The following is a 72,089-nucleotide window of genomic DNA, read 5'->3' on the forward strand; positions in this document are numbered from 1 at the left end:
CCACTCTGCCTGTGCCACCTTTGTTGCTGGAACTTGCATTTGGGCTCTTGGCCCTCCTCCCCAGAGCCCTGGGGGCTGAAGTGGCCTAAGGAGATTGCTGGTGGCTATCCAAAATTGACATGGGCTTTTTGATAGTTGACTGGATGTTCCAAATTAGGCCCAAACAGAAAGTAACGAGTTGAGGACTTATGGTCAATTTTTTAAAAGTTTGTCCAATTTTCTGTCAAAGACATGTCACCTAGAGATGTCAAATAGGTTGTGCCCGGCAGCCCATCCCATTTAAACTCGTGCTTTTAACGCGGCCGTGGTCGGGCCACCCATTTAATTTATCGGGCCGTACGCCGCCGCCCATTTAGTAAAATCATTGATTCCGGCCGGCTCAAAGCCCATGTCCACATTGAAACGAGCCGGGCCGGTTGGGCCCGTGCTCGTGCTCATGCCATACTCGAGCCCAAGAACCAACCCATTTAATTTGAATTTTTTTTCACTTGGTTTTTTTCCCACTAGATAATTCGAATTATAAACATTAAAAATATAATTAGAGGCAAAAAATGATGAAATATTCGTGCTCTTGTCGTGCCGTGCCTCATTTAAACGGGTTGGGCTCATGTCGTACTAGGCCGGCCCGTCCTGTTTGACACCTCTACACAATCACTTGTTGTGGATTAATTTTTGTATTTTTCTTTGTAGAACTTTTGAACTATTCAAAAATGTCACATATTTTACACAGTCTCTCTCTTTCTCAGATAGAGTCTCTCCATCCATTTAATATGCAAGTTTTTTTATAACAAAAATTCCAAAATGTAACACTTGAGACGTTGATATTTATAACAAGCTTCGTTGTGCTGCAAGAATGTCACGAGTTCCACAGTGCTAAGATGGAAAGTACTTGAGTTTGCTTCCTGCAAAATCAGCAAGCAAGCATCTTTTGACATCGAGGGTGAAGCATCTATATTGTCACATGGGTTTAGGTCCCAGTGTTACCATTTTTAGTATGGCAAGGAAAAGTTTGCAACCAAGGGTTTGATTTGATATTTGGTCTTTGGTCTTGGGAGGTATAATTTTTGCGTGTTCAAATGGTTTTCATGGTTTACCTCCAACTTCTACTAGTCAAAAGTTGTCCAAACATGATTCATATTCTGTGACTGTGTAGTCCAAATATGCAAAAAAGTTTGGATAAGGAGAAAAATTTGTTTGGATTTTTATTAAGAGGTATTAAAACTTTCGTTGTTTGTTTTTAATTGCCGCTAAAAAAACAGCAAAAAAGCATCGCACCTTATCCAAATGAGCCGAGAAAGATGTACACCGCCAAAACTTGCAGCTGTACTTGCACTACCAAAGGGCATGCCACGTACACTCCTCAACCAGAATTGATTAATTAAGTGTCAATTATATCGTCATAGTCAATTTTTAAGTTGATTCGTATTGTACCCTCAATTTTGTGGGCAAATACTACTTAATTATGCATGCTATTTAGTGATTTAATTTTTTTTCTATCCTTGTAATTTTTGGAATGAGAAGATTTATAGGAGTATATAATATAGTTGAGGCAAACTGCGTGTACTATTAATTGAATTGATTTGTCAATTGTGTTTGACAAATTACAGTTGCACGGACAGTTGCTCTACTTTAACAAAACTAAAGAGGATCCTCTTTTCAAATTCATGCATTTTTATTGGCACTTTGACATAATACAATATTCATAACAAATGTTATACAATATGAAAATATATAAACTTTTGGAATGGTTTCTTCACGCACGTCGCTATGTGATTTTCACAATTCTACGCCATATCTTTATGCTGACCACTTTCACAAGCCAATTGGGTGTTCCGTTAGAGAGTACAAGATATCCCACAGATATTCCAATTACCACCCCAGATGCATACCCCATTAACACTACCTTCCAATCAAATCCATTCTCATGCTCCAGATCACCATCTTGTTGGAATGATGATGGCGATGATTGATGTGGACTGCATGTTTTTGCAACTGGAAATCCACACAATCCTACATTCCCAATGTATGAATCATTTTCAAATGTATTAAATTGCTTGCCATGAGGTATGGGTCCGACAAGTTGGTTCTCTGAAACGTTGAACTTTTCAAGATATGTCAGACTTGCCAATTGCACCGGAATCTCACCAACAAGCATGTTTGAAGAGAGATCTAACCATTCAAGATTGCTCAAACCACCAAACGAGGGTGGAATTGTACCTGTAAGCTCATTATGAGAAAAGTTAAGCCCCTTCAATGACTTAAGCTTACCGATTACATTTGGAATCTTTCCTGTGAAATTGTTGTTTGAGAAATCAATAGTTGTGAAGAACGTCAAGATCTTCACCATTTCAAATTCGATGCCTTTAATTGTCACTACCACAGTATCCTGATAGTTGCCATCTCCCATATATTTCAGTCCATGTTCTTGCGAGTTTATCATGGTGGTCAAATGTTCAAAATATTTTGCTGGCAATAGACCGCTAAAACGATTGTAGGAGAGGTCCATGATATGTAATTTTTGGAATGGAAACTTAGTTTCCGGATTGCCTATTTCGCCACAAAATTTGTTAGACCTCAAGATAAGAATCTGCAACTTCGGAAGAGATTCCAGCCACTTTGGGAATGTATCTTGAATTTTGTTGTTTCCAAGATCTAGAACTTCCAACTCTCTACATGTGTGCAATGATGGCGGCAACAACCCCTCCAACTGATTTCCATTAAGATCAAGATTTCTCAAGACATTTCCCTCAGAAAATGTCCCAGGAATCATGCCATGAAAGTTATTATTCCGTAGATTCAAAACAAAGAGGCTCTTACTGAAATTCCCTATGCATTGATGAATTTTGCCACTCAATTTATTATTAGACAAATCAAGGATTTGAAGGCTACTCAGACTGCAGATCATTGGAGGAATCTCGCCAGTCAAAGAGTTGTGAGAAAGATCCAAATATCTCAAGAAAGATTTCCCCGAATCTAACAACCAGTTGGGAATGTCACCTTGGATTCGGTTGTGGGAAAGATATAACCTGTCCAAAGATGGTAAGGCTCTGAGAAAGTATGGGAACTCACTTATGTTACAATACGACAAATCTAGGAACTGAAGTTGAGGCCAAGTGTTGTTACTCAAATGGTTGAAGCTCAAGGATAGACGATTAAAAGAAAGATCAAGCCATTTGAGGTTCACGAGTTCATAGATTGATCTTGGAATCGGGCCATCCAGTGTGTTATTGCTTAAAAGAAGTACTGACAAAGAATGAGATTGGAACTCAATGATATTGCCGCTGAGTTGGTTACCAAAGAGGGATAAGAACTCCAATGATGGCAAACTACCTAACCAAGATGGTATTGTTCCGTTGAGTTGGTTCTCATATAATTCGAGCTCAGTTAAGTATCGAGGAATAGGACCCACCAGTTTTTGTTTTGAAAAATCATATAAAGAAGCGATCCCTGTTGAGTTGCTATCAACTTCTGGAAACTGACCGACATAATTGTTGCCACTAAGATACAACGTAACGAGGCTCTCAAAGTTTAAAAGCGACCATGGGATTTGGCCACCAAAATTGTTTAACGAGAGGTCCAACAACATGATTTGTGTGAGGTTACCAGGGAATGCAGGATATGATCCTACAAAACTGCAATTACTGAGATACAACTCTCTCAAAGACTTGAAATTTCTTGTCAGATGATGCCAATCTACTATGATTCTAGTATTAGAGAGGCCCAAGGTTTCGAGTGGACTACTCCAGTTAGACTTGGGGAAAGAACCTGTGAGTTCATTCCAACGTATGTCTAGTACACGAAGGTTTGGTAGGCGGAAAATGCTTTCTGGGAATTTTCCTTGCAAGTGGCAATCAGAGAGTACAAGAGTTGTCAGAGAAGAAGAGAGATTCTTGTAGGAATCAGTTACCACTGAAGACATGTCAACATCAGACAGTTGAAGCTCCTTAAGATTGGTTAGGTTTTGAACAATTCTGTTCAAGCTAAGAGTGTTCAAGCTAAAATTATCTACTCGTACATAACTTTGGGAGAGATTGAGTGAAACCAAGTTGGAAAGGTGGGAAATTTCGGAAGGGATTGGGCCACTGAAATTGGAGTTAGAGAGGTCAAGGTGAGTCATACTTACAAAGCCACCAAATTTGGACGAAATTGGGGAACCTCTGAATTCATTCCAAGAGAGGTCTAGCCTCTTGAGATGGCCAAGAGAGAATAAGCTGCTATTGGAATGGATATTGCCTTGAAGCCCACCAAAACCAAGGTTGAGACCGATCACATGACCAGTCATCTTTGCACAAGTGACTCCACTCCATTCGCAACAATCCTTGCCTTTCTCCCAAGAAATTGTACTATTAGAATAAAGAATTGTTCCATTAAGTAATCCTAATTCATTAGAAGTCTCAATAGAAAAGGAGTTCTTGAATTCAAGCAAAGCAGAGTTGTCGTGGGGATGGCATAAATGCCCGGAAGAAAGAGAAGAGGAAGAGTTAGATGATGATGAACAAGTAGAGTTGAATTGACAAGTAGTAAAGAGCAGGAAGAGGAGGCACAACCAACCCATCTTTCCTTCAAAATCTAAAAGTATATATTCTTCTAAATAATTTTGTGAGCAACTCTATCCAGGAGATGTTGATATTTATAACAAGCTTCAGCAACAGTGATTTATCTACAATGTCACGATATGAGTGTAGTAGGTGTGGCATAAGGTTGTCGTGCATTTAAAGTTTCCACAGTGCTAAGATGGCAAGTACTTAAGTTTGTTTCTTGGAAAATCTTTTGGAAAATTTTGCAACCAAGGCATTGATTTGATATGAGATATTTAGTCATATATCCATTTTTAGTACTAATAATATAGATATACCCTACATCATTTAATTTCTATAAACAAACCAAAAAAAAAAACTCAAAAAATGACAGCTAGCCCTTTATTGAATTTAATTTTGATCATTAAATTACTTTGATACCCTATTGAGTGTTTTGGGCTTTTTTATTAGGTTTTGGTGTTGGGTTTGTTTTAAGAAATCAATGTCAGTTTTGTAATTTAAAAGAAGTTAAAAGCCCTTTTGTTATGTTGTAAATGGGCTTTGGGTGTGTTTCTAAAGTCCATTTCATATAGGTTTTAATAAATAAAAAAAATAATTTGGGCTCCTATATTAGGTATATTAGTGAATCTCCCTTTGCTAGGCCGTAGGCCTGTTGTCCAATATGTGAATGAACTTTCAGAGCAAATTCATACAAGTAAAAAAAGCATTTGCAGCTTTGCAGTCTAAATTAGGATCACCATCAGAAAAGGATGGCATAACTATGTAGAAATTTGCTAATACACATGTCAATTGAAAATGGCTTTGAGATTAATTAGATGTGCATGCTCTTCATATATCTTTTGTTTGGCGTGGTTTCCTTCTCATCCTCTGATGTTTTCTTTGGCTTCTTCGTCGTTTTTTCGTACTAGTTTGGATGAAAAGAAAAATTGGTTTGGATGTTTTGAAGAGGTATCAAAACTTTCGTTGTCTGTTTTTTTCTCTTTCTTTTCCTTTTGGGCTGGTTGAGCATTAATTCTTCTGTTTTTGGCTCAGCAATTTTACTCACTCATTATCTTCTTCATATTAATAAATTGACCACCATGTTCTGTCAATCTACTTAGTTGGTTTTCTAAACATTTTTTTTATATTTTAAGTTGCTTCGAATATTTTTTTATTTTATTTTATAGGAGCTTTGAACAATGTTTTTTTTTATAAATTTTATACATGCTTTGAATGTTTAGTTTAGTTTTATGTGACTATATTTGAAGGGAAAAAAAAACCCAAAATTTTCTCTGTTTATTAGTTAAATTATTAAAGTTGAACCCTTCATGCTTGACTGTGATTGGTCATATTTTTAATTTCTTTATTGATATTGCCTCTATCTTGATGTGGTGATTGTTGAGATTCTTATTGTTATTAGTTACGTTTATTATAAAATTTAAAACTCTGGAAACCTTAAAAAGACAAAAAGGAAAAAAGAAGACATTGCTCAAAGTCTAAAAAATCTTTGGATTAATATGTTGTTATTTATAACAAGCTTAATGAATAGTAATTTATCATCTTTAAAGATAATCAAGCATCATTATGCCTCGTAAGTGTTACAGCATGACTACGGAAACAATAGAAGTCTAGCCGGTGTAATGATTGGGTGTCCCATTGTCACACAGGTGAAGGTCCCAATGTATGTTAGCTTCTACACCAATTGGAAGTGCTGATAATTGACATTGAGGGTGAAGGCCTGCTACACCAATGTTAGCTCGCTTCTTCTTCTTCTTTTTTTTTTTGGGTAATATGTTTCATGTAATTGGAAGAAAGTTGCACCAAGTCTTTGATTTGTGGCCGTCTTTGGTGTTGGTAAAGTTTGACGATAAGGTGTAGGTCCCATTGTTAGCGGCCTGCTACACCAAATTTGAATTGTTGATAATTGACATTATTGACTTATTGAGGGTGAAGTCTTTGATATTTGGTCGTCTTTCGTTTCTGCGTGTTAAAATGGGCACCTTAATTTTCATAGACTTGCTAATCTGGGTGCCACCTGTTACCTCTAACCTGTACTAATCAAGTTGTTCAAATATGATTCGAATTTGTGTTCACCAATTATTCTAGCGTATTGAAGACACAAGGAACGATTATGCAAAAATTGACCATCAAAATCGTTCTTGGCTTACCAATGACTTTTGCCTCCTTCTTCACGTTCTCTCATTAATTCTTCTCATCTGCTGCACGGTTTTGCTTCTCTTTTCATTTTGTCTCTATCCTTCAGCATTTGGTAGGCCTTGCCTTTAGTCCAATCTCTGAATAAACTTTCAGAGCAAATTCATAAAGGCAAAAAAGAAAAGGGACCAACTTTTACTTCATGAGAGCATTGCATGCGGCTTTGTATTCGCAATTTGGATTCAGAAGATCAAAAAGGACAGCATCCTAAGAATGCCCGTTGTATAAATTAGCTATTACATTTAAAATCAAATATATGCTATCTCAGTTAGTATTGCGCCAAAAAAATATATTTCTTTTAATTTTTTATTTATGAAAATACATTATGTGTTATAAAACTAAGGGTAATTTTCATTTTACTACGTTGAAGTTTTCCGAGTTACAGCCTTTAATACATCAACTTTTTTTGTCTCAGTCGCATACTAGGTTTTGGGTTTCTACTTCTTGGATTGTGTAAACAAGCAGGTCATTGATGACCAAATAAAAGAATGAGTGTTGGTGTAAACAACAGGTCAGTGAAAAGTATGTAATCCTTCACATGATTAATTGTGGTCTAGAGATGTAGTAATTATTTAATCCCGAAGTCTCCCTGGGCTAAAGCCCACTGTAGTCCATGGAGTAGTTTCGCCCCGATTTTGCCTCGTAAGTCTTACGGCATGACTAAGGAAACAACAGAAGTCCAGCCGATGTAACGATTGGGTGTCCCATTGTCACACAAGTGTAGGTACCAATGTTAGCTAGCTTCTACACCAATTTGAAGTGCTGATAATTGACATTGAGGGTGAAGGCCTGCTACACCAATGTTAGCTCGCTTCTCTTTTTTTTTTTTTTTTTTTTTTTTTTGTGGTGTGTGTAATGTGTGTGTAATATGTTCATGTAATTGGAAAAAATTTGCACCAAGTCTTTGATTTGTGGGCGTCTTTGGTATTGGTAAATAGGCATTTTTGCGTGTTAAAATGGGCACCTTAATTTTCATAGGCTAATCTGGGTTCCACTTGTTCCCTGCAATATGTACTAATCAAGTGGTCCAAATATGATTCGAAATTGTGTATTAAAGAAGTCGGGAACGAGTCATAAATTGGTCATATCAAAATCGTTCTTGTCTTCACTAGTAGTCACCAATGACTTTTGCCCCATTCTTCACGCTCTCATTAATTCTTCTCATCTGCTTCTCCACGGTTTTGCTTGTCTTTTCACTTTCTGTCTCCACCCTTAAGCATTTGATAGGCCTTAGGCCTTCAGTCCAATCTCTGAATGAACTTTCAGAGCAAATTCATAAACAAAAATTTCTTTTAAATTTTCATTTATGAAAATCCATTATCTTTCTCTAGGGCTAAAGAAAAGAAAGGAGTTAATAAATAAAGTCATCAACATAAAAATTAAAACAATCCTTTAGATAAAATCTAAATAATATAGTAATTAAATCCTATATAAAGCTAGCTACTACAACCTCTCGGCCACAGTTTCTTTGAATCTTGCTCAATCTTTTTCACATTTTCTTTGATGCACTCTCTCACATGAACATGCTAGAGTTTCTTGGGATCTCAAGCCTCTACATTGACCACCAAGTTCTGTCAATCTACTTAGTTGGTTTTCTAAACATTTTTTTATATTTTAAGTTGCTTTGAATGTTTATTTTATTTTATTTTATACGAGCTTTGAATAATGTTTTTTTTTTATAAATTTTATACATGCTTTGAATGTTTAGTTTAGTTTTATGTGACTATATTTGAAGGGGAAAAAAAACCCAAAATTCAGGTGTTATTTCTCTGTTTATTATTTAACTTATTAAAGTTGAACCTTTCATGCTTGATTGTGATTGATCATATTTTTAGTTTCTTTATTGATATTGCCTCTATCTTGATGTGGTGATTGTTGAGATTTTATTGTTATTAGTTATGTTTATTATAAAATTTAAAACTCTGGAAATCTTAATAAGACAAAAAAGAAAAGAGAAGACATTGCTCAAAGTCTAAAAAATCTTTGGATTAATTGTTGATATTTATAACAAGCTTAATGAATAGTAATTTATCATCTTTAAAGATAATCAAGCATCATTGAGCCTCGTAAGTGTTACAGGCTTACAGCATGACTACGGAAACAATAGAAGTCTAGCCGGTGTAACGATTGGGTGTCCCATTGTCACACAGGTGTAGGTCCCAACGTATGTTAGCTCCTACGCCAATTTGAAGTGCTGATAATTCACATTGAGGGTGAAGGCCTGCTACACCAATGTTAGCTCGCTTCTTCTTCTTCTTCTTCTTGTTTTTTTTTTTGGGTAATATGTTTCATGTAATTGGAAAAAAGTTGCACCAAGTCTTTGATTTGTGTCCGTCTTTGGTGTTGGTAACGTTTGACGACAAGGTGTAGGTCCCATTGTTAGCTAACTGCTACACCAAATTTGAATTGTTGATAATTGACATTATTGACTTATGGAGGGTGAAGTCTTTGATATTTAGTCGTCTTTCGTTTCTGCGTGTTAAAATGGGCACCTTAATTTTCATAGACTTGCTAATTTGGGTTCCACCTGTTACCTCCAACCTGTACTAATCAAGTTGTCCAAATATGATTCGAATTTGTGTTCACCAATTATTCTAGTGTATTGAAGACACAGGGAACGATTATGCAAAAATTGACTATCAAAATCGTTCTTGACTTACCAATGACTTTTGCCCCCTTCTTCACGTTCTCTCATTAATTCTTTTCATCTGCTGCACGGTTTTGTTTGTCTGTTCACTTTGTCTCTATCCTTCAGCATTTGGTAGGCCTTGCCTTTAGTCCAATCTCTGAATAAACTTTCAGAGCACATTCATAAAGGACAAAAAGAAAAGGGACCAACTTTTACTTCATGAAAGCATTGCATGCGGCTTTGTATTCGCAATTTGGATTCAGAAGATCGAAAAGGACAGCATCCTAAGAATGCCCATTGTATAAATTAGCTATTACATTTAAAATCAAATATATGCTATCTCAGATAGTATTGCGCCAAAAAAATGTATTTTCTTTTAATTTTTTATTTATGAAAATACATTATGTGTTATAAAACTAAGGGTAATTTTCATTTTACTACGTTGAAGTTTTCCGAGTTACAGCCTTTGATACATCAAACTTTTTTTGTCTCAATCGCATACTAGGTTTTGGGGTTTCTATTTCTTGGATTGTGTAAACAAGCAGGTCATTGATGACCAAACAAAAGAATGAGTGTTGGTGTAAACAACAGGTCAGTGAAAAGTATGTAATCACCAATGACCAAGTGGTCCAAATATGATTTGAATTTGTGTATTAAAGAAGTCGGGAACGAGTCATAAATTGACCATCAAAATCGTTCTTGTCTTCACTAGTAGTCACCAATGACTTTTGCCCCCTTCTTCACGCTCTCATTAATTCTTCTCATCTGCTTCTCCACGGTTTTGCTTGTCTTTTCACTTTCTGTCTCCACCCTTAAGCATTTGATAGGCCTTATTTAGTCCAATCTCTGAATGAACCTTTAGAGCAAATTCATAAACAAAAATTTCTTTTAAATTTTCATTTATGACAACTCTTCGACAACTCTCTCCCTCTTCCATAAATGTGCCCTTTTAGCAAGAACCCAAGCTTGAAGATCCTTTTTTTTTATATATATAAATAAATAATTTATTTATGTATTTGCCGAATAAAACACTCAAATTTGTTTTGTTTGAAGAGTATTTTTTTAACAAACGAGAGTTTGGGGTGGGGGGAGGGAAGATGTTGCCATGAAGGGTAAATGTCTTTTTATTTTTTATTTTTTAATTTGATTAAACTTAATTAAATGGATGAGTGTAAAATTTTTAAAAATGAAGTGTCAAATCTTAAGTCGTTAGATTATTGGAATGGCCTAGATATTGCGAAATGTAAATAAATGCACCATATGTAAATGTAGAGGCTCAGGATCCAGTTTCTTGCGCCTTCCATCCATCAACTACCAAATTCCTGAACATGTCATTACTAACTTTGAAGAAGCAATTACCGCACTAAAAGATGTTAATGTTATATTAATTTCATTACCTCATTTGGTAGAGATTTAATTAATTGTTATAGTTACCTATTTAAATCTAATTCAACAATTTTTTTAAAGATAAAAAAAAGGAAGAAGATATTACAATTTGGCCCAATTTTTCTAATTCAACAATTGTGACTCCCCGACCCAACTTTAACCATTTATTTAATTTATATAATTGTGAAATTACAATTTGGCCCTTGGAGTGAGGTCACGTTAGTCACTTTTCGACCTGTAAGTATTTTTGGGATTTGAGTAGCACCATTGCATAGAGCTCGTCGATACGAGTTCGTAGACACGTAGTAGGCTCAAATCGGAGTATTAACGAAGTTATGGTCAACGGAAGTGCAATGGCACAACTGTAATTTTTTCAAAGGAACTCAAGCTCAGCCTCTCTCTCTCTCTCTCTCTCTCTCTCTCTCTCTCTCTAAGCCTCAGTAGTGACACCACCATTTTCAGATGGTGATTTTGTGGCCATCCAGCCACCAAATCAGATGGGACAAGTTGCAAAATCTTCGTCTCTTCCTTCTCTATGCATCCATAGCCATTTCCACCATAGGAACTCCAATATTGGTCACGATTTTGGACTGAATCGAGCAAAACCCACATTTTGTCGTGCCAAAATCATCGAACCAGGTGTGAAACTTCATCTACTCTTCATGCTCTACCTATTTATGTGATGGGTTTGTTTTAATTTTGAGGTTTTGGAGATCGATTTCTATCCCCCAATTATGCCAATGGTTTCGGCTTTGTTCTGCTAATTTGCTAGTTTTTGGCCGTGATCCAAGAACAAAAACTACTCCTCCTTTTAGTTTCAAAGTATTGGTATAGGTATTGTAGGGTGTTTCGAGAATTTTCCGCTGCGGGAATTTTCTAAAGAAACCCACGCGCTGCCCGCTGTTGAGGCCCAAAAAAGTCACGGGAAGCCCAAAGACATTCAAAGCTCAATATAACATATAATGTTGGTCATGCGTTAATTCAAGCTGTATTTTGGGAATTAATTTATTAAATAAATATATAAATAGTGTACATGCCATGCCAAATCAATAATACATTTTTCTTATGCCAATCACCTACCAAGCTCACATGAACCCAAGTCATGTGGTTTACGGGGCTTGCATGAAGGATTGTGGTGTGGAAGGTTACGGAGGTTCACAAGGCCCACGAAAGCTCTTGGATAATGGAGACTTTGGGTTAGCTACTTGGGAGCACCAAAGTCCAAGCCCATTACTTAGAGTTCTCCAATGTGGGTGAGTAAATGAGATATTTTTTCAAGCACTTCCTTTTACCCATAGGAAATAATCATTTTCCAAAAGCCTACCTTTACCCGTTGGAAACAAGCCTTTTCCAGTACTTCCTATTACCCACTGGAAACAAGCCACTTCCAACACTTCCTTTTACCCATAGGAAATAGTCATTTTCCAATACCTAGCTTTATCTGCTGGAAAATAGCATGCCCTAGTGCTTCATTTTAACCATTGGAAATAGGCTGGTTCTAGCACCTCTTTTTACCTATTGGAAATAAAGGAGAGCCTTCACCTTCTATAAATTGGGAGGCATTACTCAGCCAAAAGGACCCATCTTGGTTGTTGCAAGCTTCTCAACAACCATGAAAACTCACATTTCTTTAGCTATTGCAAGCATTCCAGCAACTTCTAATTTTTTCTTCAGCCAACACTCCTTCACTCGGTTGCTACAAGCATCCCAGCAGCCATCAACTCCCATAAAGCATCACCTAGCTCCAAGCCTTTCCTTCCTTCCAAGCTTTAAACACCATAGCCTTCAAACCTCAAGCTTTTCCTTCCATCCTCCTTCTCTTGAAACTCTTAAATCCCTATAGCCATAGCCACAAACAACAAATTATCACATCAAACTCAAACATATCCAACACCAAGCCAAGCACATGCATTCTCATTTGCTAAACTTGTGGGTCTTTAGCTCCCACACTCCAAGCTCTCATGCCAAGCTCATAAAATCTCATATCAACATCAGCAAGTCATCTTCAACTATTCGTCGAGCTGCCGGAAACGTCAACACAAAACACGCAGCCGCTCATTGAAGAAGAACAAAGTACTCGACTTGCTTCTCCTCGATACTTTGGGCCTAGTTCTCGCTAACTCAAACAAGGGGCAATGAAGTCTTCATTCATCACTCTATGGCGATCCAAGAATCAACAAATCCCAGATGAGCCTTCAGACGAAAAAGACCCCAACATAAATGGCGACTCTGCTGGGGACTAGGCCATTAGTCTTGTAGTGGCTCCTGAAAAATCACAAGCTTTATTCATGCAATTGCACTACAGCAAAATTTAAAGATAAGACCATTCTCTTTGATTTTGCTTTGTTCTATTGTTCTTTAAAAAAAAATAATAAAAATATGCAAAAGCATTTCTAATATTTTCTCTTATGTTGTAGATATACCTTTTCAGACAAAACATCTTGCGAAAGGCCTATGGGGACTTAGGATAATCCATCATAGCAAACAGCACATGCAAACTACAAATGACTTGGGGGCTTCATGCCAAGTGTTGGGGCTTTTTCTTCCGCAGCTACTACGGGCCTGACTGTCGTAAGGGCAAAATGGAAGAAATTGCCCTTGAGCCCGAGTTCAAAATAAAGCCCCAAAATACCTCGAAAAGGCAGTAGAGTTTAGGAAGTATTTTGGTTATCTTCACCAACCAAAATAATGGCAACTTACAGGTAATTTCTTCATGCTTACAGATAAACTTTTGAGTTTGGCATGAGGGGCTTGTGGCATGGGAGCAAAATTAGCATGAGTTGAGCACCAAAAAGGAAATATGGCTTCCTAGGGAGAAAAGGGAGTGTTTAAGGTGAGGAAGAAGAGGTTTTCAAGCATATGTGGCTAGGAAGAGAAAAGGGAAGAACTATGTTCTTCTGGCAGCTTGTCAGAAGAAGAAAATGGAGGAAGATGAACAGTGCACGAAATTGCTGGTTTTTGCAAGTATGAGAGGAAGCTTGCTCTCTAGTTGTGGATGATTTTTGTTGGGTAGAAGAGGCCCTAATTTATAGCCGCTGGAAGCTGATATTTTCCAAGAAAACCTAATGGCTTCTACCCATTTTGGCTAAGCTTTTCCTTCCTTTCTCCCTTCATCTCTTCAATCATCCCTTTTTGGTGAAATCCACTCTACCCATTTGCATAAAATCAGGATTTTTGGGAGCCGAAGCCCCTTTCCGGCTATTTCAGGACTTCTATTTTCAGCCATCTTTCTTCCTTCTTTTCTCTCCTTTTCCAAGGCTAGGTCTGATGAGGGAAGGAATGGGTATGCATGCTGGTTCAAATGGTGATCTGCGCTCCAATATCCCTTGGTCATTTGGAAGTTTTTGTTTGAAACTTGTTTCTCCCATGTGTTGGAGCTTTCCAGCAGCTTTCACACATGGATATTTTGCCTTTCAACGTGGCTTTTGTTTTCAGCTAGGTGCTGAAGATTTGCAGATATATTTTTTTGGGTTGCTTGGGCCTTCTATGACAATAAGTTGGTTTATCAAGTACATGGGCTAACTTCATCAAGTATTGGGCTAGTTTGGTTGAAGTGATGGGCTATTTTGGTTGGAGTAATGGGCTATTTTGGTTGGGCTACTTTCTCTTTTGTGCTCACCCACATGTTTGGGCCTAAGAAATGGGCTTGGGTTCCGAGGCTCCCAAGTAACCCTGAACCTCCACTTCTTGGTCCATCAATGGGCCTCATGACAATTTATTACCATCCATACCACAACCCACTCAAGCAAGCCCCGGGTATTTGAGTGGCTTGGGGTCCACTTAAGCTTGTGGCGTGATTAGGTGCGGAATGATAATTCCTTGCTTAGCGTGGCGTGTCGCTTACGTGGCATGTGTGCAAGCGCATATGATGAACTTTCGTGATGCCCAAATCGGGTTTCTTCTTAAAGCATCGATTGGGCCGAGAATTTATTTGGGCCGAACTGTGAATATTTTGGGCCTCAACACCAAGCAAATGAGAGAGACAAGAATCCAGTTTAGAATTTCAGCTTTTCTCCGGAGGAAAGCAAACTGCTTGTTACTTATCTGAGGAAAACAAGCTGTATAAATCTCTTCTAGCAACTCGCTTAGCCTCTCCCTTCTCATCTTTAGTCTACTTCTTCCAAAGATCTTCTTTGAAGCAAGTTGCAAGAAAAATAAAATTTACAAGGTGCCTCTACTGCTTTCTAATTCTCGAGTAAGCCAAAGAGAATATAACCTAACTCTGCAACCAATTGCTGACCCCAACAAGCTGACTTGGGGGCTTCATGCCAATCAAATTCAAGGAAGGACACCATGCCATCCAAACAAGCAAACGATCTACCTTTTTTGCCACACAGTATAAATCATCTCTTTGATTACAACAAGCCTAGATAATCTTGCATTATGGTGAGAAACAGTTTTCTATTTCCCCTTTTTGAAACAAGCCAAGTTACATTCTTCTAGCACCTACTCCATAAGCAAAGAATTTTCAGCACCTGCTCTATTTCAAACATCCTTCCAGTACATGCCTTATTTCAAACATTCTGCCAGTTTCAAATCTTCCAAAAGCCTTCATATCGCAAGTCAAGGTGCAAGCAACCAAAACTCACCTTCATGCTACCAAATTCCTTGCAAATTAGTAAGAAGATGGCATTTCTCATGCTTTTATTGCGTTTTTGGAGCCCAAGATGACCCCGGATGGGTTCGTGGACTTCTGGAGAAGTGTTCATAATATTTTTATCTTTAAAACAAGCTATCTTGGGCCAGATTTGGAGGAGATTTGGAGGAGATCAGATTGTGGGCAGATTCTCCTAATTCAATTTGGATTTTATTCCTAGTATTATTTTATTTTAACTAGTTTCCTTGTGGGGATTGGGCAGCTAGGTTTTAGGAGATATTTAAGCTCCTTTTCACAGCAATTTTGGGACTTCTTTTTCACTTTTGAACGTGACGTTGTGGAGAGCAATTGCTAGGGTTTTGGGTTTTGCGACTTTCAGGTGTTTTCATTCTTATTCTTCCGGATGATATTTTCTTGGATTTCAATTATGAATATGCGTAACTAATTCTCTTTTGCTAGGGTGAAGCCTTGAACCTTAGCATGAATATGTGATTTTTATTTATTTGCTTATGATTGAGTGCATGCATACTTTGAATTGTTAATCACTGTTTTAAACAATCTAATTGTCTTAATGCCTGATCACCATTAGGATCTTTAGAAAAGTAATTGAATGCAATTTTGGTAAGAAGGTTCCTTGAAATTGATGCACTACTACAAAAAGTGAAAAAGACGACCAGAAAAACACGACGGTCCTAAGTGAAAACCGTCGTTGTTTTTTAAAAGACGACGGTTTTATAAAACCGCCGTGTAATAACACATTAGACAACTAAAAAATGGAGTTTCAAATGGCTGTTCATAAAACACGACGTACTTAATTTAAAAACCGACGTCTTATTGAAATAGGATTTTCAAGAGGTAAAATCATAGCCAACAAATAACGGCGGAAGTTATGAACCGACCGACGTAGAAAGTAAAGACGACGGTTTCAAAAAAAGCCGTCGTTTTTACCCGGAAATTAACACGACCAAGTTTTCGTATAAGGCGCCGTATAATTACAAATAAATCCACGGCGGTAAAATACAAAATACCGCCGTATTAAATTAATGTACAACTACGGCAAAGGTAAATATAACGACGTCCTTTCTCGTATTTCTACGACGACATCTTTAAATCTTACCAAGTTGGGGTTTTCATATAACGACGTATTATAGAATTTAACGTCGTATTTGTCCACTTTATACGTCATACATTATATTTAAACCGTCGTCTGAATAAGAAATTTTTTAACAATTTATTTCTTGGATTTTATTATCCTACGTCGTAGATCTACTTAATGACAAGAATTGAAATAACCACGACGGTTTATATAGAAAACCGCCGACATAATCAGATTATTCTGAGATCACAAGGGTTAGGAAATCTTACAAGATGGAACTCTGTTGCTCATCATAATCTTACCAGAAAGACAATATTTTAGAGGTTAATGATGTATGTGTATTTGTGTCTTTGAGATACACAAACGCACATACACATTAACATCCAAAAAATTGCATCTGAAATTTGACGACGGCAGCCTCAGATTTGCAATCGAGAGACAATTTGAAGTGATGATGCGTGCGCTTGTGTATCTACACAAACGCACACACATTCACATCCAAACAATTGCCTCCTAAAACTTCACGACGGCAGCCACAGATTTGCAATCAGAGAGACAATTTTTTGGAAGTGAATGATGCGTGTGCGTTTGTGTATCTACACAAACGCACACACACATTCACATCCAAACAATTGCCTCCTAAAACTTCACGACGGCAGCCACAGATTTGCAATCAGAGAGACAATTTATTGAAAATTGGTGATTTGCAATCAGCCACAGATAACCAACATTCAAACAATTGCCTCCCAAGAGATGAGGTGAGACAGAGAAAGGGGCAAGAAGAAGTTGAAACCCTAATCGAAATACTAAAACTGAAAGAACCCGTGGAAAAAAACCCTATTTATAATTAAAAAACCAAATCCACGTCGGTTATATTACACATAACGACGCTTAACAAAAATAATCCTCGTCGGTAACAAATACATTATGTCGTTTTATTCTTACTTAAGATTTACAAGAAACAACGACGGTATAACAAAAACAATGTTGTTTTATATTTTTATTTGATTTAAATCACCACCTAGAAAAGAAACTTTATAAATTCTAGAACATTAATTTCTCGAAAAAACTATATGTATAAGGCACTGCTTTTGAAAATAAACTATAAGAAAAGGGAAAAAATTATATTTATAATAAAAAAATAAAATCCACGTCGGTTATATTACACATAACGACGCTTTAAAAACGAATCCACGTCGTGAAAAAATAATACGTCGCTTTAGTTTAGTGTTATCCACGTCGGTATATTACAATAAAACGACGTATATTATAAAAATAAACGTCGTAAATTTAAAACAACCGTCGTGTTAAATATTTCTACCATGACGCGAGATATTGAGTTATCGACTTTTATTTAGGAGTTTACTACGGCGGTACCTACAACACTACCGTCGATTTATGTACCACGTCATAAGTTCAAATTAACGTCGTAGTTTGTCTATTAATACGTCGTCGTTATATGTAAACCGCCGTCTTATTACTATGAAACGGTTTGTATACATATACAACTTTTCGTCTACCTGACTTACACATGCACTGTTTCCAAACCCGAGAAAAATTTCAATCTCCTGCAGAAAACTTTTCGCCTTTTTCCTTGTCGAGCAATCGCGAGTATCTCATCGTCTTCCTCTTGTCTTCGCTGTCGCCTCTAAACTTAAACACCAAAATCCGAGAGAAAGCTTTCATTGCACGCAAAAGGTAAGCTTTCATTTCTCACTATTTTTGTTGCTATTTTGCATGCTCATACTGTTTTTGTTTTGAAAATCTTTTTACCTTTTTTCTGGCGAAAATCATTTTTATTCTTTCAAGTTTGATAAAATACACAAAAGAGAGGGAAAGTTTCAACTTTGAACACAACTAATTCAACTAAATAAGACGACGGTAGCTTTGTATTTACGTGGTTAAATATGTAGACCACGACGGTTCGTCAGTCGTCCTAGCGTCGTCTTAAAATTGATCTAAGTTGTTTTAAAATGACGGTCAAATTTTTATTTGCTTGTTTAGTTGCAGGTTTGATTTCTCAACCATGGTTTTCGTTTTTCCTAATTTGATAAAATACAGAGAGAAAGAAAGTAGGGTTTGGTATCTTATATAGACGACGGTATCTTATTATTGACGCCGTGTGAATGTTCATACCACGACGTTGTTTTAAGATACCGTCGTCTATAAAAAGATGCCAAAGCTTTTTTTCTTTGTATTTTATCAAATTAGGAAAAACAAAAACCATGTTTCAGAGAAATTAAACCTGCAATCAAACATTCACAGAGAAAGAAAAATGTTTTTGGTTTCTTATAAATACGACGGTAGCTTATTATTCACGTCGTGTGAATATCCATAACACGACGTATATTAATATTTACGTCGTGTTAATATGAATATCACGACGTCGTGTAAATATCGCCGTAATAAGTTCTTATTACGTCTTATTTAATATTGTTTCGTCGTTGTTTAAACATTTATATTGTTTCTTCTTTAAACATTTATTACGTCTGATGTTATGTTATTACGTCGTGTAAAATCTTATCATACGTCGTAGTTTATAAATAACCGTCGTTTGTGTTCTAATTTTTCCCGAAATATTTTCACTTGCAGTTTGTTTATTCTCAGAACCATGGTTTCTCAAGACCAAAGTAAGTACTGCTCCAAAAAATGGAGGTAAGGAGCTTGGAATGGTAACTCCTCAAGACAAGCCCTTGAAGAAGATGAAGTTTGTTTCATCTGCTGAGACATGAACCAAGCAGCCCGACAACAATTTCGAGGATTCAAAGTCAGTCGAGGTATGAGCACAATGCCTCGTGGTTGTGAAGAGAAAATTGTAGAAAATCAAGCCGCTTGTTGAGTACAATAAAAGGGGGAAAGGATGTGGCCCTGCACATACCGAGATGCAGTCCTACATTGGTGTGTTGGCACGCTCCAGAGTCCCACTTGTGGACAAGAAATGGGCTGAAATCCCCAATGATATAAAGGAGCAAATTTGGGAAGCCGTTGACATGGCTTTTGTGGTAGGTCAAGGGGCAAGACCTCGTGTTATCTTCTGCTGCCAAGAAATGGAAGGATTTCAAGTCTACACCGACGAGGCATTATATCCTTCCATACATCAAGGAGAGGGAGAAATTAAGCCAACCCAAGTATATAAATTCATAGAGAAAGCAGAATGGGATGCCTTTGTAGCTTCAAGGTTATCCAAAGAATTTGAGTCTGTGCATTCTCAACATTCACATATTAGGGAGAAACTTGAGTACAATCATCGATTGTCTCGAAAAGGATATGCTGGTTTGGAGGATCAATTGGAGGAAACCATGCCTGGGTAGAAATTGATCGATCTACCTTATGGAAGAAAGCTAGACAGGACAAACATGGTAACATCCCGATCCAAAGGTGGCAGAGAAAGCAAAATTAATTGTAAACCTACACACTCTGTTTTAAAATTTTATTAAACTGTGTATAATTCTTATTACGTCTTATGTTATATTTTTCCGCTGTGTCAATGATTTTACTACGCGAAATATTTTAAAAACGCCGTGAAAGATCTAAAACTGGAATCACAACTCGTAATTATAGCTAAGACGCTCGGTGGTTAATTTTTTCGTCGTGTTAATGTTATTACTACGTCGAAATGTTTTCAAAAACGTCGTGAAAGATCTAAATCTGGAATCACAACTCGTTGTAATTACAGCAAAAGACGCGGTGGTTTATTTATTGCGTCGCTTTTAAACAACTAACCACGCGGTTTTAATTAACGCCGTTATAAATATATTATAACGCGATTTCTATATTGGTGCGTCGTGTGAAATTATATACGCGCGCTTGTTTATAAATAACCGTCGTGTGTTTTCTTGTGCTGACTTTTTTGTATGTCTTTGTTTTAGGATGAATTGCAAAACAAGTGGTCAAGGCGCCGAGTATAATCGCAAGTAATGATGTCTTGACCTTGGCTTTGGGTCCCGAGCATCCAGGGAGAGTAAGAGGGGTAGGTGCTGGGATTTCCCCTAGGCAATTCTTCAATTTACCTAGACCACAGAGGGTAAAGTTTGCTGATCAATTGAAGGAAAGTGTAAGAATTGTCCTTCAAGAAGAGACTAAGAAGATGGAAGCTAGAACCAAACAATTAGTAGAGGCTGAGAGGGAACATTTACTAAGTCAGCTTTCCCACCTCATCCCCAATTTTGATCCAAGCATGCTTAAACCGAAAACTAGCCCCTCTCAAAACCAAGGTCTACAGCAAAGTCCCAAAAATCCAATGTCTGATAAAGCAAGCTGTTCTGGGGCTGAAGGGAGATCCCAACATTTAGAGGATGATACTGCCAAAAATGGGGAACAGCAGGAAGAAACGGTAACATAACTGAACTTTGAATTCTCTGTTTTTTTAACATTAGACGTCGTTATTATGAATAAACCCGTCGTTTTAAAAACATACCACGACGATTTTATAAATAACCCGTCGTGTTTATTTAAATATCACGTCGTATTTAGTTTACTTGTTTTACACGCCACTAGACGTCGTACTTTGTGGTTTTTAGACGACGGTTTTAGTCCTTAACGACGTAATATACAATTACCACGACGTTTATTATTTACCATCGTTTAATAATTTTAAGACGTCCCATAATTCTTACATACCGTCCTTAGGTTATGCCTTACCACGACGCTTTTGGTTTAATTTTTTTACTCATAATCTATCCTTATATATATATTTCTTTATTATTTAAAACAGAAATCTGGGGCTTTAGATAATCAAGATGAAGAGAAGAAAGAAGAAAATAAAGATGAACAGAAGATGGGAGAAAAAAAAGATGAAGGGAAGAAGGAAGAAAAAAAAGAGAAAAAAGATGAAGGCCAAAAGGAAGACACAAATGATGAAGAGAAGAAAGAAGAAAAACAAGATGAAGAAAAGCATGACGAGGAGGTATATTCTCATAACTTTGCCTTTTTAATTTGTTTTTCACATTTCAGACGTCGATATTTTTCTTTAAACCGTCGTTTGTTTTCACATTAGACGTCGGAATTTATTTTCTACGACGTAATAAATTATCTAAAACGACGGTATTTAATTACCGTCGTTTAAATTATAATCAGACGACGTTTTTTAATTTAAACCGTCGTTTTTAATGAATTACCACGTCATTTTATTTTGCTTTATTTCTTTAAACAGGGTAATGAAGTAGTTGATTATTCGAATGTGGAGGTGCCATCTTCCTTACAGTCCCTTTGTCGTTATGTGGAAACGACACTAAAGCCTCAGGAGAAGATCATGACCTTCAACATTGAGAAGGAGGTGTTTGGTGCAGATCGAAGTACCTTCGTCTTGCATGAAGATATTACACAGTTTGCAGGCATGGAAGAAATTGGGGCTACTGTGGTTGCAGTATATATGAGGTTTGTCCTAATCAAATATCAAACATTATATCATAAGACGTCGGTTGTTTAATTATTGCGTCGTTTTAAACCACTAACCACGTCGTTCTTTTTTTACCGTCGTGATAAATTAGTTATCACGTCTTTTCTATTTCATTCGTCGTGTGAAATTGTATAATACGTCGTTTGTGTATAAATAACCGCCGCTTGTTTTATATATTTAGGTGCTTATATGATGTTTTGAGAGAAGCAAATATGTGCAGATGGTTGGCTTTATCGACTTCGCCAAGTTAGTGCCAACCGGGTCACTAATCGATGATCACGAATTGTAGCCAATCGACTTCAAAAACAGATGGTGAACAGATTTTCATGATGCCTTACAATCCAGGTTAGTCTCCTTAAAAGGATTTTGTTTGTATGATTTTCACTAATTGACCACTTATAAAACTGTTTAACTAATTCTGTGTCGCTTGAAACATCTAACCACGTCGGTTATTTATTTATTGAGTCGCTTGAAACAACTAACCACGTCCGGTAGTTAATTATCGTCGTGATAAATTTATAATGACGTCGATGATTAAGTTATTACGTCGTGTGAAACTATATAATACGCGGTTTTTATAAATAAACGCCGCTTTCTCTCGTGCCGACTTTTTATATTAACCGCGCTTTTATTTTATTTTTGTGCAGCCGTCTATTGGGTCTTGCTTGATTGTGAGGGCAAAGAGGGAAACCGTCTATTTTCTGGATCCTCTGCCTGAAATCGTGTGGTTGATGAGGAGGGCAAAACATCGTGAACAGTGCTTTAAAAATTTATAATTCCTACATAGGCGTACCAGCCGTAAAGCACCAATTTGAAAACTCGCCAGCACACCAAAGCAACCCAAAGAAGTGTTTAATGCGGGTATTATGTGATGCGCTTCATGAGGGACATCATCATGGATCCTTCCTTGGAGTTTGAGAAGAAGGTAAGAATAAAATTTTCAGAAACATTTTTTGTGGTTTTTTGTATTATCAACGACGGTCATTTAAAATTACCGTCGTTGAATCGATAGACTACGCTTATGAAAAAAACGCTGCTGTGTCAATTTCTTTTATTTTGTAAAGCTTAATAATCATTGTTTATGGATTGCAGTTTGCCAAGGGAAAAGATCAAGCGCCATACCCCCAAGCAGCCATTGATGAAGTCAGGAAAGAATGGGCAGAGTTTGTTTGCCTTCATATGGATTAGAGGATTTTTGGAACACTTGATATTTTTATATGTACTAATTTTGTCTATAATATATAATGTACAAATTTTGTCTATAATATACATCCTTTTTTTCCCTGAAAATTTGTTGAGGTTTTCATAATATAAAAGAAAAACAAATTATGTGTAACCGACGGTAATAACTTTCCAACGACATAATTATGTAAAAACCGACGTAAAATGATATTTAGACGTGATGGGACGTACATAAGACGTCGTTTTGATGACAATTTCGCCATGGTTTCGCTTTTAAACGACGCCTTTTGAACAAGTAAGTCGCTTTATTAGGGTTTAGGTTAATACCTTATAACGACGGTGATTAGGTCGTGGAATATGTATTTTACGTCCGATGGTGAAACATCCGCCATGGTTTCTCTTTTAAACGACGTCCTTTTTACATGTGAGTCGTTTATTATTATTTACAACGTCGTGGTTTGTTGTTGATATAAGAATATTTTATTATTTTTAATTCAAAATTTTAAAAATAAATTTAAAATAAATTCAAAAAATTCAACTTCAACTCCTATGAAGTCATTGATATATTTTCTTCCCTAAAACCCAAAAAATGCAGTTTGTGTAATAAAAGATTAAAATGTCCAACCTAAATAAAATTGTTTTGATGAGTCATAGCATCACTTACATAGTTTGATGGTTTAGGTTTAGGTTTGGGGATTAGGTTGTTATTTATTAGGTTTATGGTTAAAGTATAATTTTTGGGGTTTAGGTTTATGTTTGTTATTTATTAGGATGTAAAACCATAAACAATTTTATAAAATTAAATTTTACAAATATATAATTTATGGTTTTAAAGTTTAGGTATTACTTTTAACGACGGTGATTGAGTCGTGGAATATTGAGTTTACGTCGTATGGTGAAAAATCCGACGTCGTTTCTCTTTTAAACGACGTTTTGTTTACACGTGAGTCGCTTATTATTATTTACAACGCGTAGTTAATTAACCCTGCCGTGGTTTGTTGTTGACATAAGAATATTTTATTATTTTTAATTCAAAATTTTAAAAATAAATTTAAAATAAATTCAAAATTCAACTTCAACTCCTATGAAGTCATTGATATATTTTCTTCCCTAAAACCCAAAAAATGCAGTTTGTGTAATAAAAGATTAAAATGTCCAACCTAAATAAAATTGTTTTGATGAGTCATAGCATCACTTACATAGTTTGATGGTTTAGGTTTAGGTTTGGGGATTAGGGTTGTTATTTATTAGGGTTTATGGTTAAAGTATAATTTTGGGGTTTAGGTTTATGTTTGTTATTTATTAGGATGTAAAACCATAAACAATTTTATAAAATTAAATTTTACAAATATATAATTTATTGGTTTTAAAGTTTAGGTATTACTTTAACGACGGTGATTGAGTCGTGGAATATTGAGTTTACGCGATGGTGAAAAATCCGACGCGTTTCTCTTTAAACGACGCTTTTGTTTACACGTGAGTCGCTTATTATTATTTACAACGTCGGTAGTTAATTAACCCCGCCGTGGTTTGTTGTTGACATAAGAATATTTTATTATTTTTAATTCAAAATTTTAAAAATAAATTTAAAATAAATTCAAAATTCAACTTCAACTCCTATGAAGTCATTGATATATTTTCTTCCCCTAAAACCCAAAAAAATGCAGTTTGTGTAATAAAATATTAAAATGACCAACCTAAATAAAATTGTTTTGATGAGTCATAGCATCACTTACATAGTTTGATGGTTTAGGTTTAGGGTTTGGGGATTAGGTTGTTATTTATTAGGTTTATGGTTAAAGTATAATTTTGGGGTTTAGGGTTTATGTTTGTTATTTATTAGGATGTAAAACCATAAACAATTTTATAAAATTAAATTTTACAAATATATAATTTATGGTTTTAAAGTTTAGGTATTACTTTTAACATGATTGAGTCGTGAAATATTGAGTTTACGCTGTATGGTGAAAATCCGTCGTTTCTCTTTAAACGACGCTTGTTTACACGTGAGTCGCTTATTATTATTTACAACGTCGGTAGTTAATTAACCCGCCGTGGTTTTTCATAGTTTTAACGCTTTTTGATTTTGCGTGGTACATAGTTTTACCACGACGCCTTAATGTAATAAGCGCCATGTTTAATGTTAAATTTTAACGACGCGTGTTTTTTCGGTCGATGTTTTAAAGCGCTTTCTTAAAATATTCGCGGGACCTAAAATTTTCAGATTTGGCTCTTATTTTTATACTTCTAACCTGAACCCTAAAATTTTCAGATTTGCAACATAACATTTCGCTCTCTCACTTCATCTCTAATTCAAAGTTGGGTTGTGTCTAATTCAAAGTTGGGCCGTAATGATATATTACGTTGTTTTGTTAAAGGGTTTTAGGTATATGTTTCGATCTGTTAATATGTTGTTGGAGGTATGGGTTCATGGATTTTCTGTTTAATGTTTTCTTGATCACTCTCTATGTTGAATTGGGAATGGATTTCATTTTGTCGGATCTTTTAATCACTCTGTTATGTTGAATTGGGAATGGATTTATTGTTTTCATGCTTAGTATATGTTGGTTTCACGATATGTTGGTTTCTTGCTTGGTTTCATGTCTATGTTGTGTTCTTAATAGGGTTTTGGGATCTTGAAAATAAACCTGATATCGACGCTTTGTGTGCATAATGACGACGGTTTTTACTTTAAACGCCGCTTTATTATTTATACACGACGGTGTTATGTAACTACCGTCGTAGTTATAATTAGACGACGTAAAATCCGCTATATATGTCAAATACGTCCTGTTTTTGTTTAAAAACCGTCGTCTATGTTGTATATTACTTGCTATTAGACTTTATATAATCTGCTATAGTGATGGTCATTGCTTTCCTTTTCACTTTATTATATATAATAGGGTATAGTGTCGGAGATGGATAAGTCATGGATGCACTCGATAGAAGATCGAAGGCATATGAGTTAGGGGTGGAAGCATTTTTGAACTTTTCTGAGAAAATCTTCTAACTACCACACATATCCGTTGTCCATGTGTTAAATGTGTTAATTTGAAATTGTTTGGGGTTGGAATTATAAGGGATCACTTATACTTTAATGGAGTTGACCAAAGCTATAAGAATTGGACATTTCACGGAGAACCTTGGGAAGCAGCTACTAATGCTAGTAGAAATGTTGAAGAAGATGATGACCATAGTAGGTACAGCTTTTGTGTCTGAAGAAATAGAGATGGATGATAATGATTTTGGTGATTTTGGATCTGATCCTTATGAGTTTGCCAATGTGATTGGGGATGGAGATCAACCATTGTACCGGTTGTAGAAAGTACACGAAGTTATCGGCATTAGTGAAGTTGTATAATTTGAAGGCAAAATATGGGATGAGTGATGTCTGTTTTACAGAATTATTGATACTTCAAGGCGATTTGCTTCTTAAGGAAATACAATACCGTCTCTATGTATGAGGCAAAAAGACTTTGTGTGCATTGGGGCTGAGTTATGAGAAAATGCACGCATGCCCCAATGATTGCATCTTGTATAGGAAGGAGTATGAGGATTTAACTCATTGTCCTAATTGTGGTATCTCAAGGTGGAAGGAAGGCAAAGATTCAATCTTGAAAGAGGGTGTGCCAGCGAAGGTGGTGTGGTATTTTCCTCCAATTCCAAGGTTTAAAAGGATGTTTCGATCACATGAGACCGCTAAGAGTTTGACTTGGCATGCTGCTAGAAAATCAATTGACGGTTATATGTCTCATCCAGGGATTCCCCGTCTTGGAAACTTCTTGATGATAAATGGCCCGAGTTTGGTAATGAGCCGAGAAACTTGAGATTGGCTCTGTCATCCGATGGATTCAATCCCCACGCTCTAAGTAGCAGATATAGTTGCTGGCCGCTTATCTTAGTTACATATAATCTCCCTCCATGGCTGTGCATGAAACGAAAGTTCATGATGTTGACCTTATTGATTTCCGGTCCTAAACAACCCGGAAATGATATAGACGTCTACTTGGAGCCTTTGATTGATGATTTAAAATCTTTGTGGGATGGGATTGGAGGAGTGTATGATGCACATAATGAATACTTTACACTCAGAGCTACATTAATGTGGACAATTAATGATTTCCCCGCCTATGGAAACTTATCCGGTTGTGTTGTTAAAGGATATAAAGCTTGTCCAATATGCGGCGATGATACACCTAGTCACAGGTTGAAAAATGGCCACAAAATTTGTTACATTGAGCATAGAAAATGGTTACCGATCAATCATCCATATAGGAGGCAATATGCAGCTTTTAATGGGAAACCTGAATATGGCACGCCTCCTGAGCCATTAACCGGAGAAGAAGTGCTGCATATGGTTGAAGATGGTGACAGAGTTTGTTGGAAGAAGAAATCAATATTCTTTGATCTCGAGTATTGGAAATACCTTCCTGTGAGGCATGTCTTAGATGTTATGCACATTGAGAAGAATGTTTGCGATAGTATCATTGGTACATTGCTGGAGATCCCTGGAAAAAATAAAGATGAGATTGTTGCTCGATTAGATTTATTGAACATGGGGGTCAAAACTGATTTGCAACCCGAGTATGGAGAAAGACGTACTCGTTTGCCTCCCGGGCCTTGGAATTTGTCAAGAGCAGAGAAGAGAGAGGTTTGCAATTCTTTCTATGGTATGAAGGTCCCTGAAGGTTATTCTTCAAATATAAAAAATCTTGTATCTTTACAAGATTCAAGACTTCTTGGTCTTAAATCACATGATTGTCATACCTTAATGCAACAATTGCTCCCTGTGGCAATTCGTTCTGTTTTGGAGAAGCCTGCAAGGTATGCAATAACTCGTTTGTGCTTCTTCTTCAATGCTATATGTGCAAAGACTGTTGATGTTTCCAAGCTAGATAAGTTGGAAGAAGATGTAGTAGTTACTTTGTGTTTGCTTGAGAAGTACTTTCCCCCTTCATTCTTTGATATCATGGTTCATCTAGTAGTACATCTTGTCAGAGAAGTTCGTCTGTGTGGGCCAATATATTTTAGATGGATGTATCCGTTTGAAAGATATATGAAAGTGCTAAAGGGGTATGTTCAGAATCGTACTCGTCCCGAAGGTTGCATTGCTCGAGCGGTATATAGTGAAGAAGTCAGAGAGTTTTGTACCGAGCATTTATCTGATGTTAGTACAGTTGGAGTGCCTTCAAGCCAAAAGATGGGAGTTTCAAAGCCATTATCAAAGGTTGCACAAAGTGAGCGTAGTTGATCGGGACTGCTGAACCAAGCACATCTATATGTCTTGGAGAATACGGAGGAAGTCCTACCTTATATCGAGTAATGTATGAGTTTTATTCTTTAAGTTTCCATTTTAAATTATTTCTTATGTTTATCTTATATGTTTGGGATCGTAATACTTGAATTTTGTGTGTCATGTAGGCAACATATGATCCACATCCAGACCACTTATCCAAAATTTAGAAAGAGAACAAAGTGGCTGCAGGATAAGCACAATAGCACTTTCATTCAATGGCTACGCTTCAAGGTATATGTTATTGAATAATATATTGGACTTTTAATTTTCTTCTTTCTATGTTAGATTGAATTAAGTTATGATTAATTTGCAGGTTCAAAGTGAACTTAATGAGGAAGACAATCATGGCGTATCAGAAAATTTAAGGTGGCTAGCAATGTCCAAACATGGCATAAAGCCATTATATAGAGCTATCTCATTAAAGGTATTAAATTCAACATCAAGGCACAAGATGATGTGCGGACAACTCAAAATAGTGGAGTTTATTTACTTGCACATACTATGCAAGTTGCTAGTGCCAAGGATAAAAACCCAATTCTCTCAAATATGGGTTTCTATGGTGTCATTCAAGAAATTTGGGACCTTGACTACCAAAAGTTTACAATCCCAGTCTTTAGGTGTGATTGGATTGATAATACTTCTGGTCTTGTAGTGGACGAACTTGGATTTACCCTTGTAGATTTGAGTAAAATTGGACATAGGAATGACCAATTTGTTTTGGCTTCTCAAGTCAAACAAGTATTTTTTGTTGACGACCCGATGCATCGTGGTTGGTCGGTAGTGTTATCAATGCCTAATAGAGAATATAATGATGTTATTGGTGATGATGTCTTAGGTGATGTGAGAATTGAGTGTGAGCCATTTACTAGGGGGATGCCAAATGTTGACACATTTGATGAAGTGGTGGTTGAGTTAGGGAGTCAAAATATTCTAGATGGGTGTGAAGATATATGGGTTGAATGATGCTTTTAATTGGCAGTGTATGACATTAATTTTGTAATATATTGTAATGTGATTTCTTCACTTTCATTATACAGGTTTTGGCCACAAAACAATCGAACAAAAATTACTGGTTCCAGATTACAAAACACAGCGGTTTTGATAAAAATGTGAAAAACAAACGTCTGTTCTAATAAATAACAACGTTTTGGAGCATTCAACGACCGCAATATATTTACCGACGTCTTAAAGCAAAGTAACAATGAAGAACCACGATGCTATTGTGAAACAGTAATCCAGGATAACACGTCGGACAAGCATAAAGAACCGCCATGTAATTCAAAATAACACGACTCCAATCCCATAATACCGACGTCTAAAAGATGAGAATTTTAACCTGAACGTTACAAAAGACGACGTCGTCATGAATTTACCACGTCGTAAGTTCTTTAATAAACGAAGTGGAAAAGGATGAATTCACGACGGTATTTGAAGTCCATTAAATTCGTCGACGTTAAGATTTATGAATTAGACGACGTTAATTTTTTTAATGAAGACGTATAAATTATTAAACACGACGGTCTTTTTCATGGTACCGACGTTGTATATAGACGACAACGTCGTCCTTATAAATTACTGTGTCGTAATTAATGACCCCATCATTTTTTCCACGTCGTTTATTTTCAAAATATGACGTATAAATTCTGTAATACGGCTCTCATTTATTTGGAACCGACGTTGTTTATTCATTTCAACGTCGTCTAAGTAAATACATACGTCGTAATTAATGAACCTGACATCTATTTCCACGTCATAATTCGTAGAAAAATCGAAGTGGAAAATATATTTTACGACGGTATTTGAAGTCCATTAAACTTGTCGACGTTAAGATATATGAATTAGACGACGTCAATTTTTTAAATGAAGACGTATAAATTATTAAAGACGACAGTCTTTTTAATGGTGAAGACGTTGTATATAGACTACAACGTCGTCATTATAAATTACTATGTCGTAATTAATGACACCATCTTTTTTCACGTCGTTTATTTTCAAAATATGACGTATAAATTCTGTAATACGGCTCTCATTTATTTGGAACCGACGTTATTTATCAAATTCAACGTCATCTCTGTAAATATATGCGTCGTAAGTAATGACACCTGACATCTATTTCCACGTCATAATTCATAAAAAAATCGAAGTGGAAAATTCATTTTACAACGGTTGTGGGAAATGTTGTGACGTAGTAGGTGTCAATAACGTCGTCTATTATGATTGTAAAGACGTCGTATTTATATTTGTCATCTGTTTCCTTTTTAACGACGTTTTTTTGTTGGAGTTGGTCGTCTATTCTCATCCTCGACTGTTTTTTATGTCTTTTTGCAGCACAAAGACGTCGGTTTTTATTTTTTGATGACGTTTTTCGTTTTAACAACGACGGTTATTCACCGTCGTGGTTTTGTTATGGAAAAGATGTCGGTGGATTCCACGACCATTTGAAAACAGAATACACGACGGTGAATTCCCGTCGTGGTTTTCCTTTTTTGTAGTAGTGATGCTAGCTTCTTGTGATTAATAATTGTAAGTTCACTTAAGATGAACACCACGTCTTAAGGGTTGCATGGTTTTTCAAAGGGTTTTCACAGAACTTAATGAGTCTTTCATGTTCAGATTTGATCCGAATGTCCGGACGGGTTGCATGTTGGATATACGTTCTATGTTGGTAGTTCCAAGTAGAATATAAATTAGGAAAACCTAACCTTCAAAGTGGCATGTGCAAATCATAAGTAATTGGTAAAATTCATAGGATTGCTAGGTGATGGTGAAACCCTAGTGCTTTTATAAATTGGTATTTTAAAACTCTTTCCTTTAATCGTATTTGTTTATGTTTAAAATTTGCTTTTAGTATCAATCGATTTCTTAATCATCTTTCTCAACTTTTAGTTTTAGGTAGTTAATTGGAAATTGTTTTTACATAAATTGCTAAATAGTCCTTGAGGAGAACGACCTTGCATGAGCATCTATACTACAATAGCCTTGTATTCTTCCAAGTATTTTGTGTGATTTTAACCATATTTGCACAGGTACTAAAAATCCTATCAGGATGTGTTAAGTAGGCTTTGTTGAACCTGTAGGAACTTTCGAATCGAAAATCGGAGGTCGTGGGCCACACGGACCCGGTTCACCATTATGGGAAGTTTGACCCATCGGTTAACCGTAAGTCTTCCGAGGTAGTTTCACCCATCGAAAAGTACTAGAATAACCTTGTAAACGAGTCTTCATTGTTGTTGAGTTGTTTTGATTATATTGGGATTTTTATTATTATTATTATTAAAGTATATGGATTGGGTGATATTGGGTTGTTTATGAAAGTCCATTGTTTTAATTGTAGAATATAGTATTTTATGGAAATTATGTGTAAACAAGTTTTGATTATTATTTGAATTATTTTTGGGTCTTTATGGAATTTATGCTTTTGTGAGTTTATTTTTTTATATACTATGAATAAATAATTGGGTACATTGAAACATTGAGAATTTGGGAAAAAATTGAATTAAGGGAGGGTATATTATATTTTTTTATTTATTATTGTTCACCCATTTTGATCTAATCCTGTGATTGTAGAGTAAAGTTCCCCATTAACTTGAGAACTATTTGTGGTTAACAAATCAACTTTGTTTTGTGTATGAGTGTGCCACTGCTAGCAGTTTAAAACCCTAGCAGACTTCTAAAAAAAATAAGTAATTTGAGCCCCAAGTTACTGATTCTAAACAAGAAATTGTGAATTTGGGTGAGGAATATCTCCTAAGTAAGTTCTTTTTCTTGCCTCAGACTGGTGAGGACTTCACAATTTTTCACAATACAAAACTGTAGTTCGGCTAGAATAAATAAAAAGAGATTAAAAATTGTTTAAGCAGAACTGCCAATTACAAAATTTAAAGAGAAATGCCAAGTCCAAAAAGACAACAGAACGTTGACTTGATTTACGCGCACCGCCTCGAATCGGGTTGGATGCGCTTTATGGTGGATTGAACTCAGCACCTTCAATCGATAGGTTTCATTGGAAATCGATACCAATGTTTGAATTTGGTTTGAGCTTCAATCTGCTTCAAGCCCTAGAGGCGATGGTGGATTGACGATTGCTTTGAGCCGAGTCCGCACTATAGTGCTGCTCGCTTGATCGGACCTCTTCATAAATTTGTTGAGGTTTTCATATTATAAAACCAGATTCTACTTGACTCGGCTTGTGCCGAACCAAATTTGTAATGAGAGAAATCTCGCTTTGTGAAATCAAGTTTCAATTGAATCAAGTCGAGACTTTGTGTTCGGCCGACCTATCTCTTGTGGATCAAAGAGTTTTGGTTGCATCAGAATCTAAAGACTTTTTGAGATCAACTAATCTTGTTTTGAATTTGTCAGTATGACTTTGAGAGTTTTTGTTTTTGATTGATTTTTTGCTGTCCTTAACTCTGTTCACCTTCTCTTATATTTATAGAGAATCGGAATGAGGCTTTGCTATCAATGTCTGAGGGCAGATCTTTTGAAAAATATTTTCTTGATGTAGAGGGAGTTTATTTTAATCTGGTGAAAAAAGAACCTATCAATAGTCATTTTCTATGATGGTCTATTTGCTTTTCCTGGCAAAAAACCAACTCCCCTGCCCTCTGCTTGATTTTTGGTGAACAACTCTCTTGTTTCCTGCCTATTTCTCAAAAAATGTGACCTGCCATGAGGCTATAAAAAAAAACTTGGGACTTGGCCGCCCCTCTTTCCAATCATTTTTGAATGGTTTTATGGAGAGAGTGCTTTCTTGGTTAACTAGTTTTCCATTAACTTCATATCACTTCCTCTGTCTTTAGTTGAAAATTTTGACTTTTCAACGTCAGATGACCCGTTTTCCTAGGAAGAAGATCTTTCCCAAAATATTTGTTTGATTCAACTCTGAGATCAATGGTGGTGATCAAATTGCCTGTGTTTTTAGGGGTATTTGAAACTGGGCTAATTTCAAGAAGATTTTTATCAGCTGGCCTGCTTGGATCTAGATTACCGTTTTTAATGTTAATTTAAATTTTGATGAATTTGATCCTTGGTAATTGGTTTTCAAGGGTCTGGAACTTTAAAAATTGTCTGGGTACGTTAATCCCTGTCTAAATAAAGCCCAATAAATTTGTGTTTCTGTTATGGGTCAATTTTGATTGGGCTTGTGTGTGGGATTTAGGCCCAAACAATGCCCCTAAGTCTGAATCGCTTTTAAAAACAGTTTCAGACTTAATGATTAGCCAATAAATGACGTGCGCCATTTCCTTCCGTTGCACTAGCCCACCTCTGCCTATTCTAGACTTCGTGGGGAAATGGGTGATTTAACGGCTATTTTAATCTGCGCAACCCCTCTCCATCCACGATCTTCTTCCTTACCCTTAATAAGTTCTTTCAAACTTCATTACTGTTCATTTATAAACCTAACTCCCTTCAGTTTTCAATATTCCTCATAATCCTTTGTTTTCTTTCAATCAACCTTCAATTTCTTCTGTTTTTGTGTGAAACTAAAAATGTATTCCCCAAAGACTCACACCAAGATCTCTTCTTCTTCGCAGCCTCCTGCTTATCTCGCTGGAGATGGTGTTGATCAACATGCGATCGAGGTTCGTAGTAGGCTCCATCCATATGCGCAAAAGAACCTGGATGAAAATGTTCTTCAACTGATTGGGAATACCCTTGTTCTGGGCCCCCACTGGTTTGGCCACGTTCCTGAAGAGATTGCTACTCTATTCAAAGAAGATGCTGAGGCTCCCCTATGCTATCAGAGCTCTTATGCTCTAGCCTCTCATACATGGGTCAGCAAGAATTTGAGCCTATCCTATCCTACAAGTAAAATGAGGAATAGCACCGTGAAGTGGTTAGACTGGATTGACAAATTTCTTCTGATGTATGCGCACCATTGGAAAAAGCCGAATTTATGGCGCCGTCCTCCGTCCAAGCAATGTGAACATGGATGAGAATTAGTTGGTCTTGCTCTCTCGCTCGAATTCTACCAAGAACACTTTCAACTTTCGTGCGAGCCCTATGACCCCAACTTTGTTGGATATGGCTTAGATTTTTGGGTTCAGACCTCATGGGAGACCTGCTGATGTAGTTGGTGACTACCACAGAGGGATAAATGGCAAGAGGATGGCCAAGAAGTTCACTATTTCCCCTACCACAATCAACCAGAACTGCTCCTTCTCCAACAATCAAGAAATTCAAGATTCGTGAGGGTTAGGATCAACAACACATGCTATCTCTTCAGATGTACTGGCTGAACAACTTTGTCTTTCCAAACCATTCTTCAACAGTTCTGCTTGAATACTAGCATTTAGCAGAAGCTCTGCACAATCACACTGATGTGGGGCTTGGTCCCTGATAGGATTTTTAGTACCGTGCTATTAGGGTTAAAATCACATAAAATACTTGCAAGAATACAAGGCTATTGTAGTATAGATGCTCATGCAAGGTCGTTTTCCGCAAGGACTATTTAGCAATTTATGTAAAAACAAGTTCCAACTAACTACCAAAAATTTAAAGTTGAGAAAGATGATTATAAAATTGTTTGATACTAAAAACAAATACGATTGAAGGAAAGAGTTTTAAATACACTACGTGAAAAAAGACCTTTAGCTTCGGATAATATCCGTTGCTAAAGGTACCCCTGAACCGAAGTATTGGGAACCGATGCATATACTATACTAATACACTTCGGATATTATCCGTTGCTAAATATAATTTACTACTTCAGTATTTCATAATCACCGATGCGTAAGTTGTTACCATGTGCCAAAAAAGCGTTGACCTCCGATGCCTTAAATGTTGAATTGCATCAGGGAATATATTGGATCTGATGCTGAATACTAATTATAGCATCAATGATTTTGTTTATACTGAAGCCTGTTCTGACTTACCACTTTAGAAAATACGCCATTGCTGTTGCAAATTATGGTTTACGCATTCGTTTTTTGTGCTTATGCTGAAGTGAAAAGCCAACAAATAGTTTGACTTTTTACAAAAATTATTGACCCTTCGGATTATAGGCTTCAGTTCCCACAAAAGTGCTGATGTTGTTTTCAATTTTTTACTTCAGTTGTTATGGCAAAACTGAGGTTGTTATACACAATAGACATCGTTGTTACTTATAAAGTGTAAGCAATTTCCACTTTTCACATCATATTTTACTTAGTTTCTGTCTCAAAATATAGTCTCAAAATATAGCATCTCATCCATTTCATATATAATCCATACATCATCCATACATAAATAAGCAAAATACTACCAAAACAAGGAGAATGTTCAACCTCAAATCCACTCTAGCACATGACATGCCCATTCATCTCGAACCTCGTCCAATTCCATTTGGGTGTAAAACGCCTTCTTTTTCCCACGACTCGCATACTAAAATGAAATGAAGAGACCATATAAGATTAAGAAAAACTACATAAAATTTTTACCAACAAGCTATGCACAATCTTTAACAAGAAGCAAAAGAAAAACTACATAAAATCTTTAACAAGAAGCAATGCACAATCTTTAACAAGAAGCTCAAGAAAAGCAAAAATACCATAAAAAAATACAGGGAATTCAAATTCAATTGTTAGAAGATTTCAGACAGCAACTTGTTGTTTATTTTTGGTTTGTTTTTGAATAGAAATGATTATATTGATAATCAAGAGGACAAGTTGTCCTCGACTAAACAGCAAGAGCAAAGACTACTTAATTAAAAGCAGGAAACTAGAACCAAGAAGAAAACCACTGAAGCTACACCCCCTAAAATTTGCTAGAAAAACATCTAAGTAAACTTATGTTCAGACAGCAACTACGCCAAGGAAACAGAAACTGTAAGAAAGAAATCAGCTGTACCCAATCATCCAATCCATAACAAAGACTCAAAAAAACTGAAGTTGTACCTTAGTTCGAAATTCAAGGGATGAATCTTCACAAATTTCCTTCATGTACCGCATCACCCAATAACCACATGTCTTTCCATCAGCTTGTTTAGGATCACCCTACATTACGCACAAAACATATTCAACATTTAGTACTTAACGTTCCCTAAAATTAATCTTACTAAATTGTCAAATATACACATACCGAAAGCATAATCCATGTTGGTGGTTTATGCAGGCCTCTCCCCTTTTCAGCATTAAATTGTTTTATTCCACTTTAGCACATAAATAACAGAAGATTTCAGGTTGTAATACAAATGAAAAAGTTGACATATTAAGGAAATAATTAAAAAAGAACGACTTACGCGTTTACAATACGTTTCCACACATCATGTGGGTGATGAGCCCTAAGAGGATCCATGATATACACATTGTCTCTCTCTTCGTCAATGATTGTAAGGATCCAATGAGCCCTACATATTAATTGGAAATATATTAGTAATAGTCATAAATATATATTCTAAAACACAAACCACTTCACTTACCCAGGATTGTATGGGATCAAAAAGATGCTGTCAATACTAGCTTGGTTCAAAGCTTTCACAATGTATTGAACCCTCCCTACCTCATCCGGTGAATTCGGATCATGAAAGGTACGACTTGGGTCCATAAATCCAATCTTTGGTTCCCATTCTTGGTCTTTTACTAACTTATATAAATAGCTATTAACCATTATCATAGAGTCAGTAAACTGAAATACATGATTAATATCCAAATATAAACGTAAAATTATAAAACACAAAGTGACTATTACCTAATGTAAGCGGTTATTACAGCTTGTCCTATTTCATTCATATGAATGAAGCTGATAACATCTTCTTTTAGAACGTATATCATATTTTCTTCCCCAAATATGTCCTCATCAATATATGAAGAGAGAGTCTGACCTTGGGACATCAGTTTCTGTGCAAAGCCGTATAAAATCTTGCAAGACTTTGGTACTGTTTCCGGGATAGCCTGAAACAATGACTTCGCAAATTTTTCCTTTGTAGTTTTCTTTTTCTTCTCCTATCACATATACCAAAGGGTCACATATATATTAGGGATAACATGAAATCAAACAAGTTCAAAAGTAAGGTTGTTTACCACTACATCGTCTACAAAAACTATAAGATCCTCTGGCCAAGCTACTTGAGACCCAATAGCATCCTCAACAGTATTCAGCACTCCTTTCATTGGTATTGGTAGTGGAGAAGCTCCTTTTAGGGCATAATTAATAGAGACTCTTACATTTCCCTCTCCTAAAGGAACATTATGAATCAGCTGTTGAGGCACATTGATGTCAACAATTGTGCCACTTGCAACAATATTGTCCTTTGAGCCGAAAGCCAATTTGCAATCCTTACCCTAATACACATATAAAAGACATGTAAAAAAAAAAACAATCAAGCATACCCTAGCCTTAAACTAAATTAAGCATATGCATATTATAAAACTAAATGAAAATTAAGCAAGCATATATTCAGTGTTAATATAAAGTTCAACATCTGTTTTTTAATTTGCAGTGCTTAAATCTGATTCTGCAATATTAATAAGTGCATAATATCAAAGTAAATTCAAATAAACATTACCTTGTTCGCCTCAACTTCAATTTGCTCCACCACATCATCACAATCATCCTCACAAACTTCTTTAACAGCAGCAAATTCCACAAATTTTGATGGTATGTTTGTTGATGCTTTCTCGGACATGGGAGAAATATTTGGAATATGGACTGAGGTAGATACATTACAGGGTTGACCGGAAATCGCCACCTTTAGCATCTCTATTTGCTTTTGAAGAAGTTCTTGCGCAGCTTCGTGCTTTTTCTATTGTTCTTCCATCATCTTTTTTGTCTCTTGCAGCAAAACATCTCGTTCTTTCAACATTTCCTTTGACACACACTCCTTCTTTTTCCTAGGAATGTTGAAGAACGCACTTGGCTTCACAAAGCCTCCTACACCCCTCACCCTTCTAGCATGTTCAGGGGTCCCCAAAGCCATAGCTAAGACATCATTATAACCAGATACAGTTATAAGGCCTTCTTCTTTCTCCTTCAACAATTTTTCCTGATTTAGAAAGATACACACACACACATATATATATATATATATATTAGAAAGATATAATTTTGTCTTACAATTCACTTATTATTTAACATATATACTTACAATTGTTCCAGCCAATTCAGCTACCTCCTCATCAACAATCTTCCCGTTCTTATCTTCACGTACTACCTTCCATAAAAGAGCTCGATCTACTTCCTCATCCCTTGTCACTATCTTCTTATTTACCTATTCAAGATAAACCAAAGTTAGCATAAAGCAATTTACTCCTACTGACCCAACTATGTACAGATGCTCCGTATATATACTTACTAATTCTTCTACCACTCCAACATATCCTTTACGGCCAGTTCTATAATGGTATTTACATTTATTGCGCCTTTCCTTTTGGAGTTGATGGATTTCCTTCATTATAAACAACAAGTTTATGTCATATTTACAAATCTATGAAAGTTTCTATCATATTTACAGTTATATGATGGTATTTACAAATCTGATAATACCTGCCAATTTTCACTCAATCTAGAGATTACAAAACTTTGCCAATCTGATAATTCAATGAAGTCATACATTTCAGGAGGCTCCTTCAAGGCTTCTAGGTCATTTCTATGTGGAAGTACGCACTCCCTTGTTAATGTACTCTTGAATTGCCTCCATTTGGTTGAAGCAGATTGCACCAAGATGAAATAAAAGCAGATTGCGTCATCTATTTGGTTGAAGCACTCCCTTGTCATTTATATGTAGACTGTATGCTTTCGGGTGGTAATTCAAAGATGGACTGCACCAAGATGAAATAAAATCAGAAATATAGCTCGTGTATGCTGTAAAACTAAGCCACATGCATGAAAATTCTGAGGGATGATAACAGGACATGATCTGAACAACAATGACAATTCTTTTGGACAGCACACTCATTGTCTCGTGCTTTGTTGTGGTATCGGTATCCATCTACGGCATAACCACTATATTTCATAACTCCTTTTCGAGGTCCTTGAGCCAACCACTTTACGGTGTCTGTCACCGCATTTATATTCATGCATAATTGACCACCCACCTAAGATAATAAAACAAAATAAATTTGTTTGTCGTACCAATTAAATATGTTCAACACAAATTAGTACTATAAACAAAAATGACCCTATGATGAAACCAGCTAATAAACCTTCGGTTGTGCATGTCTTGTATTCATTTTTCATCTTTTGCTTTCCTAGGATTAGTCTCCTTCAAATGGTGCTTATGTTCACTGTAAAACATTACAATGCACAAATAATAATTTTGTTATTAAGCTGACTTGATAACAAAAAAAAAAAAAAGAAGAGTTGTTTTGAAAGATCACTGACTTTATGTAAGGATCAACTTCCATTGTATTATCCAAGATAGTTCGATGTGCTTGCTCCCATTTGTCATGCGGCACTGATTCTATAACAGCGCTTGATAAAGCAGCGCTAGTATTTGCTAGATCTAACCGCGATGTAGGTACCCCAATTGCACTTAAATCAGCCATGTACTCTGAGCAAAACTATACAGATTCTTCCACATGGAAGCGTTGAGCGATACAACCCTCCGGATACAAACGATTGTGTACATAACCCTTTAATACCTTCATGTATCTTTCAAAAGGGTACATCCATCTATAAAAAACTGGTCCACACAAGTGAACCTCTTTAATAAGGTGCACAGTTAGATGGACCATTATATCAAAGAAGGATGGAGGAAAAAATTGCTCAAGCAAGCACAATGTTGCCACAAGGTCCGATTGTATCCTATCAAGGTTAGGTACATCCACCACTTTCTTACATAAATCATTGAAGAAGAAACAAAATCTCGTTATTGCATATCTAACATGTTTAGGCAACACACCACGTATAACCACGGGTAGCAATTGTTGTATCAATATGTGGCAATCATGTGACTTAAGACCAAGTAGTTTCAACTCTTTCATGCATACAACGTTTCTTATATTTGAAGAGTAGCCTTCGGGCACTTTAATACCCATCAATGCTTTGCACACTAAAATTTTCTCCTTCTTATTCAATGTACACATTGATGGAGGCAAAAAAGTTCTCTTCTCCCTAACTTGTGGCGCCAAACCAATTCTTACCCCCAATTTAACAAGATCCTCACGAGCTGCCACACCATCTTTTGTTTTTCCGGGAATGTTCAACAATGTACCGAAAATACTTTCGCATACATTCTTCTCAATGTGCATAACATCGAGGCAATGTTGAACATAGTGTGATTTCCAATAAGGAAGATTAAAGAAAATTGATTTTTTCTTGTAACAATTAGTACAACCTACATCTTTCCGCTTTCCAGTTCTCTTCCCCCACTCATAGTTTATGGACTCGACTTCTTTCCATACTTGCTCCCCGGTTAGAGGCATTGGTGGCAGATCAAGTTCTTCCTTACCATTAAATTCTTCGGTTAATTTTCTATAAGGATGAGAACATGATAAGAATCTGCGATGGCCAGTGAATGCCATTTTATTTCTATGTTCCAACCTTTCCGCATATGTCTTGTCACCACATATTGGACATGCATAATACCCTTTCATAGTGCACCCAGACAAGTTACCATATGCCAGAAAATCATTGATTGTCCACAAAAGGACAGCTCTCAAAGTGAATGACTCTTGCCTGAAAGCATCATAAACTCCCTCCACCCCATCCCACAGTAATGCTAAATCATTAACTAATGGTTCCAAGTATATGTCTATATCATTGCCCGGTTGTTTAGGGCCGGAAATTAACAATGTTAACATCATAAACTTCCTCTTCATGCACAACTCTGGAGGCAGGTTATATGTCACCAAAATCACTGGCCAGCAGCTATATCTACTACTAAGAGAACTATGTGGATTGATTCCATCCGAAGAAAGAGCTAACCTAAGGTTTCTTGGCTCACTCCCAAAATCTGGCCACTTATAATCAATCATCTTCCACGATGGCGAATTAGCTGGATGACGCAATCGACCATCCTTTATTCGAGCTTCATTATGCCAAGTTAAACTTTTAGATGTTTCCAAAGACTTAAACATACGTTTAAACCTTGGGATAGGAGGAAAGTACCATAAAACCTTTGTCGGGACCCCTTTCTTCACTACGTTCTTCTTTGTCACCTTCCATCTTGAAAGGCCACATTTAGGGCAGCTTGTCAAATCATGATACTTCTTCCTATACAAAATGCAATCATTAGAGCATGCATGTATCTTCTCATATTTCAATCCTAATGCATTCAACGTCTTCTTTGCCTCATACATAGACGAGGGTAGCTCTTGACCGATCGGGAGCAAATCACAAACTTCAATCAGCATATCCGAGAAACAATTTTCGGTCATGCCATGCCTTGCTTTAAGATTGTACAACTTAACCAATCCTGATAACTTGGTGTGCTTATGACACCCAGGATAAAGAGGCTTCTCGGCTTCCTCCAAAAACTTCTTAAATTCCTCTGGATTTTCAGTGAATTGTTCATGTGCACCTTCGCACATGTCAACCGTTTCACCAAAAAAATCACGTTCCGGTTGTGGTTCTTGATTTACAGTTTCACTAGCATTTATTTCAATATCCTTGCCATGCCATATCCAATCCTTGTATGTTTGGTCAAAACCATTAAAATACATATGCTCCCTTATTACTCTAATCGTAAACTTTCTTGTATTCCCACATTTCTGGCATGGACAAATGCGTCCCTGATCAACAGCATTTGCTAATGCTATCCTTAGAAATTCTTCAACTCCCTCTTCATACTCTTTACTTCTTCTATCGGCAAGCATCCAAGGATTTTCCATAATTGCTTAACCCATAATTTTTACCAATACAAAATAAAGTTAGAGAAAACACTAGTTCATATTCAAAACAAAGAGGGCAGCAGCCAATTGCATGCAACTCAGCTCAATTGCAATGATGTTACATGAATTACATACCACATGCATATTTAACTTAAGCCTTGTTATTTCAAAACTATACCATTGTGATGCATTTATCAACCAACCATTGGATTCTCTATTTGAGAATATGAATCACGTAGAGTAAAAAACCATGTAGACACAAAAAGCTCCAAACAAAAGCATCAAATTTACAAACTAAGCCATCCATTGCAATGGAAATTACAGGCACAAAATTGACCTTCCATCATTTAAATAAAATTGCATCACAATATTTCCCAAAGCTGCCAACAAAGAACCAAAGTTTTTTCACTAACACTCAAAGGCCAAACCATAGTATTCAAACAGTTTTAAACATAATGGTATCCAAATAGAAATAGTAAAAGCATAAATAGAAGCATACGAAACTCAGAACTCAAATAGGGAGAAACAAATACACTCAAAAGAGTAAAAGCATAAATTGAAGAGGAAGATGTTTTGTCTTACCTGTAGTTATCAAGATTCAGTACAATCAAAGATAAGAGACTCCACCAAAGGCAGCGGCGTGAGCTCCAAAGGGGATGCAAAATCTGGAATACAACTGACCACCAAATGAGTTGTTGGAGGTTATTGCGGTGCCCTTACTCAGTCTCTGAAAGAAGGCACCTATTTTCAGTAAACAATGTCAAAAAACCACAACCCTTAATAAACTGAAAAATAAGCTTCAAATTGCAACATGCAACATCTATGAAAAATAATAGAACTCAAATTAAGAATAATCAAACCCTAAACTTAAAAATTATATGTATAACAAATTTCCAAATAAAAAAATGCCATGTATAGATCTGCCAAAATATGACTTTAACTTTACTAAAATTTCAAAAATTGAAAATAATTCACAGCATAGAGAACATGAGCAATCTCAGAGCCCTAAAACTGATAGAGCAATTAAAACACAAAAGCAAGCACGTCAGAAGGATCGAAGTTCTGAACCCTAGTGAAGAAGAAGTGTCGAGGAGTGAAGGAGACGACCGAAGAGCATGATAAAACGAAGAGGAGGCGGATGGACTTTCTATGACTGGATGAGAGAGTGATGAGAGTGCCGGTGGTGGGTGAATGAGGTATCGCGAGAGAGAAGAGAGGGAGTTGAAGGTGAGAAGATTGGAGAACTATCGAGAGAGAGAGAGGGTGAATGGGGTATCTCAGCTCAGTCATAGAGAGAGAAGAGGGAATGGGGTATCGCGAGGGGTTTAGGGTTCAGGGTGATTGGATGAGAGAGTGATGAGAGTGCCGGTGACTGGGTGAATGGGGTATTGCGAGAGAGAAGAGAGGGAGTTGAAGGTGAGAAGATTGGAGCACTATCGAGAGAGAGAGAGAGGGTGAATGGGGTATCTCAAGTCATAGAGAGAGAAGAGGGAAATTTTTGTGAGAGAAGGGGAACTCAAAATTCACGAAAGGACCAAATTTTTTGGGGGAAAAATACTGTAGGGGTCAACAATGGGCTTTTGGCATCAGAGCTAAATTGGTGCTTAAATTTTATTTTTTGCCCAACTATTTTACGCATCAGTATATTTCAATCATCGATGCTAAATATAATCAATGGCATAGGTAGGGAAAACCAAAATTTTGTGCTGATGCCGTTATATACTTTTAGTCTTATTATTTATAAAACCGATGCCTAATATACTAACAGCATCGGTTTTCGGATTCATCAATGCCTATGTACTATTGCATAAGGTCTTTTTTCACGTAGTGATACCAATTTATAAAAGCACTAGGGTTTCACCATCATCTAGCAATCCTATGAATTTTTACCAATTACTTATGATTTGCACATGCCACTTTGATGGTTAGGTGTTCCTAATTTATATTATACTCGGAACCTCCAACATAGAACGTATATCCAACATGCAACCCGTCCGGACATTCGGATCAAATCTGAACATGAAAGACTCATTAAGTTTTGTGAAAACCCTTTGAAAAACCATGCAACCCTTAAGACGTGGTGTTCATCTTAAGTGAAATTACAATTATTAATCACAAGAAGCCAGCGTCAATTTCAGGGAACCTTTCGACCAAAACTGCATCCAATTACTTTTCTAAAGATCCTAATGGTGATCAGGCATTAAGACAATTAGATAGTTTAAAACAGTGACTAACAGTTCAAAGTATGCATGCAATCAATCATAAGCAATTAAACAAAAATTACATATTCATGCTAGGGTTCAAGGCTTCACCCTAGCAAAAGAAAATTAGTTACGCATATTCATAATTGAAATCTAAGAAAATATCATTCGAAAGAATAAGAATGAAAACACCTTAAAGTCGCAAAAACTCCAAAACCCTAGCAATAGCTCTCCACAACGTCACGTTCAAAAGCCAAAACGAAGTCCTAAAATTGCTGTGAGAAAGAACTTAAATACCTCCTAAAACCCAGCTGCCCAATCCCCATAGGGAAACTAAGTTAAAATAAAATAATACTAGGATATAAAGTCCAAATTGGATTAGGAGAATCTGCCCACAATCTGCCCAGCCACGTTTTGGCCTCGAATCTCCTCCAAATCCGGCCCAAGATAGCTTGTTTTAAAGATAAAAACATTCTTAATACTTCTCCAGAAGGCCACGAACCCATCCGAGGGCATTTTGAGCTCCAAAACACAATGAAAGCCCAAAATGTCACTATTCCAGCACTGCACACTGCTCCTTTATTTTATTGCCAGAAAATAACCGCTTGGTAGAAAAATCTGAAATTTTGATACGATCAAGCTAAGTGACTCGCGAACGTCCTCCAACTGGAATTACTCCAAAAGTCGTCCATTTGATTATGTTTTGCTCAAGAGGAAGTCGAAAGTCCTATATTGAGATATAATTCAAAGAAGGGGGTTAAATTCTTCCAAAATATTAACCAAAATGTACTAAGAAGGGGGTTAAATATATAATATAAAATATACCCATCAGTCCCACATATCTGGCTCATTTGTACGAGAACCTCCATAGTGCTACTCTGGACAACCCCCTGAACATCTCTCGCTCTGAAAGTGCGCTCGGTGATCCAAATCTGCTGCAGGTCTACTTCCCAGAACGAGGTTTCGGACATTGTTCTACCTAAAGACCAGGTTGTGGCGCTTCCCTTGATGTCGGTAGAAGTGCCCAAGCGCTCCATTGAAGAATATTTGATGTTATTTAGGAATTGCACCAAGAGGTCTGCTGCCCAGTGGCAAGGTGTGTGCTCAGAAGAAACTATCCTTGGTTCCAGCCTAGATACAGGCTCTTTGAGAAGGAACTTGAGGATGAAGAGGTGAGAACTGACTTCAGAAAGAAATACATGAGTGTAATGTTGATTCGGGATCTGCCTTTTGGTGGTGGTAAGCCTCCAAATTGTCATTTGGGTGGAGAACTCTACCATCCAAACTTCTATGCTAGGCAGCTTGTTCTGCCCCCAGCTTATTCTAGTGAAGTCCTACAAAAGATGCAACTGGGCTATTCTTGGAGAGATGCAGATGACTTGAACCTGCACAAGGATTGCAGGTGTGTAGTGAATAAGATCAACAACAGTGTGAATGCCCTATATCCATCTTGGGAACCTAATTCCTGCGCAGTTCGCGTAGTTTGATGCCCGTGGAATGCTAGATTCGTTGGTCCGATTACAAAGGTGCTTTTGACGGCCGGTGGGATGGCTGGACTATCTATGCAGACCAGATGCCAAGAAATTTATCGTGCATATTCTCAAGGGTATAAAATGCCCAAGTGATTGAAGGTAAATTCTCAGTTCTCCCTTTTTACTTTGGATTTCTGCATTATGGGTTGTGGTCTCACCCTATTTTGTCCATTTGCTCCAGATCCCTTCATGGCAAGCAACCATGGTAGGCAGATTGCCCGGTCTGGACTAGTGATTGGTGAGCTTTTCGAACTCTGCCTTTGTGTCCATTTCTGTCTTGAGTGAGCTCTCTAACTTATGTTTTTTGTGCAGCTACCTCCAACTTATGAACATGAGACTATGGTAGAGAAGGCCTCGAGGCTACTCCTTCACGAAAGAGCAAAGGAAGGAGATCGCTTAAGCTCAGATGCTCTCTTACCGCCCTTCTGTAAATTCTTCGAGCTGAAATTTTGTCATTTTTTCGCTAGTTATAAACTGAATCTTGACCCTGTCCCCTGTTCTGTTGTAGTTGGAAGCCCTTCCCCTCTTCCTACCAAGACCAAAAGGCTTAGGAAAGGGGCTATGAGTGATTTTGCAGAAGTGGAAGAGCCTGTGGCTGCCCTTTCAACAACTACAGAGATTGATGAAGAGCTAAGAGAAGCTTTTGATGCTGTAGAGAAGGAGAAAGAAGTCTCCAAGGTAGATACATAACAAACCAAGGGAGGAGAAGAAGAAGAAGCGAGACTTCTTTCAGGCTTTAGAATAGAACTAATTGACTTTGTAATGTATTTTTTATAATGTAAATTCTGTCTCTTTGTAGGAGGAAATTCCTGCTGAAGTGATAGCAGAGAGCATTGAGTTGGCCAAGAAACAACAAGAGGCTCACAAAAAAGAAACCACCAACTCAGAATAGCCTCTTTTTGATGATGTGGAGGCAGAAAACTCTGTTGCTATCCCAGAACCTGAGGTAATCTCCATTCTCTCACTTTCCTCACTTCTGTCTAGTCCCTGTCTTTTTGACCAATGTTTCTACCTTTCTAGGTGGAGAAGGACAAAACTGCTGGAGAGCTAGCCGTGGTGACCAGTCTTCTCAATCCCATGATCGTAGCTGTAAGTATCATTGTGCCTTGGGATTTTTCTTCCTTATTTTAGTCCTGCACACAACTAACTAAAACCTTTTTCTGCAGATGCCTATTCATTCTGTCCCAGGCTCATCAACCACAACCTCCTTTGCTGATCTAGAATTGGTAGAGTTTGAAGCTATAGACCTAGAGGCTCAGTTGCAGAAGCTTGAGAAACTGGGAGCCACCTCAAGCAAGGCTAAGTCCAAGGTAGTGGATGAGGCAAAGTGGACAGAGTAAGACTCTGGCACAATTGAGTTGGATCTGGATGAAAACAAAGAAGCCATTGATCAACGATGAAAGACCCGACTCGCTGCACAGAGAGAATATGGCTTCTAGTCCCATCCTTGAGATCAGTCTGGGTTTGACAAGAGATGTACTCAACCTTCACAACCATTATGAAGATCTCAAACCCTCTTTTAATGCTTTCGAGTTTTGCAAATCTACGCATGAAGCCAACTTGGCGATTATCGAAATGTAGGCGAATCGGATGCATTGGTTGCAGATTACAAAGAGACGAAGTCTACCACTTATAAACTGGAGAAACATATTGAAGAGCTCCAAAAACAGTTGGCTGCATTGAGGGTGAGGTAGAATAATATTGGTGGTGGACTGGGAGTGAAGACTAAGGCCACCTTTCTTGTGCAGAGCATGGTCTCAGCTTCAAAGATTGCATTGAAGATTGTATAGGCTTCCATTCATCAAGGAGTGCTCCTCTAGAATGAAATGTCCATTAAGAATGATTTGGACACTTTGGTTACCACGCATGGCGTTGGACTCTCCGGCGTGTAGTAAAGTAATGGGGAGAGGGAAAAGGATTATTATACTATATCGGGAAAAAAATTAATGTTTAAAAGAATTATGCTTAGCATATGTGAAACGTTAAAGGGAAAGGGTTTGTTGAGTTATGAGTATAAAGAATGGAGTGAGTAAAGAAAAATGGGTTTGTGTTCATTGGCTGAGATATTGTGATTTTAATTAAAGGGAAAAGATGATTCTAGAATTAACTGGTTGGTATTACTGAAAATAATTGTATGTTATCTGAATCGTGATTGTTGATATAAGAACTACTTGTGGCTTAATCCCTCACCATGGGGTACGTAGGTAGCCTGGGGTTTTACCTAGGTGCAGCCGCTAATTAAACTATTACTTTTTTTGAGTTTGGCTTTGAATATGTCAGTGGGCTTGAAATTAAACTATTACTTTTTTTGAGTTTGGCTTTGAATATGTCAGTGGGCTTGAAGCCCAGTTGAAGTGAGATTAAATGCTTGATTATATTTCAATTTTACTGAATGGTTGTGGTTAAAATGTGTTTGTGGTTATGACGGGTCTGAAACCCGTTTGGATTGATGATTGATTCTAGCTTGAGTCTTTGGAATTGCTTGCAATTGTACATAAATGGTTTTAATTGCATGCTTTGGCATCGTTTTACAAATGGTGGGGCTAGTATGTGGAAACTTTCTTTTAATTATCTTACAATTTTCTGTTTTGCACCCCCAGGAAGTAGCTTGATCCGAGCCGAGCAACCGAGCCCATGATTGTACTTTCGTGCCCTGAACTTCTGTAGGGCATTTCTATTTGTTTAATTTCCGTTGAACTTCATTTCGGTTGTAAACTGAAGTTTTCCTTAGAATTGCTCTGTTATCACCCATGTAGGGTTGGATTTAAGGTCGGAGGCCTATCGGTAAATTGTGTGATTTTACATTGTGCATGCTGCTAGTTGGACTATTATTACTTTGTTTCGACATGTTGAAATTTTGGGAAAAGTCCGTTTTTCAAGGTAGTGCAACCTTCACGAAACTTGTTCCCCTCTCCCTCCTCTACAAAACCCATACAATATCCACCCTTGAAACCCAATAGATACCCAGGAATTTGGATCGAAAAAATCGACACAAAAATTACCGCGTCGAAGAAAACTGCAGGCGTTATGCCTTCTTTTTTCAGCCACCACCTACCACAATTTTTGTCCCAAAACACTCATATCCTTCTCCTTTGCTGTTCCCCTCTAGCACCTGACTATAACCTCGTCAGATTGCTCGAATCAAAGCCGGGAAATTCCTAGGTTTTCAGCCAAAAAACTGATCGTTGAATGCCATTAACGGCCAACTTTATCTCCGACGCAAGTATAAAACTTACTCCCTTGTTGAGCTTGATCGTTTGGAATAAGGCTTGGCCGGCAGTTTGGAGCTTTCCAGTCGCTAAAAAATTCCTCAACCCATCGTCGCTGTTGGCGATGCGTGAGTCATCTAGTGGCAGCCGGCTTTGCCTTATAATTAAACCCACGTTGTCCCAAGCATGATGGTATGTTTGGATTTCTGAGACTTCGTCGTTTGACCAACAATGGGAGTTTCACCTATTAGGTATCGTTTGACCAGGAACTACCGAATAGTTGGATTGGTCCCAAGTCGTGGGCCCACCGGCTTGGTTGACCGGATATCTTCGAAGACCATCTTGGCCATTGGAGACTCTTTGTACGACACTCGGATTTATCTTTTAGGGTTTCACACACTTAGGGTTCCGAGAAAGCTAGAATTCACTTTTAAGTCCGATTTTGGAGTTATTGTTTTACTAATGGTTGTATCCCTTCAAATAGGTTCACAGAAGCCATGTACCGCTCCAGACGCACCCAATCAGGGTTGAGCGGGCTTGGACCCACAATGAGTGGACATTTGTTTTATAAATGGTTTTATGTTTTGAGGATTTTATTAAATGTTTATGAATGATTTATGGTTTATATTTTTCAAGCATATTGTTATGATTTAGTTTTCGGTTTTTGTTTGAAATGATTTTAAATACTCATGCATGTTGTTAAATAATGTTAGCTTGGGAATTTGAGAATGGTTTAAAGACTGGGAATGGTTTTATAACATGTTCAGGAAAGGTTTTCAAACCCACCATAGGTACCCTAGTTGTTGCCTTTTGGAATATTGGTTGCCTTCAAATATTATGATGTCCACAGACATCCTAATTGCCTTCGAAAATTAAAATATTTTCAGATGACTTGGTTGCCTTCCGATGAGTCTACGAGCGTATGACATTAGCCTATGCGTCTCTGGGATGTCCGAACTGTGTGGTGCTAGGATTTGCATCTTAGGTTGAACACTTGTCCTTGAGTTCTATTAGGTTTTGTGTCTCAAATTGACCATGTGTCCCCTGAGTTCTACTAGGATTTGCGTATCAGGTTGACCACTTGTCCTTGGGTTCTGCTAGGATGTACTCCACATATGGAGTGGACTGTTCCACATGTATAGTACTTGGAATTGACGGATTATTATTTGGAATTGATGGACTTTCTATGGGGTACACCTAGAGGGGGAGTATTTTCAGTTTTGAGATGTTTTATATGGAATTTGATGATTTTATCTTGGGTTGATTAAATTTTAATTTTAATGTTCATTGTTGATTTACCACTTCGCATGAGTAGTTACGCGTATATAACAAAAGTTTGAATGGTTTTCAAAACAATTTTGAAATGGTGGGGTTAGTATTTTTGTATTACGTTTAATAACATTTATTTTTGTCCACTCACATTTTTACTGTTTTGCGCCCCCAGGCAGTTGACAAGTACTGCAGACCACCACTTGAGGGCATCTCTTCTTCTCGCTACTCTTCCATTTCCCTCGTAGGATTTTCTCTTGTTGCTGTTGTAGTTTCTCTTTGTTGTAAACTTAACTTGACTAGATATGCTCTGATATAGCCTTGAATTGTTGTGAGGTCTGTGGCCATTCGGATTACTTGTTTTTAGTATGTGAATTTGTCTTGTGCATGCTGAACGTTTGAGTTTTAAACTGGGCTTCTACAGTGTTGTTGTTGGGCTGAGCCCTTTTCAAGGAGACTCGCCAGCTTTCTGGTATGAGTCTAACCTAAGGCGTTTTAAATTTTTTTCATTTAAAGAAGGGTAAGTTGGTAACGTGGGCCCAACATCTGCCAGGTGTCGGATAGTTACAGAGTTCGTCATGAGTTCCAAGGGGGAATTCGGGGTGAGTCCTGTCATTCTTACAAGTGAATTTATCGAGGATCACTAAAGAGGATGTGGGCACAAACCCGAACCTCTATAAATTCTCGTGTGTGTACTTTATCTTTTACACAGCGGTGTGTTGACAATGGCAGGCGACAAGGAGGGAGGAGAAAGCTCCCATAAGACGACACCACAAGTGGCGAGTGTGAAGGTTGAGTTGAAGTCGTTCACCGGCAAGAAGAACTTCACACTTTGGCAAAGAAGGATGACACGAGTACTTAAGCAGCAAGGTCTCAGCATAGTCTTGGCAAGCAGGGAAAAGAAGCTGAAAACCATGACTAATGTTGAGTGGGAAGACCTAGACGAGCTTGCTATAAGATCCATCGAACAACATCTCATTGACGAGGTGTTGTATAATGCGATGGAAGACACCGCAAAGCATACATGGGAGATGTTTGTGTCAAGATATTTTTCCAACAAGTTCTTCTTGAAGGAGGAGCTTCACTCTCTAAAAATGAAGGAGGGCGTAAACATGATGGAGCACATTAGTGCTTTTAATAGGTGCATTGTGGAGTTGTAGAGATTGGATGAGGTTTATATGTCGGAAGATAAGGCCGTGTTGTTGTTGACATCCATGCCTCCATCTTATAAGCACTTCCACATGATGCTTATGTTTGGCAAGGAAACTTTGAAGTATGAAGAGGTGATGCAAGATATCCTGACGCATCGCAGGATAGTTCAACAATCCGGAGATGTCTTTCAAGGTGAAGGTATTGTAGCAAAGTCCAGAGAGAGAGGTCGATTGAGTAAGCGTGAAGGCAAGAAGAGCAACACGGGAAGATCAAAGTCTAGGGCAAAAGACGGTTGTTTTGAATGTGGGTCAAAATATCTTTGGAAGAAGAATTGTCCTACATGGCAAGAGAAGAGAAACAAAGGGAAGAAGCAGGGGTCCAACATGTTAATACTGATGCACTTGCTATTTCTTCTTCTAACTTGGTTTCAGATTTCAAGTGCTCATATCATATGTGTTCAAACAAATCTCGGTTTGACACGTATGAGTTGGATAACCGGGGTGAAGTTGTCACGGGGGATGGCTCGGTTTGTAAAGTTGAAGGCACATGTACTATCAAGGTGAAGATGCATGATGGTGTGGTTATGACATTGAGTATGGTTAGGTACATACCAAAGTTGAGGAAGAATCTCGTCTCCCTCGATACTTTTAACAAGAATGGCTATTCCTACAAAACCATAAGAGGGAAACTTATAGTCTAAAAGGGTTTACTTGTGATTGTGAAGAGAGAGATTACCTAACTGTCTATATCAACTATGTGGTGCAATGGTGACTGGTGGAGCAGATATATCTACCAAGAAGAACTCAGAGGATGAGACTCAACTTTGGCATTTGAGACTATGAGATATGAGTGAGCGAACCATACAAGAGTTGTACAATCGGAAGCTTCTGAAGGAAGTGCAGAGTTGCAAACTCGAGTTCTGCAAATATTGTCTCATGGAGAAGCAGTCGAATGTGACATTCAAGTAGTAAGACAAAGAGAATAGTAGCATGGGAGTGCTTGATTATATTCACTTGGATGTGTAGGGACTCACTCCAGTCAAGTCATTGGGTGTAGCTCGCTACTACATCACGTTCTTGGATAATTTTTCTAGGAAGGTATGGGTCTATTTCATAAACGAGAAATACGAGGTTTTCACAAAATTCAAGGAGTGGAATGAGGCAATAAAGAACCTTAAGGGAAGGAAGATCAAGATCCTAAGGAGTGATAATGGAGGAGAATATAAAGATAGCAAATTTCTTGAGTTTTGGAAGAGCAAGGGTGTCAAGTGACATTTTACCATGAAGAAGACACCCCAACAAAATGGAGCCATGGAGAGGATGAATCGAACTCTCATAGAGCGTGAGAGGTGCAAGAGGACTCATGTCGGCTTGCCCAAGGCATTTTGGGCAGAGGCGGTTAATCACGCTTTCTATTTGGTTAACCATCGCCATCGAAGTATATCTTGATTTCAATTGTGCAAAAGAGGTATGGTCTAAAAAATCTATTGAGTATACTACTCTTAAAGTATTTGGATGCAATGTCTATGCTCCCATACCTAGTGACGAGAGAACCAAGTTGAAACCGAAGTCCCTTGAGTGCATATTCCTCGACTTTGAGAGCGGTGTGAAGGGTTTCAAGCTATGGGATCTAGTGAACCAGAAGAAAATACTCAACAGGTATGTAGTGTTTGATGAGAAGAACTTGCTCATGATCAATGTCAAGAAACGGGAGGTGATGGAGGATGTTGTTGGAGTAAAGACAACCGTTACAATTCCATCATGGAGGGTGCTTGGGTATACTCCACAAGTGCAGCCGATTGAAGATGTTCATAAGGTGGTGAAGTTCGATACTGAGGTGGAGGAAGTTGAGCAACAACATCAAACTCAAGAAGAAGGTAAAGAAGACGATCGGAATCAGGTGGAGCCCCCAGCATTTGCTAGGTCCAGGCACAAGAGAACCATGAAACCCCCTAAATGGTTTGGATGGGAGATAGACACAGTTCACTATGCTTTAAACATGAGTGAAGGGATCCAACCACGTTCCATGAAGCAGTTAAGAGTTCATATTGGAAAAGTTGGATGGGTGCTATGATGGATGAGATGGAATCTCTACACTGGAACTCCGTTTGGGAGTTGGTTCCTAAACCCAAAGATCGAAAGATGATCAGCTGCAAGTGGGTGTTTAGGAAGAAGGAAGGGATACATAAAAAAGAGCTAGCTAGATTCAGGGCTCATCAATTGGCCAAATGGTACTTACAAAAGGAAGGAGTCAATTAAGATGAGATCTTCTCCCTGTTTGTGAATCATACTTCTATACGGTTGTTGCTATCCATAGTGGCACAATGGGACATGGAGGTGGAGCAAGTGGATATGAAGACGGCATTCCTCCATGGAGACTTGAAGGAAGACATCTACATGATTCAACCTCAAGGGTTCATTGAAGCGAGTATGGGAAATCTAGTTTGGAGGTTGAATAAGTCTCTGTATGGGCTCAAGCAATCTCTAAGACAGTGGTACAAGTGCTTTGACACCAATATGATGTGGATTGGGTATTGAAGATGTAAATTGGGTTGTTGTGTGTACTCTCATGTGTTCAAGGATGGGAAGATCATCCTATTGCTACTCTATGTGGATGATATACTAATCGCGTGTCAAGAGATGTCAAAGGTCCAAGAATTGAAGACTTTGCTTAGAAACAAGTTTGACATGGAGGATCTTGGTGCCGTACAAAAGATCCTAGGAATGGAGATAAGGAGAGACCGAGATAACGGCAAGTTGTGTCTATCACAAGGCAAGTACATATCTAAGGTACTTGAGAAATTCAACATGTTGGATTGCAAGCCTGTGTCTACTCTTTTGGCGAAGCATTTTAGCTTAAGTGCTCAAGAATGTTCTTCTAGTGACAAAGAGAAGGATGAGATGAGTAAAGTTTCGTATGCAAGCACGGTAGGGTGTCTCATGTACCCAATGGTTTGCACACGCCCCAACTTAGCTTAAGCGATTAGTGTGGTCTCAAGATACATGGTGAATTCGGGCAAACAACATTGGAATGCGATGAAGTGGATTCTCCAGTATTTGAAGGGCACTAAGAAGTTTGGGATCTTGTTTAAAAGACTACAAGGAAAGGCATGTGTGTCAGGCTATGTGGATTCAGATTATGCTGGGGACTTAGACAAGAGGAAATATACTACGGGATATGTTTTCACTAGTGGTGGAGGACCAGTTAGTTGGAGAGCAGAACTACAATCGGTTTGTGCCTTTTCTACTACCGAAGCGAAGTTTATGGTGCTAACAGAGGCTTCTAAGGAAGCAATATGGCTTCGAAGATTGTCACATGAGTTGGGGATAGCTCAAGGCTTGGTGGTGGTTCAAAGTGAGAATTAGAGTGCTATATGCTTAGTCAAGAATCAAGTGTTTCATGGAAGGTCTAAGAATATTGATGTATGGTACCACTGAATAAGGGATTGGGTGAACGATGGGGATATTGCAATAAAGAAGGTTCATACATATGAGAACACTTTGGATTACTTGACCAAGCCATTCACAGCTGAGAAGTTCACACATTGTTGGAGCTTGCTCAATGTTGTTGCATGCTAAATATTGAGGTGGAGATCTTGGGAATTACTATAACAATTTCCAAGAGGTTTGAAGAGCTTATAGGGGTTAATGTTTTCACAAGGTGTTTAAGACTCGCCAAGATGGAGATTGTTGAAGTTTGGATCTCATAAAACAATTCGAATCAGGGAGGAGATGCAAAAGGCGACTAGTAGTTGGTTTCGAAACCAACCAATCACTTAAATCCTGGGAGCAACAATCGCAAGTACTGGAGTGAATTCAGTTTTTACTTAAGTTCTATGAACTATAAATAGACACTTTAGGGCTAGGTTTTCATAATGTGAGAAAACTAAGGTATCAAATTGGGTTTGAGCTAAGGGTGAGAGAAAAGAGAGCTACGGTTTGAGAGAGAGCAAAGGGGGTTCTTCATTGTAACCAAATGAACTCTTTCTTACTAGTGAATTTCTCAGGAATCATCAAAGATGACACAAACACAATGTCGAATCTCTATAAATTCTTGTATACTTTGTATGCGTGTTTACTTTTCGGTTTGTGTGCGTACTTTATCTTTGTGTGGCTTGTGTGCGGTAGTTGTGTAGTCCATTAACAACAAGGTCTTGGAGTGTTTTTTGCACAACATTATTTTCCATTTTGTTCAATAACCTTGAAAATACCCTTGGTGAAATAAAATATTAAGGAAAATTAGGTATTAGACATTATTAAGTTTACTAATTAGTAAGTGAGATATTAGGTATTTTAGTTTGGGTTTTAATACTTAAAAAAAAATAGCTATTTTAGATTAGGCCAAAGGCTGGCCCAGATTCGTTAGGTGATTTCTGTCTCCTTAGTTCGGTATTTCGAGCTCGCTTTGTGGCTCGATTTTGTTGCGCGATCTTGTGGCGTTCAATGCTAAACCCTATATTCTTCATTTCGTGATCAGATTTGATTTTAAGCTGCTGTTTGGTTGTAGAGATTTTTGGCATCCTAAGTTTTGAGGTATGAGTACTTTAGAACATGTTTTCGTTTATATCGACTTGTATGTTTATGGAATTTAGTTTTAGTACTTTTATCGTGGTTTCCTTTTGGTTTCTATTCGAATTGTTTTGATTTTCTCATAAACTACATCCGCTTGTTGTAGTTTTGGTAGAAACTGCATTGCGGTTTCTTGTTTCATAATTCGATTTCAGACTAATATTTGGAAGTCTATTGGAATTTTACAACTGCTCATGTACATTATTTACTGATTTAAATTATTTTCTGTTTTTGTTTGTTGTTTTGTTTGCATTTTCAAGGCTAATGGAGGTGTGTGTCATTGCCAAGTGCACATATAAGTCGGAAACCATTATGTTTTCAGTTTCATCAGAGTCATCCATGGTTGATATTTTGAAGACTTTGTGTCTAAGGTTTAAGGGTTTGCAGTTGGGTTGTTTTACGTTACGGTATTCGCTGCTTATCCGAGTTGTTTTCTAGAAACGGATAGCGATTTGGACATGATGAGGACATTTTTGTTTGTATCAAATGAGAAGAGTGTTGATATTTTAGTGAAGGATTTATCAAGCTGTGAATATAGTGGTGATTTTTGTGTAAATAAGGAGTTGATTGCATGTGAAAAGGCGAGTCGTCATGTTCTAGTATCTTGTCAAGACAGAAATGAATTTTAGGGCAGGTCGAAGATAGCAAGTGCTAAGCCTTTGTTGTCGAATGAGTGGGAGACGACATACATCATGTAGGCGAAGTTTGACGGTGGTGCAGGGAGTTCCGTTTGAAATTGTGCAAGTACGCTCTTGAAGTAGGATTTAATTTTTATATGCCGGCAATGATAAGAAACGGGTGGTTGCTATTTGTTCGAATAAGAAATTGGAGGGTTGTAGCTGGCGTGTTTATGCTTCTCGTTGTGAAGCTACTGTGTTTTGTAATTCGGACATTAAATAATGTGCATACATGTGTGGGTCGGATACGGAATCAAAGAGTAAGATGATGAAGTCTCGTGGTGTCCTCCTCATTGTGGACAGTGCAAAACCAGTGAGCCAGCTACTTGAGATTATACATGAGTTCAAAGATTATTATGGTATAGACATTTCATACTACCATGCATGGTTTGGCAAAGAGTTAGCTAAATTGAACGTTCACGGTGATGAGTCGAAGTCCTTCAACGAGTTAGTGTGGTATGCAGACGCCGTAAAGGAAACTAACCCTGGTTCTCTCTACACTCTTGAATGTGAAGCTGGAATTAATCGCTTAGACGGTTTTTTGTGTCGCTTTGGCGGTTGCATTGCTGGATTTCAATATTGCATACCCTTGTTGTTCGCTGATGCTACGCTTTTGAAGAGCAAGTACAAGGCGCCTTCTCCGTGCTTCCGGAAAGAATGGAACTCAAGGTATGGTTACTGTAATGTATTGCGATTCCATTTGTTGCAATTTTTAGCAAACGCATTCCAGCTTGTTTCATAATTCGATTTTCTTAATAATTTTTGTATGTCTGTGGGAATGTTGCAACGGTCATGAACTTAAATGTGTTTTAAACTTAGTTTTAGTACTTGGATCATGGATTTGCCTTTTGGTTTCCTTTCAAATTTGAGCAGATTTGTTTTCAAAAACTGCACTGCAATTTCCCTTTTTTGCTTATACTTGTGCTTTTGGTTTTGTTTTGCAGGGTTTTATCCTCTAGCTTTTGGAGTTGTTGATTCTGAGACGGAGGAGAATTGGACTTGGTTTCTTCAACATTTGGCTTCTATTTTGCTACCGATGGGGAGAGTGGTGACCTTTTTCTCGGATCGCAATCAAGGTTTGTTAAATGCAATGGGGTTTGTGTTTCCTGGATGGCCTCATTCTTCATCAAGTACTATCACCTCAAACAGAATTTGATATCGAAGTACCCGAAGTCAGGTTATGGGAAATTGCTCCAAGACCGTGTTATCAATTTATTTAGTAGGTGCGCATATGCTGTTACAGAGGAAGAGTTTACGGTAGCAATGGAGGAGTTGGTGATTGTTGGGAGTTCGAAAGTGAAGACATTTATATTTGATTTGTCTAGAGATCACTATGCAAACGCATATTTCAAAGGAATGCGGTATGGGGAGATGGCAAATAGTTTAGCGGAGTCATTTAATAATTGGGTTGGTGTGTTTCGAGATTTGCCGGTGCTACCTTTGATAGAAGGGATTCGACAGAAATTGATGGTATTGAATTCTCAACGACTAATTGAAGCGGAGAAGTGGACAACAATTTTGTGTCCGGAGATGCAAACTAGACTGTGGCAAAATTGCGGAGGCGGTAGGACTTGGGTAGTTCGTCGTTCTAGTTTCATTGTTTTTGAAGTATTTGCTGATTATTCTGTGATGGTTGATCTTGAGCAAAGGACTTGTTCTTGCCGTCTTTGGCAAATTGACGGTTTTCCTTGCACGCATGCGGTAGCTGCAATTCTAGCAAAGAAAGATTCAATTTATGATTACGTGGAGTGTTACTATAGGACTGACTTCTTTCGAAAAGCCTATGAGAGTCCTATTTTTCCTATTCGGATATTGGGAAAGGCTTGGACATCAATGCAATTTGTAGGAGTTGTGCTTCCGCCAATTACAAAGAGGCCAGCCGGAAGACCACCAACAAAGAGGATCAAAGCTTTTGGTGAATTTAAAAGGCCATTGAAATGCAGTCGGTGTAGTGTTACTAGGCATAATAGGAAGACTTGCAAGGCTGTGATATGAACATTCCTTCTCAGTTGACGATTGCTTACGTTAGATATGGTTTAGTGAATGTATAGTCAATTTCTGCATTGCACTTTTTGCAAAACCTCATTGCGCTTTAGTTGCTTTTAATTGGCTACACAGCTTCTAATTGGATATTATGATTCTTTTTGAAGTTAATGAAAATTATACAATTGTTTCATGAGTGGATATTCGCTTTTTGACCGCCATTGAATGCTTGTTTTCGATTTGAGCAGATTTTATACGTAAAACCGAGCTTCTTTTATTTGTTGCAGATTTTGAAATGAACTTGTCCTATAATTCAATTTCAGAATACTTTTGCTAGTCTATGGGAATGTTATAACTGCTCATGGAGTTAAATGTGTTTTGATATTAGTTTTAGTACTTTGATTATGCCTTTACCTTTTGAGCAAAGCAGTCAGATTTGACCAATCGCAGTAGCTTGTTCAAGACCAGTAAACTGCAGCGTAGTTTCTTGTTCGATAATTCAATTTCAGTAATAATTTTTGCAAGTATATTGGAATGTTACAACGCTGACCTACTTAAATGTGTTTTGAGCAAAGTACTTTGATTATGGCTTTGGCTCTTGGGTTCTTTTCACATTTTTTGAGCAGATTATTTATTTATTTATATAAACTCACCCGATCAGCTTTTAATTTGTTGCGATTTGACCAGAAAATTCAAAGGCAGCTTTGTTGTTTCCCTCTTTTGTGTTGCATCTGTTCCAAGATTATATTACAGTTTATATGTATAGAAATATGTTCTCATATACCATAACTAGAAATATTTACAAACATCCACAAGAATTAAGATACATATTGTCTTGAGTTAACAGCAAATCACTAGAGACGATTAATTACACAGTGTTTATGGTGTAGGAGTTTTGTGACAAATTGTGCTCGATATTCATTCATGAATTTCTTGTCCACACTTTTTGGAATGGGTTGTCCTTGTGCTATTTTATCCATGTAGAACATGACGAACATGCCGCAATCCAACCTGCAAATGAATACTGAGATTAGCTTTTGGTTTTGAATGATTTCAAATTGTAATGAATGGTTGAGTAGACACAATTCTTACGAAGATGAATTTTGTTGAGCACATTCTGTGTCATCCTCAAATGGAAACTGATATGGATTTTGCATAATCCAATTTAGAGTGAGTTCTTCATTTGGGGACAAATCAACCTGTGCAGGTGTAGGGGGCCCTTCTTTTTGCTTCACAAGTTTTGGTATTTTTTAGTTTCTAAGAACTCTTGTGCTTGTGGTCTGATATATTCTAGCCACCCTTCCACAATATTAACCTGTTTAAAGAAGAAGAAAAAAAGAGAAAAAGAAATGGTAATCAGTGCATTGCATATTATAGTTTTGGTCGAAATTAAGCAGTATATAATCTGAAGCGCATTGCTTTCATTGTGTTTCACGTCCTGAGAAATTAAGACAGTTTCATTCCACTTACAAAATTTTGAGCAATGTCAATACACTTTTCTTCTTTTCTAGATCCCAACGATCTAAGTGGATTGTAGTGTCTCCACTTTCGTTCAATTTTGTGAAATGTGAGAAGTGTAAAGTGGAACTCGAACTTGAAATGATCGGGAAGAGAACATTGCATTTCGAGTTTTCAAGTAAGTGTTCATCTGAGGCCCTATGCCAATTTGGTTCTAGAAAGGTTTGCATGTAAGCTGATATCATTGAATAGCAATTTGTTAGTATATATTTTTCAGCTATGATCACAGTGTCTGCTTTAAACAACTTTGAATTTTCAAAATAATTCTTACCCAAGTCCATGTAGACATGTACTGTGGACTATCTGTCTGCATGGGCCCTATTTTCTCCTCCTCTATTTGGATATAGGCCTCAATAACCTGTTTCACATTGATTGGAGAAAAATGGAATTATTAACGGGTAATATAGGTAGCACAAATAAAAAAAGCAGTGCAGTGTGTTTATAGAATTAGTATTTTATACTTACGTTTTGTGACAGTTCCAGGTCCCATACAATATCTTTGATATCATGGTTTGTCACTTTCTCACTATCGAGTCCTGCCTGAATTCACAAGATTAGTTTTAGTTTAATTGTAATTAAAAGATGAAAGAGTTGTTCATTTGGAATAGAGATATTACCTAGGTTGAGTACTTAAGTAGTATTCTTGAATTCTGTCCCTGTCCTCCTTTGGAATTTTCTGCCAAACCTTCTTTTGACCCCATCCTAGTTTTTTCTTTGTTGGCTTTTTTTGTCCTTCATCTTCATCATTTGATTCTTGCATACCTACAGGTATTGAATCATGAAGGCTCGTTCCTTTTGGGGGATCAAGAATTGGATTTGTGGCATCGGGCTGAGATGCCTCTTGTGTTAACTGCAGATCGAAAGAAAACTAATTAGAAACTCCATTTGATAAAACATAAACTGCAATGCAGTTTTCGTTTAATAAGCGAGAAAACATAAGCGGCGAACTGCGATAATTGCATACCACCTTCTGATTTTGAGGATCATCTTGTGTTGATTGCTCCTCGGAAGAGATAATCTTGAATTGTGGTAGTTCTTCATCATCCTTTTTTGCCTTCTTTTTTGGTTTCTTATTTTTTTCGTACACATAGCAAGATGCTTGAAGCCTCTTTCTTTCTCTATTCTTCAGCCTTAGTACTCTTGAAGGAACATCAGGTGTTGGAGCGTCTTGCTTCTTCTCTTCTTCTTTCTCTTCTTGTTGCTTCTCTTCTTCTTTCTTGTCTTCTTCTTTCTCTTCTTCTTCTTCTTCTTGCTCTTCAACTGGTTGTGTTGGTTGTGTTGTAGGCAGATCCATCTCCATTTCAAAGACTGTTGGGTCTGACAACAAGCTTTGAATTTCTACCTTGTACTTTTCTTCAATCTCCTTTTTCTTGGCAATCTTCTCCATGTCAATACGAGTTTCCTTGCCTTCCAATTCTGCAATCCTCCTTTTTAGATTTTGTATTTCTGAAGTTGAGCTGTAGATTCCACTGTCATGGTGGCAGTCACATATTCTTCATTATCTAATTTCTCTACGTATGTTGCCAACTTCGCTTCCACTCCTTTGATCTCTTTTCTCCTTGGATAAATATATCCCACAATTCCTTCATTTTCTTCTCACTGTCTTCATTTTTTCATCCTTCCACAGTTGTAATCTTTCTGGGCAAATGAAGCTAGGATCTTGACGTTGGTGATAGTTGATTTGGTCTGTCATGGACTTCACCAAGAGGTCTTGAATTGCAAGAGGTTCATTTCCAGCTTCATTCTCAAACATTTTCTTCTTTCCATCCTCTTTTAATTCTGGAGTTTGATCAGCATTATCAGGTTTTCCTTGGTCTTACTGCTTCCTCTGCTTCTCTTTGTTGTCCTTCATCTTCTTTTTCTTTTTTCTGCATATTGAACGGAAACTAATTAGAAACTGCACTGCATTGGAGGAAATGGAAACGCAATGCATAATTCTCTATTTAGAGATTCTTATACCTTGTCAAGAGGGTCTCCCTTTTCTCTGGTAGTTTTTCTCTTTTTATATGCTTTCAAAATACCTTGTACAATGAGATTGAATGATTCAAAAACTGCATTGGATAAAATACAAACTGCAATGCAGTTTGTCTTTCACTAAAATGCACAAAACAGAATATACCAGAAAATATGCATCAACTTGACATGAAATTGAAAGATCAACATAGTCAAAACAAGAACTACAAAACATAACAGAAACTACAGAACAACATGGCGTGAAATGAGCAACATTCAAGAAGCACAGAAATTGCAATGCAGTTTGTGGTTCACTACATTGGATAAAATACAAACTGAAATGTAGAAAACACAAACTGCAATGCACTGTATACTGATTTTAATTACCTTGTCAACAGTGTCTTCCTCTTCCCTGGTAGTTTTTCGCTTTTTAGGAGTTTTGAACATACCCTGTACAATGAGAATGATTTAGCATGAATTCACATTCAAGATACATTAAAGTAGAACAACATGCGATAAATTGCATACCTCGATGTCATTCAAGTCCTTTATTTGGTTGAATCTTGTGTGAAGTTCCACAAGACTCCATTTAAGAATGGCAGGAGTTTCTTTCTCCTTGCCCAGGATTGGTTGTATTATGTTTGTCCTCTCACACAGTAGAAACTGCACAGTTCAAAAACAAGATATATCATAAATTAGGTTGGAAGCTTAGGATAAAGCAGCGCATTGCACTAAAGGAAATCAGCGCATTGCCTAAAACTCAAAATGCATTGCATAAGCCACTGCTACTTACCAATATTAGGATAATGCAACCCGAAACAGCTCCTATAAAGCCTTCTCCTCCCTTCTTTGCTTTTGCTTTTGCTTTTGCGACCAAGGATTCATTCATGTAGGCTGAAACAGACTTGCCCAAGAATAGCTTGAAAGTGTGTCCAGATTCACACAGTGCTCAAATACTTTCCAATGCAAAGTAGACGAAGCGTTGGCAAAAAGGAATGTCATGCATAGGTGAATCAATATTATGCTGACCACCTCCTTGTCGTAGTCAACTTCTTCTTCTTCTTCTTCAGCTTCTTTCTTTTGCTTTGCCTTGGCCTTTTCTTTCTTCGGTTGGTTTGCCAATGAAATTGTCTTCAGTAATTCTGCTTCTACCAGATTTTTTGATGGTTTTCCCTTTTCTCCAAAGTGCCTTATTCTGAAGGTAGAAGTGTACCTATCATTGACAAGTTTGACTGATTTTCCTTTATTTGGCAGTCCTAGAATCTGAGTCACTGCATTGCCTGTGATTTTGAATGCTTCGGTGCCAAATTTGAAGGACTTTGTATCCGGATCAAACTTCTTAAGCAGCTGAACTAAGTCAAGGTCTGACTTATTCATGTTATTCATGTCAATCCTCTGGTTGTAAAACACCTCAATCAAGTTCCAGAATGGGGTGTTCTTGAGAAGCTTCTTCTGCCTTTCATTCAGCTTGTCTTTTCGTCCGTAATGATCTTTGTTGAAAGCGTTGACATTGCACCGAAATTGGACATAGTCTGGGTGCTTTGCTTTCCGATCATAGTTTGGCTTTGGCTTTGGCTTTGGCTTTGATTTACTCTTTTGAGCCATCATTTTGAATCTTCGTTTTGGTTGGTTTTGAGCTTCCTCCTTTTGTGGTGACATTTCTTGTGCCATTTGTGATCTGCAACAAGAAGGGATGAAAATATTATTAGGACAAGTAGAGATAAACTACAAGCAAACAGAAACTGCAATGCTTTGTGGTTCATCTGCAATGCAATTTGTCTTTCACTAAAATGCAAAAAACAGAATATACCAGAAAATATGCATCAACTTGACATGAAATTGAAACATCAGCATAGCCAAAACAAGAACTACAAAACATAACAGAAACTACAGAACAACATGGCGTGAAATGCACGTAAACTGCAATGCGTTTGCGGTTCATCGAATGCAAAAATAGAATATACCAGAAAATATACATCAACTTGACATGAAATTGAAAGATCAGCATAGTCAAAACAAGAACTACAAAACATAACAAAAACTACATAACAACATGATGTGAAATGGAAAGAAGTATAAATAATTTAGCAGAAACTACAATGCAGTTTCTGTTTTCTTTCAAATGTAAAATGCTTTGATGCTCTTTTGTGATTTTTCGGTTTTTAGAGGTTTTCAAACCAAAACTAAACCCAAAACCTAAACTACATTGCAGAATGACAGTAAGTAAAATTTCAGAACCCTAAAATCAAAGGCAAATTTGTGTTAGGGGTCATTTTCTTACGATTTTTCCCCAAGAGAGTGCTAAACCCTTCAATCGCCGCCGCCGGTCGTCGCTCGGTCGCCGCCGTCGCTAGTCGCCGTCGCTCGCCGTTTCGATTTTGGGGGAATAGGTTGGAACCGCCATTTGAAGAGAGAATGAAGAATCGGCTTCGATCGTTGGTGGTCTTCGATGCGATGGTCGCACGAATGGGTTGGTGGTCTTCGATGATCGTTGGTGGTCTGGAGGTTTCTGGAGGTGAAGTTGAAACGTCGCGCGAATGAGTTGTGATTCAATTTTGGTTTCGGTTGATGTCGTTTTGGTTCAGTTTTGGTTTGATGTCGTTTTTCAGTTTTTGTTTAAAACTAAATACTGAAAATGGCATATGTTGTAATTTTCATATTTTGTAATGGTATTTTTGTTACATTTTGGTTTTTTGCCTTTTGCTAATTAGACTAAATTGTATTTCTTTCTACTAAATTAGTAAACTATATTATGCTTTAAAACTAAAGCTCCCTTTTTATAAATACATGTCTAGAATTGGGTTCATTTATAAATTTGTATTCTTTTTAGAGTGCTGCTAAACGAACCCTAAAATTAACTGAGTACACCCTACTATAAAATTATATATTGAATTACTGATTTACCCTAATATAAAATGACCAAAAAGAATATATGGAATTGACATCCCACTCAAGGTTGCAGATACTATGCTGCCATGTACTGTAAAAGATGAGGATGACTCAACAACTAGTCACCGGAGACTCTTATGGTATGACCGAAGATCTTTAGTTGCTGCCTCTGATTATAAATGCAAGACTGTAAGTATATCCTCTTCCTTGGACTCAAGCAGTTTGCTTGACAGTAGAGAATTGGTCATAAGATGATTAAGAAAGTGAAATATCGTATATATTTTATATCTTTTTTCATATTGAATTCGTGAGTGGTAGCCATGTATGGATTGAACAATTGATTTGCTCTGTACCCTAAGGGTTGGTTCAATGCCCATGAGGCCTAAAAACTAAGTTATCCATTACGTTTGGCACCGGGGCCCTGCATATACTATAAGGAGTAGTGGGTGCTGTAAGAGGCTGCATGGCTCAAGTTGCGAAAGAAGTAAAAAAGAAGAAGAAGAAAGTGGAATAATTCTGCTGACATCTAACCAAACTAAAATTGTAAGAGTAACATCACCATAGATGAGTTCTTTGAAAAATTTCAATATGATTGGACAGGTGGGGATGTATTTTGGACAAATAATCAAACTGAAATTTGATCTGGCTAAACTTGTTCATCCCTTAACCAATTCAATGTATAATACTTTTTAACACTAAGTAAAATGAATTCATTAGTATGTAGCTGAGTCCTAGTGAGTTAGCCCATGGATCTGCAACGTTAAGATTTTCCAAGAATTTCACCCTCTCCACGTTTCTGTTATATTGTTCTCTGTTTAGGTGAACACTTTTCTAAATCAAAGATCGTCTATATAGTTTTTTTTTATCACCATATGAACTAACAAGCAGTCATGTGGATGATAGCTAATCTATTAAAAAATCAACTATAAAATAATACTACAAGTATTAGGGTGTACCAGGGGTATTTTTGGTAGTTCCATAGGGTGTACTTACTTAATTTTACATTTTAATTAAAATATTAGAGTGTACTTAGATCATAGAGTGTACTCAGTTAATTTTAAGTTCGTTTAGCAGCACTCTTCTTTTTATTCTCTCTATTTTTTTTCCCTTTAATGAGAAACCTCCCACGTTCTCTTGCTTCTTCACCTTCTGCGCCTTTGCAAACAGAAGAACTATCGGAGCTCGCATCAACCAACCCCAATTCTCTCTCTTTTTCTCTCTCTCTCTCTCTCCCATCGCAACCCACCTCCACATCCCCTTTTTCCCCAGTTCTCCTTGTCCCCTTTTGACTCTTTTTTTATTATTTATTTATTAAATTTAATCAGGAGAGCTTCAAATAGAGGCTTCAGCAAAGGTGTTCTCCCAGGCACGCCGCACATCCTTTTTTATCTTGACAAGCCAGTGATCTGGGTTTGTTTGGTTGAAGAAATTAAGTAACCCCATGAGGAACCAGAGCAAATAGAAAGGACTCTCTGGGTCAATTGATTGGGTGTTCAATTGGGTATTGTTGTTGGTATCGATACAGTTGGTGGTGGTGACAGTGAGGTTGAGCGATGACAGTGCGATGGTTTAGTTCGGACTCGCGAGTTCAATATAGCGAGGGTGTTACATTGCAAACCAGTTTTCAAGCTCGTTAAATTGGAGGAGCAAATGAGGGGGATTTTTCACTGGTGGACTATATAATCTCATTTAGAACAACTCCAGCAAGGAGCTGGGCTGGGGGGGAAAAAATAAAAAACGAAGTTTCCAGCGGTGAGCTCAGGCCCGGGCAAGGGGTGGATTTTTTTTACCCAGCGTGCACTGACGTCAGCGCGACGCAGAATCCACGGTTGGAAGCCACGTGTCACGCCCCCAGCGCTCCGATTTGCTTCTCCAATCCTCATCCAACAGCTGTCATTTTTCATGTAATAAAATTATGAAAAAAAATCAAAATTTTTTTTAAAAAATACTAAAAAGTTCTGATTTTTTTAAAAATAAATACCTATCAATACTCTTCACTTTCAACACCAATCCTCATACATTTTATTATACTTCTACTATGACTCTACCTTTTATTCACTCTTTACTCAACATTTTCCTCTCTTTCACCTTGTATTTTTATTTCTTATTTTTATGGCTTCTTCTATCGAAACCAGAGGGGCTTAGAGCACCATGAAAGATGTTTCTTTATGTGAGGCTTGACTCCAAGTTTGTCATTGTCCCGTGACAGGCAATGAGATGAAATTTTTCCATATGTGGAAAAAAATTCGTGTCGAATTTTGCGAAAAAATTCCAGGATCGACTTGTACGGAAATGGCATTGTCGAGTAGGTAGAAAATTCTTAATAAAGAGTTGGGAAATGGAGAGATGCCTTGGCAAAAGCGATGGACAACTATAGAAGCGGGGAAAATCGTACTAACGAGGGAAGTATTTTGTAATTTTTGTTTTATTAAGTTTAATATCCTAATATATATATGTTGTTAATATTTATTGCATTTTCAATATTTTGTTAATATTTCTTGCATTTTAAATATTTTGTTAACATTTCTTGCATTTTCAATATGTTGTTAATATTTCTTGCATTTCCAATTGTTTCTTCATATTTCTTGCACTTCCAATTTATTTGTAAGGTTAATTGCATTTCCTTTTTTTTTTGTTACTTGCATATCCAATATATTTTAAATATTTCTTGCATTTCCATTTTTTTAGTAAATAGATGATTCAAGCACAGATGTGGTTCGGTGCAACCGGGGGTGGCAAAAAAAGTTTCAACCATCATGAATGTTGGGAGGTGGTGAAATATTGTAAACGCTTCATAATTATTCCCACGGGTCCCGCCGTTGTGTTAAACGAGACGCCACTCCGTGATTCAACGACATCGGATTCACCTCTCGATTCCCCTATGAGTCAAGACTCACCCATTGAAAAGGAGCCGAGGCCCATTGGCCGAAAGGTTGCGAAGGCAAAGAAAGCGGGTAATTCAAGCAATAATAATTCAAAGTTTTTGGAGGAAATTGCAAGGCAGAACGCCGTAAGAATTGAAATGGAGCAGAAACGCCAAGATATGGAGGTGGCAATTCAAGCCGAGTGTGCACGAGAAAGGGATTATTTGCGCAAAAAAGATATGGAGAAGACGAATTGGGAAACCATGGCGATGGATACAAGCCATATGTCCCTTGAAACAAAACAATATTGGAAGCTAGAACGAAGGGATATTATGAGAAGAAGACTTTTCCAGGGATGATGGGCCTAGCAACACAGATTGGTTAAATGATCAAAACCATTAAATTAGTTGGCATACCTTTTATGTATTTTTATTTTTCACGTTTTCTATTAAAGTTGTTGTACTTCATGTATTTATTTAAGTAGTAGTAATTCTTAATGACTTGTATTGGATTTCTTTATTTAATAAACAAAGCATTCAATAAAAGAACTTTTTATTCAACATATTCCATACATCAAACAAAACATAATTAAAATTAAAGAAAACTACAAACAAGGCACAATAATAATAACAAACCACAACCAACCAAACCATAATAAATAAAAAACAATACAACCAAACCATAACTAAATAAAACATAACCAAAGCATCTATGCTCCATCATTCATCTTCATTGCCTTTCACTGCCCATAAATGCTCCATCAAGTCAAGTTGACGTCTTTCATGAATATACGAAGATTGCATCTTTGTATATCGATCTATCATCCGGGTCATGAAACGACCGTCCCTCACCAACGGTTCCAGCTCAAACGGTTCTCCACTTGGCCCCATTGGCCTTTCATAAATCCGGGTCAAGGCCGTGTTCATTGGATTCGATTCGTAGACCTCTAAATCATCATAATCGTACTCATCCTCCACAATCATATTATGGAGGATGATGCAAGTCATCATAATGCTTCTGAGGATCTCCTCATCAAACATACGGGCCGCACCTCGAATAATCAACCACCGAGCTTGAAGGATGCCAAAACACCTTTCGACATCTTTCATGTATCCTTCTTGATAGGTAGTGATAGGATTTTTAGTACCTGCGCAAACAGGGTTAAAATCACTAAAAATACTTGCAAGAATACAAGGTAATTGTAGTATAAATGCTCATGCAAGGTCGTTGTCCCCAAAGATTGTTTGACTAATCTGTAATTAAACTAACTCTTAATTAATAACTAAAATAGATTTTATCAAAGATTTGAAGTTTATGAATTTGAAAAGATTAAACTAACAGTAAAAGAAAGCTGAAAGTTGGGAAATAATAACAGCAAAGAAGAGAAATGATTTCTTTTTAAAGACTAACAATTTAGAGAAAACTAGGGTTTAGCCAACACCGTCGCAATCCTATGCAATTCTATCAATTACTTATGAATTTCCACATATATGCTTTGAAGGTTTGGTTTTCCTAATGCATATTTTCCTTGTGATGTTCAAGCGAAAACGCATATATCTAACATGCAATCTGTCTGTGATGTTCGGATCAAATATAAACATGCAAGACTCATTAAGCTTTGTGAAAACCCTTTGAAAAATCATGCAACCCTTAAGAGCGTGATGTTCGCCTTAAGTGAACTTACAATTACTAATCACAAGAAGCCCTCCTCAATTTCAGGGTGATGTTCCAACAGAAATTGCATCAAATTACTTGTCTACATATCCTAATGGTGATCAGTCATTAAAATAGATAGATAGTTTTAAACACAGTGATTAATAATTCAAAGCAAACATGCATCCATTCATAAGCAAATTAATAAAACTACATATTCATGCTAAGGCTTACGGCCTCGCCCTAGCAAAAGGAATTAGTTACACATAATCATAATTGAAATCCAAGAAAATATCATTCGAATGAATAAGAATGAAAACACCTGAAAGTAGCGAAAATCCAAAACCCTAGCAATTGCTCCAAAAGCCAAAAAGAAGTTCTAAAAGGAGATCCTCTAAATTGCTGTGAAAAGAAGCTTAAATACCTCCTAAAACCTAGCTACCCAATCCCCACAAGGAAACTAAGTTAAAATAAAATAAGACTAGGAAATAAAGTCCAAATTGGATTAGGAGAATCTGCCCAAATCTGCCCAGCCACGTTTTGGTCTCAAATCTTCTCCAAATCTGGCCCAAGATAGCTCGTCTTAAAGATAAAAATATTCCGAACACTTCTCCAGAAGGCCATGAACCCATCCGAGGTCATCTTTGGCTCCAAAAACGCAATAAAAGCCCAAAACATCACTGTTCCAGCATGGCGCACTGCTCCTTTATTTATTCGCCAGGAAATCATCGCTTGGTGGAAAAGTCTGAAATTCTGACACGATCAAGCTAAGTGACTCACGAACGTCCTCCAACTGGAATTACTCCAAAATTCGTCCATTTGATTATGTTTTGCTCCGGAGGAAGTCGAAAACCCTATATTGGAAATATAATTCAAAGTATCAAAATTCTTCCAAAATATTAACCAAAATATACTAAGAATAGGGTTAAATATATAATATAAAATCGACTCATCAAAATACCCCCAAACTTAGCTCTTTGCTTGTCCTCAAGCAAAACAAGACTCAAACAACAATAAAAACTTAACAAACTAGACATCTGGCTAACACTTTAACCAGAACAAAATTTCCACCTTCAAGTTGCAATCCATAGCAAATTTTAAAAACTAGAACATCTGTTCAAAAGATCCAATTAATCCCATCACAAAGTCTAAGCTATTTAGAATCAATTAGAAAAGAATTCACAAACTTCCTTCGGTGTAAAGTGAACCATCATAGTTAAAGAGACTCGACTAAAACCCTTACATCTCATCACTTTTATTCATACTTCACACATTTCTTTTTCTTTTTCTCCTTTTTTTTTTCTTTTTTTCTTTCAGTAACAGTAGTGGTTGTGCAATGTTGGTTCCCTTAAGCTTTCGATTCAACCCATGTAGCGAGCTTTAGGTCAATGACTCCCAAACAACTAAGGCTTTAGGGCACTAGGTGTAGAACACCCCTAAGGACTTATTAACTCAAGCTGAAAAGGCTACGAAACCAACTAACCACCCTGCCTCATGCCAAAAACTCTACCATTTAACTCGAGAATCACTGCTGATTAGGCAGGACTGGCCCGATTACTAGGCAAAGCTTCGGGTGAGGCAATTATTACTTTATAACACATACTAACTTATTTATATATAACAAAAATTAAAACACACTGGGACAAACAATAAGTATTTCAATCGTACTCCCCACAAACCATGTTGGTGTGATGTGCAAATTTCAAAGTATAATTCATGAATTAGTGTCTAAGCAACAATAAACAGAAAAGACTCTATTGTGGGACGAATCTTCACCATGTCTATTTATTCTAAAGTTTAAAATAATCTATGGATATTAACTTAAAAACGAAAATTTTAAACAAGACTCAAAAAAAATAAAAATCTAAAATTTACTTTCCTACCCCCAAACTTAAATCACACATTGTCCTCAAGGTGTGGAAAATAAGCAAAAGAAACAAGAGTAGACCAAACAACTAAATCCTAGAAAATGGAAATAAAAAATAAAGAAAACACTCTAGGAAAAGAAATTAGGAAAGCAAAAGAGAAAAACAAAAAAAATAAAATAAAATAAATTAAGGCAGAAAATGAGAAAAACAATAAAAGAAAATAAATAGGAAAGAAAATACCCAGAAATTTGACATCCCAGGGGTTCGAAGGCAGGACCAAGAGCGGGGATCTTGCAACGACAAGCTGACCAACTCGCACAAGTCCACACTTGTGTCATCATTGAGCAACAGATACAATATAACGGGGTGGTAGCTGCAGTGTCAGTTCCTTTTCACAAACTGAGCTGTCCACTCCATCTCTTCTCCTGCTTCGTCATTTCTCACAAACCCAAAGTCCGCTTCTTCTTCTGGCAAAACCCAAACCAGCATCTCATATGCTACCTGCCAAACAAATTTTTCCTCTCCACAATAAAACTCCACTCCCACTCCATATTGTCTTAAAACCTTAGCCTTGTGAAAAATCGATCTTGAAAATTTGCCTCTCCCCTTTTCCAATTACTTCTGAGGTTCACCATACGACAACATCTCTCAATCGCCACCCTTGTCGGTTGCTGGGCGCGAATGGGT

At 37.3% G+C, this 72,089-nt stretch overlaps 2 protein-coding genes and 5 pseudogenes across 3 annotated transcripts; 2 read left to right on the forward strand and 5 right to left on the reverse strand.

Moving 5' to 3' along the window:
• Nucleotides 1–1,752: 1,752 nt before the first annotated feature.
• Nucleotides 1,753–4,649, reverse strand: LOC148914259 (receptor-like protein 6). Its single transcript, XM_089043768.1, has one exon. The coding sequence runs from the start codon at nucleotides 4,553–4,555 to the stop codon at nucleotides 1,766–1,768; it is 2,790 nt and encodes a 929-aa protein (XP_088899894.1). The 5' UTR covers nucleotides 4,556–4,649; the 3' UTR covers nucleotides 1,753–1,765.
• Nucleotides 4,650–35,584: 30,935 nt separating this feature from the next.
• LOC148914260 (uncharacterized) lies at nucleotides 35,585–37,994 on the reverse strand. Its single transcript, XM_089043776.1, has 8 exons — nucleotides 37,803–37,994; nucleotides 37,318–37,578; nucleotides 36,986–37,239; nucleotides 36,717–36,893; nucleotides 36,537–36,644; nucleotides 36,377–36,446; nucleotides 36,193–36,291; nucleotides 35,585–35,680 (listed from the first exon to the last, which is right to left on the reverse strand). The coding sequence occupies exons 1-8, from the start codon at nucleotides 37,992–37,994 to the stop codon at nucleotides 35,585–35,587; spliced, it is 1,257 nt and encodes a 418-aa protein (XP_088899902.1).
• A 1,467-nt stretch (nucleotides 37,995–39,461) lies between these two features.
• Nucleotides 39,462–41,916, reverse strand: LOC148914261 (uncharacterized; annotated as a pseudogene).
• Nucleotides 41,917–54,431: 12,515 nt separating this feature from the next.
• LOC148914262 (secreted RxLR effector protein 161 pseudogene) lies at nucleotides 54,432–54,794 on the forward strand (annotated as a pseudogene).
• Nucleotides 54,795–57,710: 2,916 nt separating this feature from the next.
• LOC148914263 (uncharacterized) lies at nucleotides 57,711–58,669 on the forward strand (annotated as a pseudogene).
• Nucleotides 58,670–59,539: 870 nt separating this feature from the next.
• LOC148914264 (uncharacterized) lies at nucleotides 59,540–61,973 on the reverse strand (annotated as a pseudogene). Its single transcript, XR_016123124.1, has 5 exons — nucleotides 61,143–61,973; nucleotides 60,793–61,025; nucleotides 60,447–60,533; nucleotides 59,750–59,972; nucleotides 59,540–59,668 (listed from the first exon to the last, which is right to left on the reverse strand). The product of XR_016123124.1 is annotated as an uncharacterized LOC148914264 (transcript).
• Nucleotides 61,974–63,173: 1,200 nt separating this feature from the next.
• Nucleotides 63,174–63,799, reverse strand: LOC148914265 (uncharacterized; annotated as a pseudogene).
• Nucleotides 63,800–72,089: the final 8,290 nt, after the last annotated feature.

The sequence above is a fragment of the Prunus mume genome, unplaced genomic scaffold, assembly GCF_029339155.1.
Source record: "Prunus mume cultivar Tortuosa unplaced genomic scaffold, ASM2933915v1 scaffold26, whole genome shotgun sequence".
Classification (NCBI taxonomy): domain Eukaryota; kingdom Viridiplantae; phylum Streptophyta; class Magnoliopsida; order Rosales; family Rosaceae; genus Prunus; species Prunus mume.

Bases quoted from the DNA above. Each gene is read 5' to 3' on its own strand.
- LOC148914259 (XM_089043768.1), bottom strand. From the start codon at position 4,555: ATGGGTTGGTTGTGCCTCCTCTTCCTGCTCTTTACTACTTGTCAATTC.
- LOC148914260 (XM_089043776.1), bottom strand. From the start codon at position 37,994: ATGCTAAAGGTGGCGATTTCCGGTCAACCCTGTAATGTATCTACCTCA. The intron at 37,240-37,317 runs GTAAACAACCTT...TATATGTGATAG, and splicing joins TTTTTGTAGACGATGTAGTG to GAGAAGAAAAAGAAAACTAC. The intron at 36,894-36,985 runs GTAATAGTCACT...AATGGTTAATAG, and splicing joins GTAATAACCGCTTACATTAG to CTATTTATATAAGTTAGTAA.